Source organism: Glycine max, chromosome 4 (genome assembly GCF_000004515.6).
Source record: "Glycine max cultivar Williams 82 chromosome 4, Glycine_max_v4.0, whole genome shotgun sequence".
Lineage (NCBI taxonomy): Eukaryota > Viridiplantae > Streptophyta > Magnoliopsida > Fabales > Fabaceae > Glycine > Glycine max.
The window spans coordinates 12,428,575-12,500,663 of record NC_016091.4 but is presented as its reverse complement, the minus strand read 5'-3'; the positions used below and the strand labels follow the sequence as shown (position 1 = coordinate 12,500,663).

Genomic DNA, 72,089 nt, shown 5'->3' with positions numbered 1-72,089 from the left:
ATTTTTATATGAGGATAAAATAATAAATATTGATATTTAAATTAAATAAGTACATAAAGCTAAAGAACACATGTCTTTTAAATCTAATGCTAGATATACATTGCATGATAATGCCATATATAGTGTTAAGTCATGTCGTAGTTTAAATTTATGGTTTGGATAAATAAAATAATTGTATATGAAAATGAATAAGAGCATAAAAAGAGGAGGATGAATAAAAAAAATCATTGCTTTTGACCAAAAAGGAATGAGAAGGAAAGTCATATTGAATAAGCCAATCATGACATAAAAAAACAAAGGAAAAAGATATCAAACCTTTGATTTAGCTTAATTGGTCTTCGAATTAGAATTCCACTCTGAATAAAATCATGACAAGACTAATGAGCTATGTTGTCAAATGAAGAGTAGGAACAAACTCAATTACAAATCAATCAAGAAGTTAACGTCATTAACTTGGCCAGGTTTCATAAGTTGATGATTTCATTTTCTTAACTGTTTTGTAATTATGTCTTTTTCTGGTCTTGATTTGATAAATATAACTCGTCTTCCTTATCGTGCTCAAATTCAAAGTCGGATTTTAATATGAAGACCAATTTACCTATATCAAAGGCTTTGTGTCTTTTTCCTTTATTTTTCATGTCATGATTGAATGATTCTATATGTCTTTCCTTCTCGTTTCTTTTTTGGTCCATAACAATGATTATACTACTCATCATTTTCTCTGTATGCATTGAGTCAATTTTATACACAACTATTTTATATATATATATATATATATATATATATATATATATATATATATATAAATTATTACGTGTGTGTAATCTAAAAGCATATTTAGTGAAAAACACCTTTTGTATCTGGATAAAATAATAAATATTCATATTTAAATTACATAAGTACATAAAGCTAATGAACACATGTCTTTTAAATCTAATGCTAGATATACATTGCATGATAATGCCATATGTAGTGTTAAGTCATGTCTTAGTTTATATATATGGTTTGGATAAATAAAATAATTGTATATGAAAATGAATTAGAGCATAAAAAGAGGAGGATGAATAGAAAAATCATTGCTATTGACCAAAAAGGAATGAGAAGGAAAGCCATATTGAATAAGCCAGTCATGACATAAAAAAACAAAGGAAAAAGAGATCAAACCTTTAATTTAACTTAATTGGTCTTCGAATTAAAATTCCACTCTGAATAAAATCATGACAAGACTAATGAGCTATGTTGTCAAACGAAGCGTACGAACAAACTCAATTACAAATCAATCAAGAAGTTAATGTCATTAACTTGGTCAGGTTTCATAAGTTGATGATTTTATTTTCTTAATTGTTTTGTAATTATGTCTCTTTCTGGTCTTGATTTGATGAATATAACTCGTGTTCCTTATAGTGATCAAATTCAAAGTCGGATTTTAATACGAAGACCAATTTATCTATATCAAAGGCTTGGTGTCTTTTTCCTTTATTTTTCATGTCATGGTTGAATGATTCTATATGTCTTTCCTTCTCCTTTCTTTTTTGGTCCATAACAATGATTATACTACTCATCATTTTCTCTGTATGCATTGAGTCAATTTTATACACAACTATTTTATTAATCCAAACCATATATATATATATATATATTAGTACGTGTGTGTAATCTAAAAGCATATTTAGTGAAACATACTTTTTATATCTGGATAAAATAATAAATATTGATATTTAAATTTCATAAGTACATAAATGTAATGAACACATGTCTTTTAAATCTAATGCTAGATATACATTGCATGATAATGCCATATGTAGTGTTAAGTCATGTCTTAGTTTATATATATGGTTTGGATAAATAGAATAATTGTATATGAAAATGAATTAGAGCATAAAAAGAGGAGAATGAATAACAAAATCATTGCTTTTGACCAGAAAGGAATGAGAAGGAAAGCCATATTGAATAAGCCAATCAAGACATAAAAAAACAAAGGAAAAAGAGATCAAACCTTTAATTTAACTTAATTGGTCTTCGAATTAGAATTCCACTCTGAATAAAATCATGACAAGACTAATGAGCTATGTTGTCAAACGAAGCGTACGAACAAACTCAATTACAAATCAATCAAGAAGTTAATGTCATTAACTTGGTCAGGTTTCATAAGTTGATGATTTCATTTTCTTAATTGTTTTTTAATTATGTCTCATTCTGGTCTTGATTTGATGAATATAACTCGTCTTCCTTATCGTGATCAGATTCAAAGTCGGATTTTAATATGAAGACCAATTTACCTATATCAAAGGCTTGGTGTCTTTTCCCTTTATTTTTCATATCATGATTGAAAGATTCAATATGTCTTTCCTTCTCCTTTCTTTTTTGGTCCATAACAATAATTATACTACTTATCATTCTCTCTTTATGCTTTGATTCAATTTCATACACATCTATTTTATTAATCCAAACCATATATATATATATATATATATATATATATACTGTGGGTGTAATCTAAAAGCATATTTAGTGAAAATATTTTTATATGAGGATAAAATAATAAATATGGATATTTAAATTAAATAAGTACATAAAGCTAAAGAACACATGTCTTTTAAATCTAATGCTAGATATACATTGCATGATAATGCCATATACAGTGTTAAGTCGTGTCTTAGTTTTTATATATGGTTTGGATAAATAAAATAATTGTATATGAAAATGAATTAGAGCATAAAAAGAGGAGGATGAATAACAAAATCATTGCTTTTGACCAAAAAGGAATGAGATGGAAAGCCATATTGAATAAGCCAATCATGACTTAAAAAAACAAAGGAAAAAGATATCAAACCTTTGATTTAGCTTAATTGGTCTTCGAATTAGAATTCCACTCTGAATATAGCTCGTCTTCCTTATTGTGATCAGATTCAAAGTTGAATTTTAATATGCTGACCAATTTACCTATGTCAAAGGCTTGGTGTCTTTTTCCTTTATTTTTCTTGTCATGGTTGAATAATTCAATGTCTTTCCTTCTCCTTTCTTTTTTGGTCAATAATAATGATTATACTACTCATCATTTTCTCTGTATGCTTTGATTCAATTTCATACACAACTATTTTATTAATCCAAACCACACACACACACACACACACACACACACACACACAGATATATATATATATATATATATATATATATATATATATATATATATATATATATATATATTATTACCTGTGTGTAATCTAAAAGCATATTTAGTGAAAAATACTTTTTATATGACGATAAAATAATAAATATTGATATTTAAATTACATAAGTACATAAAGCTAATGAACACATGTCTTTTAAATCTAATGCTAGATATACATTGAATGATAATGCCATATATAGTGTTAAGTCATGTCTTAGTTTGTATATATGGTTTGGATAAATAAAATAATTGTATATGAAAATGAATAAGAGCATAAAAAGAGGAGGATGAATAGTAAAATCATTGCTTTTGACCAAAAAGGAAGGAGAAGGAAAACCTTATTGAATAAGCCAACAACGTCATAAAAAAACAAAGGAGGAAAAAGATATCAAACCTTTGATTTAGTTGAATTGGTCTTCGAATTAGAATTTGACTCTGAATAAAATCCTGAGAAGGCTAGTGAGTTATGTTGTCAAACCAAGAGTAGGAACAAACCCAATTACAAAACACTCAAGAAGTTAATGTCATTAACTTGGCTAGGTTTCATAAATTGATGATTTCATTGTCGTAATTATTTCGTAATTAAGTCTCTTTCTAGTCTGATTTGATGAATATAGCTCGTCTTCCTTATCGTGATCAGATTCAAAGTCGGATTTTAATATGAAGACCAATTTAGCTAAATCAAAGGCTTGGTGTCTTTTTCCTTTATTTTTCATGTCATGGTTGAGTGATTCAATGTCTTTCCTTCTCCTTCCTTTTTTGGTCCATAAAAATGATTATACTACTCATCCTTTTCTATGTATGCTTTGATTCAATGTCTCATGCGCACACACACACACACACACACACACAAATTATGTAGAACATTATTTTTTTATTAAATTTTTTAAATATTGTCACCCATATTTCTCATTCCTTTTCTTTTTCAAATCTTTCTCAATTATGTATTATAAAATAGAAAGTTTTGAAGGAGAAAAGGAACGAGGGATAAGAGGTGTTTAACAATTGCCTACAATATTTTTTTTGAAAACTAAAAAAAGTGTAAACTTAGGGAAAAAATGTATGCAATAACATTAAATATCTTCATCCTTACTTCTTATTCCTTTTCTTTTTCAAACCTTTCTCAATTATGTATTATAAAATAGAAAGTTTTGAAGAAGAAAAGGAATGAGAGATAAGAGGTGAGGATATTTAACTAAATTTAATAACAAAAAATAAAAAAGAGCTCTATCTAATAATTATGGAAGATATGATTAACAATTGTCTACAGTCTTCTTTGAAAACTAAAAAAAAAAGTAGGGAAAAAATGTATGAAATAACATGGGCCCAATCAAAACTGTTATGAGTGCGGCTAGGTGCACCCAGCAGTATTGTTGGTGCACCCAGCAATTATGGTGAAAAGTCCTTTAAGCCCTTACTGTTTTTTTTTAAAAAAATAACTCTCTCGCCTCTCTCTCTCCCGCGCATGCTCTTCTTCTTCCTCCAACGGTTCTGCTTCTTCAGTTTTCTTCTTCCTCCCGCGCAGCTTCTTCATTCTTCTTCTTCTTCGCCGCCATCACCGCCATTGTTGCCGTCTTTAGGAGGAAGGTGTGGGTCTTCGCGTTTGTGGTGTGGGTCTTCACGTTTGTGCTTCTTCTTCGAGGTAAGTTTGTCGTCTGGGTTTTGGTTTTTTCCGGTGATGGCAGAAACCGCTGTCGAGAAGTTGTTGGGTTGTTTACGGATCAAGTGATCCGTAAAGCATATTAAGTAGTTTACGGATCACTTGATCCGTAAACTACTCGCAACTTCATTTTATTTGAAAAATTGCCAATTATTTGATACATTGTGAGTTTTTTTTTAAATTAGGAATTTTGGTTATTAGGATCAACTCTGAATGTATGCTAAATATTTGATAAATATTGTCATTTTGGAGAATATCTACTGTTTCAATTTGATTTAATGCGAATATGTAATTGTCTTTGATGTAATTGCCACTTAGAACTGAATGTGGTATCGGAAAACTGATTCAAACGCCTAGACAACCTCAGCAAATTAAGTTCAAAAGTAATACGATTAGGACAAATCCCTAAAACTTTATTAAATGTTGATCCTTGAGAGAAAAAGGAAAATGGGAAATCATTGCTTCACCTAACTCACCTGCCTAATGTCTATGAATTTCTTTTGCTCCCTCTAAAGCTCAAAGGCCTGCAATCATTTCATTCTTCAAAAAGCAGCCCAACCTCCTTTGCTTTGAACAAAGACAATGAATTTTATTCATGTCTTAAAAGGACAAAACATTCATTATTCGGTGGTCACACTACTAACTTCAATTTCAACGTTCACAACATATTTAGACTAGCATTATTAGCTTTTTATAGAACTGGTCAACAAAAACATATTGGTCAATGTGGATTATTTCTAGATAGAATGCTATAAGGACAATCAATTAGTGTATATAGAAAACATTTAGAGAGAAAGTTTTATGAGGGTTAGGAGAACAATTAATTCAAATCCTATAATGATTGCAACTTTTACTAGCTGTTCTTATTTCTATTTCAGACTGAACATCAATATTGTTCTATATATTAATATATATTGTTCCTAGATGGAATTGTCACAAGCAGTATAACAAGGAATGGTCCTAGTTGTGATAGCCAACAAGGGAGGGAATTGACATTGATATCATAATGAAGTGAACATGTTATGGCAATTGAATTAGTTTAAAGTAATGGGTTACTTCTATTAGAGTCATCCATATTTGTACATTTTAGTAAGAATTTAAGTCTTCTTCTGCACTTGTTCAAGTTAGCTATTTTATTCCTTCACTCAATCCTCTAATGGGTTCTATTCTAGCTTTGGTCAATCATAAAAATAGAACAAAATACAATATTGTGTTGAGAAATGGTATATTTTGATTCTATTTCGTTTATCCACACACATCAAACACTATCTTAGCATTAATTCCTAATTTTCGTTTATCCACACACATCAGACACATCAATCCTGGTTTGATTCTATTTCGTTTATCCACACACATCATTCCTTCATGAATCATTGTTTCTCAGATTCATAAAGCTCAGCAAGTTTCCCACTAAGCATTTGAGATGCTATTGACCATTGTTTATGCTTAGTTTGTTTATCCACACACATTTGAGATGTTGTTGACCACAAAACAACACCTTGTTGAATCAAGGTCAATACCACTAAGCATTTGAGATGTTGTTGACCATTGTTTATGCTTAGTTTGTTTATCCACACAAACTTGAGATGTTGTTGACCACAAAACAACACCTTGCTGAATCAAGGTCAATACCACTAAGCATTTGAGATGTTGTTGACCATTGTTTATGCTTAGTTTATTTATCCACACACATTTGAGATGTTGTTGACCATAAAACAACACCTTGCTGAATCAAGGTCAATACCACTAAGCATTTGAGATGTTGTTGACCATTGTTTATGCTTAGTTTATTTATCCACACACATTTGAGATGCTGTTGACCATAAAACAACACCTTCCTGAATCAAGGTCAATACCACTAAGCATTTGAGATGTTGTTGACCATTGTTTATGCTTAGTTTATTTATCCACACACATTTGAGATGTTGTTGACCACAAAACAACACCTTCCTGAATCAAGGTCAATACCACTAAGCATTTGACATGTTGTTGACCATTGTTTATGCTTAGTTTGTTTATCCACACACATTTGAGATGTTGTTGACCACAAAACAACACCTTCCTGAATCAAGGTCAATACCACTAAGCATTTGAGATGCTGTTGACCATTGTTTATGCTTAGTTTGTTTATTCACACACATTTGAGATGTTGTTGACCACAAAACAACACCTTCCTGAATCAAGGTCAATACCACTAAGCATTTGAGATGCTGTTGACCATTGTTTATGCTTAGTTTGTTTATTCACACACATTTGAGATGTTGTTGACCACAAAAAAACACCTTCCTGAATCAAGGTCAATACCACTAAGCATTTGAGATATCTTGAACGACTTCTGTTTGATGGTAAAGCGAGTGATAGTAAAAATTATAAGTGTAACATACGGATATACAACATGATGTTTGCCTTTACGTCTGCTGGTATTAAGCTAGACAAATCAATTAATGAAAGTAGAGGACCTCCTACAATTAGAATTCAGGGTCAACCATGCCATCGAATAGGCAGCTTATTACCAATGCCTGGAAAGCAACCAAAATTTTCACAGTTGTATATCTTTGATACGCAGAATTAAATTGAAAATAGAGTTAATACAATGAGGTAGTACTTCTTTTGTTTCTTTTATTATCAAATATGAAGTATTCTAATTGTGAAAGCATTTTTCGTCACACCAATGGATCTGTTTTTATATTGCTTTTTGCAGTCAACATGTTGGAATTCAACCAGAGATTGTTTCAACTTTAAGTCAAATGTTGGATGAGTACAATGTTCATGCAAAAAATTTTAGAATGGCCAGGGACAGATTGGCAGATACTCAAGTCGATTATGTAAAATTGAGATTGATAGCTACACGTGAGAGAATGGCCAGGGACAAATTGGCAGATACTTCACCGTTGTACACCTAGCAGCAGAAAAAGGAAGAGAAATCGTCTAACGATGAGAGAATGGTTTGCTTATAGACTACAGTCCAGATCAAAGGAAGCACAAACTTTGTTGCATTCTAGAAAACTATTCCAACAATTCATTGTTGAAGCATACACAATGGTTGAGTCTGAAAGACTTAGCTACATTAGGAACAATAAAAAAAACTTAGAGTTGACAAGTATTGCAGTTTACAAACATCATTAGATGATGCTCTAATTGTTTGTGATTTTGATCAAACTTTAAGAGACATTCTTAAAGAAAAAAAATGGAAGAGAAAGATTGAGACAACATCTCAAATGCTTGTGATTTTGATCAAACTTCAAGTTGACAAGTATTGCAGTTTACAAACATCATTAGATGCTGCTCTAGTTGTTTGTGATTTTGATCAAACTTTAAGAGACATTCTTAAAGAAAACAAATGGAAGAGAAACATTAATCCAAACCATCTACATCATTAGAAACACTTGATCAAACTTTAAGAGACATTCTTAAAGAAAAAAAATCCCAATAAAATTTTTGGAGGCAAAGTTATTGTATTTGGTGGAGATTTCCGACAAATTCTACCAGTCATTCCAAGAGGAAGTCGTTCAGACATTATAAATGCAACAATCAATTTATCATATCTGTGGCCTTCCTGTTAAGTCTTAACACTCACCAAAAACATGTGTTTACAAGGCAATGCCCAATTAATTGATGATCAAGAAACTAATAAATTTGCAAAGTGGATTCTAGATATTGGAGATGGAGTTATTGGGAATCAAAATGATGGATATGCTACTGTTGAAATTCCTGAGTACCTACTTATTACTAAATATAATGACCCCATTGATGCTATAGTCAAATCAACATTTCCAAATTTATATCAACATCACAGTAATCCTGATTTCTTCAAATCTAGAGCAATATTAGCTTCCACCAATGAAACAGTTGAAGAGGTCAATGATTATATACTCTCCATGATTCCAGGTATTTATGCACATCTGAAATTTACAAAAACTAAGGTCTACTCAGCATTTATTCTCTATTTAACTTTGTATGGTACCTCAAATAAATTTAATAGGTGAACAAAAGGAATACTTAAGCTCTGATTATATAGAGAAGTCAAAAACCATTGACAGTTGGCATTTTCAATCAATCACAACTGAATTTCTCAATTCACTAAACACATTTGGTCTGTCAAATCATCGTATCAAGCTAAAAATCGGTAGTCCTATAATGTTGCTAAGAAACATAGACCAAACGCAAGGACTCTGTAATGGTACTAGATTAATAGTTACTAGACTAGCCAAACATGTCATTGCAGCTGAAATCATTTCTGGCAAAAATGTTGGTGATAATGTTTACATCCCAAGAATGTCAATGTCACCTTCACAATCACCATGGCCTTTCAAGCTTTTAAGAAGACAATTTCCAATCATGCTATCTTATGCAATGACGATTAACAAGTCTCAGGGCCAATCACTTTCTATGGTTGGGCTTTATTTGCCAAAACCAGTTTTTAGCCATGGGCAATTATATGTTGCATTATCGAGGGTCAATTCAAGGCAAGGATTAAAAGTTCTTATTCATGATAAAGACCAAAAAAATATGACTTCTACTACTAATGTAGTCTTCAAAGAGGTTTTCAAAAATCTTACAAGGTAACTCTAAATTTTCAAACAAGAAATTGTACTATCTATTGGCAATAATTCCAAACTGTTATCTTACTTATATACATTCTAACATACAGCCAAAGATGATATCATATATTACAATGTAAAATTTAACATTGTCAGGTATGCAATCTTAATCACCACATTAATATCTTCCATTTATAACTTCATTTACTTAACATTATATTATTTAGCAGTTTATCACAGCTTAACATTTGCTTTGACATTTACATGAACAAATTTTCTTTATTTCTCTGCGAAATATAGAAATTTTAATTGCTGAAGTTCAATGATGAAATATCTAGCTTTCATATGTTACTGCTTATATGATAATTATGCTTGAAACAATATTTTTTAAAAATCGTTCATACCAATCGTCCAAATGTAGCACATCATGCTGCATATATTGCATTCCTTCAAACCAACATCATTCTTATTTTACACAAAAAAACCACATTAAAAAAATGCAGTTATGCAAGATGACATAATCACCTTTAAATAAGTCGTTCATACCCCCTCTACAATACATAAAAAATGAAATGTTAACAATCAATTCTAGAAGTTAGCCCAATGCTCATATCTTGGCCCAAGATAAATTTAGACAGTTACTGCCCTACAATACCAACGGTCTTAGGCTTCAAATTCGAACAAAAACTCTTCATCTAGTTCGTACTTCTTCAATTAGGCCTATCATCTACTTTCTTCTGCAAATCCTTTTTCATTCCTCTGTCCAAACTCTGCTTTCACGCCATACAAAAAATGAGCACCGCATCCTCAACCGCATCAACTGAGGTAAATAACTTCTACTCTTCTCTTCACGGCACCTACCTTTTTGTTGTGTTTATTTTCATTTTCATGGGTTTTTGGTTTGCGATTTTTCTGCTATGTGTCTGATGCACGTGGTTTAGTGGTTTTCTGCAATGCCGTTGTTTTTTGTCGTGTCATTTCCCTTACTTTTTTTTTCAAGTTTAAAAACAAAACTGGACTTGAAGGTGTTCAAGTTTAAAAACAAAACTGGACTTGAAGGTGTCCGGCCCTCCTTGGTCGTTTCTTTTCTAACTTTTATGTGCATGGCTATCATTTTTGTTTTTGTTTTCCACTTTCATTTTGTTCTATTGTTGTCGTTGTTCTGTTTTTTCGTTTAATGTCTTTGCCTTTCATTTGGTTTCCGTTTGTATGCACATTAGTCCTTTCCACTGTTTTTCTTTTTTGGTGTTTTGTTTACAAACCTTTATATTGTGCATCCCTGTCATTTCATAATTTTCCTTTGCTTGACAAGTTTCTTTTGACATTTGGTTTTATATCCCTGTGATTACAGAGGAAAAATGCCATCATGCGACCACCACTGATCATGCAATTTATCGTTGCCTTCAATAATGACAAGGTCATCTTTTTTCTCAATTCTTCCATTACTATTATTGTTACATATACATGCATTTATATTTCTCACTTTTTTTTCAAAATACCATACAACTTCCAGCCTTCTATCATACTCAATGGGCACCAAACTATCCTGAGATGGTTTTATGAAGTACGAGTCAGACAACGTAAAGATAAAGTGTATTTAGCAGATGGACTCCAAAGCTTCCGGAAAGATTTGAAATTTTATGAGTCAACCAGCATCAACTTCTTTGCATGTGACCATCACTCTGTTTTTGACATACATTTCATACCACCACTGGAGCGGCAAACTTGCGGCAGGCAGAGGCATTCATCCAGGAAGCACATATGGACTCTTCAACTTACTCAGGAAATGCTGGATCATCCTGAACCCCTGTTAAGCTGACTTTCATCATATCTTAATCTCTTTAAACACATTTTTACCATTTTAAAAATTAATTTTTTCGAAATTACAGAAACTCCCGCATTGTACAGAAGTTCCTCTTAGAGCTTGCAGCAACCACATGACAGTCTTAAGGCGGCATGGCCCCCCACTGCAATGGAAAGTTGAAACGCTGAATCCTGCCATTGGTGGAAAAGGTGTTGTCCAACCATGGTATGATTTTCTTCAAGAAATGGATTTTGATTATGGAGATGAAATCTCTATTTATTATAGGTATTATGAAAAATTTTGGGATATCATAATCAGGAGGCAGGAAGATTAGGAAGATGATGACAGTGAGTAGGCTATCTTTATCATTTATCTGTTAATATGTTGCTGGTGCAACAAACATTTTTTTTTTTGCTATGTTGCTGGTGCAACGAACAATATTTTTATTTTCCTGTTAATTATCCATGAACAGCTAGATTAATGCTTTAGTGTTAATTTCTATTTCCCTATTAAACAGCTTTATCACGTTGGTGTCCATGAACAACTAAAAAACGCTAACCAAACAAGACTAGTTTATAATAAAACTAAATGATATGATTTTTAAGTATAGAGATTAAAGGGTAAAGTTTATGCAACTACTATGAGTATTTTTTATGAGTTTCTTTCTTTAATATGTTTAACAAGTATTTTAAGTTATTTTTTAGTTTTTTTATTAGTTAAAAAAGTATGTTTGATCCCATTAATAACCTTTGGTAAATAAGTTTATTTTAGTAAAATATAATATTTTAACTTTCAGCTTCTTATATTTTATTTCATTTTTATTCCAAAATATTTATTAAATTTACTTTATTATCTTTTTCTACATATCATAAGATAGGGTTTTATTATTAGGGTTGATCATTACCATCCTATCATGTAGTACATATGATAAGCAGTGGGTTTGGATTAGATTTATAATAAGAAATAATCAATTACTATTTTATGATGAAAGGAAAATAATAAATAAATATTTTTTATGGTATTACCTTAATTTTGAGAAGTATAATCAATTCTTGATATTATTAAAACAGTAGAAAGAGATACAAAATAGCTTCATGAAAATTTACTGAATTTCCTTGACCCCGCCGCAAAATTAAACATAAGCTATAGTTGTGCCAAACTATGGTGCAACTTGTATTGTATTAGCAACTCTGTTAATCACTTAATTTCTTTCGTATATTAACAAACAAACAATCTTGTTTTATTAATTCCTTCATATCTCACCGAAATTTTGTCTATCTTAACATTTTGCAAATTAAATATAATACATGTCCGCCATTTAAGCATTTCAAATTTAAAAAGACCAATGAAGATAATTATGGGTGAAGGTGACGTGCTCTAGGAGACTAATTACTAAAATATCTTAGCCATATCTACCCATGAGTTAATGCAATTAACTCATTCGTTATTTATGAACTACTAATTATATAAAGAAAAACTCATTTATTAAATTATAAATATTTGATAAAAATAATTATTAAAGTAGTTTAAAAATATAAAATGATAGAAAAATAATAAATTTATGATGATTTATTTTTTAAAATATTGAATAAATATAATGAGGATAAAAAAATATTAAAAAATAAAAACTAATATTTTTGAAAATGTTATTTCAAGTAATATTTTAAAAAATATTAAAAAATTACTAAAAAAGCTTATTTATCGCACGATCAAATAAATTTTTTAATTAATAAAAAAATAAAAAAATTATATTCATCATTGTAAACAAGCACTATATTCTATATCATTTTTTCATTAACGACTACATTAGGACATGTGAAAATTAAATATTGGGTATACACCTTTCAGTTTTAGGCAAACAACAAAGAGATCCCACGCACCCAAACTTAAAAAACAAAAACAAGAAAATTAGGTGGTAATTGAACAGTCTATTTTCCTTTGGGTGTGCTCTTAATTTTGTTCTCCCAACATTCTTGGGTGAATTGGTGTGACGCAGAATATAAATATCCCTATAAGCCTAAGTAAACTTGTTATGACTCTTTTTTTCCATGTTCACAGTACAAAACGGTGTCCACTAATTTTGCCTATTATAATTAGGCAAACTCAAAATGCTACTATTAGAATTTATGAGATTTTGGAGCTAGTTAAATAGTTTATCTTTCAAAATTTCAGTGCTCTCTAAGCAGTAAGATTCCTTTATTAAATAGCCACTAGTGCTTGTTTTCAACCATTAATGATTCATATCAATACTTGATCCTAAGTTACTTAATTTTTTGGGTGTATACTCCTATGTTACTTAAATTCTCAAAAACGATATTTACATGTCAAAATTAATCCTCATCTCACTTTTGCATTTGACTTATTTGGTAAAAACAGAATGTTTGAATGCATATTTTAAACTATTTTGTCATACAAAAAGAAAGTAGTGTAGTGTAAGGAAATCTAACTTGTTAATTAAGACTGTTAAATTAAATAGTACTAGTATATCTGGTCCATGACTGTAATTAACGGGCAAATTTACTTTATAGGGTTTCTTTTAGAAACTATTTACGAAAGTGGGTCTCATTTGTAACAAATTGCAGAGGGGGTTCGTTTTTTACGTGGGTGCCGCCATTGACAGTGGTGGGAAGGCTGAGCCGCCAGTGCCAATGGCGGTATAATGGGTACCGCTAGTAGCAACAGCGGGACAAGCTGGCTGAGTAAGAGTGAGAAATGGGTACCGCCATTTCTCTTGGCGGGACATGCATACGTGGGCAGTCCCGCCTTTGGAGTTGGCGGGATAGGGGCAAAGAAGGTGGGTACCGCCAGCTGAGGTTGCGGGATAGGGGGAGAGGAGAGAGGGATGGGATGCCGCAACTGCCAGTTGCGGGACAGGCTTGATGTCGTGGCTGTTGCGGGACAGGCACCCATGGTGGGATTTGTTGAAGGAATAACATAACCTTTTGTAAATTGAATTCAAGCAATCAGCATCTTCGTGATTGATTACTTTTAACTTCGTAAGAATCGTAGGTGATAGTTTGTACTTTATTGTAAAACTGTTGGAGAAACATGGACATCCATTATTATTTATTAGGCAAGATTCCTAAACGTGTGTGTTAAAAGATAGGGAATCTTAATAATAATATATTAAATTATCGTATTAGTAAGTGAAGTTTACAATACACATTAGATTTTAACACACAAATTTATTTAAATTATATTTTTTTAACATATTTCACTTCTGAAAAGGCTAAGCTGCACCTTTGTTTCACTTCTGAAAAGGCTAAGCTGCACCTAGTGTTTACGTTCAAGGCTTTCAGGGTCTGCACCTTGCAATTTAGTTTTCAGTTCTGAAAAGGCTATACTATATAGCATGTGAACGTTAAAAAAATTTGAACGTTGCGGTTTAATTTTTCAGCTATAAAAAACAAATGTGTTGAACTCATTCTTACACAGCTTACTTTGCTTTCTCTTTCCTTCTTCTTGAGTTCGAGAGATTATTGTGTTGTGCTGTTCTGTGCATTCATCCTTCAAGTGCCCTTCAAGTGCCCTTAAATTCCCGGTATGTATTTTCAAAGTAAATATGTTAATATATATTATAAGTTTAAGTTAGTTAGTATTAGTATTAACAAATATTCTAAGTTAGTTAGTATGTAAATAGTAGGTTAGTTATTATTAACAAAAGTTCTAAGTTTAAATGAGTTCGTATGAGTAGCTATTGTGTTATTATTTTGTACTTATTAATAAATATTCCAATGTTAGGTTAGTTAGTATGAAAATATTATTTAGTTAGGTTAGTTAGTATGAAAATATTATTTAGTTAGGTTAGTTAGAATTAAAATTTTATTTAGTTATTGTTATTGTATACATTGTTAGATGTAATTTGGTTATTGTATATAATATTTTAGTATTAGTAGTAATTACAGCATAGCATAGAATATTATTATTAATTTTTTTTATCAAAGAATGAGAATTTTATTATGAATTCTAGAAATATCTGTAAAATAAAATATATTCTAACTCAAGAAATATAAAGTTTTCTAAAATAATTATTCTTTCTTATCAACTTGTTTCAATTATTTTTCTAAATTTATTTTATTTGTATACTACATATGTTGTATAGAATCTAAATTAATTGTATTCTTAATTATTGGTAGAATTAAAATATATGATGTACTTTTGCATGGGGTTGACAAACTAATTATTCTTATGAGTTTTAAATAAGAAATTATTTTATAACTTAATCTCTCGTAAAAAAATTGTATGAGTAAGTATAATTGAAAAGAATATTATATATTTGTTTAGTTAGTATAAAAATATTACGTGTATATATATTTAGTTGTTGTGTATATTCTTAAATTTTATACATGTCATATTAGCTTTTTTAGTATTAGGTATATATTTAGGATGATAGTTTAGTCTAATAAATATATATACACGCATGATACACATACGTAATATTAGATTTTTTAGTATTAGGCACAAGTTAATATTAGGTTTAGGTATATATTTATAAATTTGAACACACGTAAATTTTTAGTTTTTGTAATATTAAATATTTGACACTTAAATAAATAATTGTAATATTAGACACTTGACACGCGTAAATTTATCTTTTTAGTATTATAATTTTGTATTTTAAATAAATGAGTTGATAATTTAATATTATTTGAGTTAATTATTTTTTAGTTAGAATGGTATATATATTATTTGTTAGTTTTAATTTGTACGTTAATATTATTTGTTTTAGAAAATTTAAGTGATTAAATATATGATACATTGTATATTATTATTATTTTTGTATATATATTATTGAAATGATTTTTTGCATTTCAATATTTGTTTGTATTATAAATAATTTGTTAGTCCATATTTTATTCAATTATTTATTTGTTAATTGTAGAAAAAAAATTACTAATAAATTAAAGTTTTCTTCACATGTATTTTAATTTATGTATAGAATATATTAAAAATTGACCAGTTTGATTTTTTACAAATTTATTGTTATATATTTAAAGTTTACTAATAAATTAAACTTTTCTTCACATGTATTATATTTTATTTTGCAGTAGCAATGACATCTTCATCATCATCTTCATCACATATTAACATTAAATCTGGCCCCATCGATACTGATGTATTATGGATGCAACCTAAGCATGTTTCAGAACATGTTTGGAATGGGGAAGAAGAAAGGAAATTACATATCAGACGAGCTGTCCCCACGTATCAAGGGGAAGAACAAATTCCAGAACAAATTTTTCCTTTTCTTCAACAATCTGGTTTCGGGTGGATTATCAAGATGGGTTTCTTAAAAATAAATGTCTCACTAATTAGTGCTCTGATAGAAAGATGGAGGCCGGAAACACATACGTTTCACATGAGATGCGGAGAGTGTACTATCACTCTACAAGACGTCTCTGTGTTGTTAGGTATAAGTGTGGATGGTTTACCATTAATCGGTCCAACAAATCTTGATTGGGTTGATTTATGTGAGGAATTATTGGGAGTCAGACCACAAGGTGAAATTAAAGGTAGTGTAGTTAAATTAAGTTGGCTGGCTCACCATTTAGATCAAATTAATAATGACGACGACGAAGAACAAGTACGAAGGTTTGCCCGTGCATGGATACTGAGATTTATTGGAGGTGTCTTGTTCGTTGACAAAACCAGTAACAGAGTTTCGGTAAGGTACCTTCAATTTTTACGTGACTTTGAAGAATGTGGCAGATATGCATGGGGAGCTGCCGTACTTAGTTTTCTATACAAAGAGATGTGCAGTGCCACCGATTATAAAACTAAATCAATCGGAGGTATGTGCATCTTACTACAATTGTGGGCATGGGAACGATGTCCCACCTTGGCTCCAAAGAGGACTCCTTCCCACATAGAAAATACACCACTAGGGCACAGGTCAGTCATTTTTAACAGCGTCTTTCATTTTAATAGAATTAATTGTTTTAGGGTATATTAAATTTTATTCTTTGTAGGTGGCTGCGACGTGGAAACCAACATATCGGCAATGATGATGTGAAAGTTTTTCGTCGCAAGTTCGATATTATGAAACGTCATGACGTAAGAACCATGCTAATGTATTTTCGACGACGCATGTTTTATTTAATGATGGCCATTAATTTTGTTACCGTTACAAATGCAGGGTGAAGTTGCGGAGGCATTACAATACATGGTGTCTCCTCAAGGGAGGAAAACATGCACATTTGATGATCTCGTGCCTTATGTGGAAAAAATTACAATTTTATCCGAAGAGCAAGAGAGAGTCACTGAGCCAGTGTCACATGGTCCCGCATCAGAGCGTCAATTTCCCACACAACAGTTTCACATGCTTCAGTCAAGTATTGAAACTCAGGGGATAGACAGAAGAAGGGACACTGTTGAAGCGGAAGAATATTCTCAACAAATGGCGGAGCGTGGCCATGGAATATATTACACGCCACAAACATTTGCTGAGTATCCGACACAGATGTATCAGTATCCTTTTCAGGGTCATGACACTGATACTTCTGCAACCCAACAATCGTTCGGTGGTTTTGCGGAAACACAAGCTCATTTTTCATGGCCCACAATGACCCCTTCACAGCAATATCATGGGCCAATTCCAACACCTAATGCCCCGTTAGGAACACAATGGAATGTACCGGGACAAATACCTAATATGGGTGACTTATTCGGTGTTGATTTGCGTCACGCATTTTTTGCGGAGACCGACGAAGAAGAAGCGGGGAGGCATCGGGGCAGAAGAAATCCTGATCGCCAAGCACGAAGATGGGATCGACCATGTGGCACATCCTCACGGCATCACGGACACCAAAATGAATGATTTGCATGTCTCCGTTGATTAAGGCTTTGTTGTATATTTGTAATTTGACATTCATGGCGTAATGTATGATATTCAGTTTATTAAGGCTTACTTATGGATAGAATTTATGTCGAGTATCAAACTATAATAATCAATGAACCCTAAACCAAATAACAAAGGTAGCCAAAAGGAAAAAACTAATGTTTCTAAGTAATGATGAACTTCAATGTGAACTAAACCCTAACCCATAAAACATAAAAAGTATCCCATAACCCTTAAATATGAAACACTAACCCTAACCTATCAAATATAAGCACTTAGCCCTAAACTGTTCCGAACTAAAATAAAAACCTAACCCTAACCCCTAACCCTAAAATAAAAACCTAACCCTAGCCCCTAAAAATTAGCCCTAACCAAAAAATGTTCAGCACTAAACCCTAACCCAAAAATAAAAATAACCTAAACCTCACCCATAAAAATTAGTCCAAAACCTAACCCTAACCCCCTAAACATTAGTCATAACCCTAACATGTTCAGAACTAAACCCTAACCCTAAAATAAAAAACCTAACCCTAACCCCCTAAACATTAGTCATAACCCTAAAATGTTCAGAACTAACCCCTAACCCTAAAATAAAAAACCTAACCCTAACCCCTAAAAATTAGTCCTAGCTCTAAAATTTTCATAACTAAACCCTAACACTAAAATAAAAAACCTAAGTCTAACCCTAAAAAATAAGAACTAAACCCTTACCCTTAAAAAAAGTAATTTTATTTCAACTTCTAAATGTAATTTTATTTCATTAGAAGTACACATTCAGAAAAAAAAAATTATTTCAACTTCTAAATGTAATTTTATTTCCCTAAAAAAATAAGAACTACACCCTTAGACCGTAAACACTACACCAAAATACTTAGACACTAAACCATAATGACTAAGTCCATAGTTTGTCATTGTAGATAGTTTAAAAAACTAAGGTAGACAAAATACTTAGACACTAACATTTCTAACTAACGATCAACACCAATGTCACTCAACCTCGATTGATCCACTCCATTTATTTCAACTTCTAAATGTAATTTTATTTCATCAGAAACACACATTCAACAAAAAGTAACTGACGATTTCATTGAAGACCAACAAGTAAATACATTGAACAAAACCTAAAGCAATACAATTCAGTCATGCAACATACATAAATCAATTAAATGAATTACTCCCACGGTCAGATTGCATTGGACATCGGCGCCTATTGTGCCCTTCAGCTCCACATCTACTACATTTTTGTCGGTGGTCAGATGGTTCGACCCAATCCATCTCATTCCTTATCCTTGTTGATTTTGGCCGACCTTTCGCACGAATTGTAGTTGGGTCAGGGATTAGTGTCCATGCCACATCAGAAGGAGGAATTGCCGCTTCATTCCCAAGAGGCCACCACTGTGCGGAGTATGCTTTTAAGATGTGTTCATTGGTGTAAACAATATCTATATATTGGTAGTAGTTCATGATCACGTAACCACAAGCTGCAATAATGTGTGAACATGGATAGTGAAGCGCAGAATACCTTCCGCATTGACAATAATGGTCATTCAAGTTAACTACCCATTTTTGTCCGCCACGTTGCGTTATAGGATTGAAGGTCTCCTCTACTTCAAACCTTGTCGAGTGGATATCATACACGCGAACGATGTGCGAACAAGCTTGTTCTTGATTTTTCCTAAGTTTTGTAACAAGCTTAGAACAATAAACTTGGCCTTCTCTTAATTGTCTTTGGGCTTGGCGACCACGATCAACAAAGTACTTTCGGCACCTACTATATGTTGACTTGACCAACGCTGTTATTGGAATGCTGTGACAATCTTTCAACACCTTATTCACACATTCTGATAGGTTGGTTGTCATGTGACCATATCTTCATCTAGATGTATCGTAAGCCATGCTCCATTTTTCCTTTGAAATGCGATCAATCCATCTTGCTATGGCTGGACTCAGTTGACGAAATTTTTCTAAGTTTTGATCAAACACATGCTTGCAAGGAGTGTACGCTGCATCAAATTTGTTATCATCAAAAGTTATACGTAGACATCAAACTCAAATTAAATTAATGTATAAAATAAACCTTACCCAATTTCTTGAACATCTCTTTTTGTTTCGCGTTGTTGAATTTGCAATTGAAATTGCTGGCTATGTGTCGCACGCAGTACACATGATAACCGTGGGGAGGTTGCCAACCAAGATGTTCGTTAGCGACAACAGACTTTATACTCGCGTGACGATCAGATATTAGACAAATTTCATTCTTATTTGTGACATGTTCACGCAAGTGGGCCAAAAACCATGACCATGCTGTTAGCGTCTCGCCTTCGACCACAGCGAATGCTAGAGGAAGAACACCACCATTTCCATCTTGCGATGTGGCCATTAACAGGGTCCCACGGTATTTGCCGTATAAATGTGTGTCGTCAACTTGTATGATTGGCTTACAGTACTTAAAAGCCTCTTTGCATTGACCAAATGTCCAAAATACTCGATGAAACAGACGATGTTCGCGACTTATCCTATTACCAACAATAAAATCGTCATGTAGTATTTGAAAGTAAGAGCCAGGAGAATGATTTTGCATGTGTGTTAGCCATGACGAGAGTTTCGCATACGACTCTTCCCAATCGCCATATTCAATTGCAATCGCCTTTTGTTTGGCCATCCATGCTTTTCTGTATGAAACCTTATAGGAAAATTCACTATTTATCCTTTCTTGAATCAAAGAAATTTTTATTGATGGATCTTCTCTGATCATGCCTGTAATTCAAATAACAAAATCAAATTACAAATTAAAATAACAAATAACACAAAAGTAGGATAATATGAACATAAAAAACGTACCTACTACGCAAGTCGCAATTAAATTTGAATCAAGCTTCTCATGGTCTTGTGTCATAGTCATATTTAGACATGTGTGCGGTCCACCCCATTGTGTCACTTTCCATGCATCAGTTTTTTTGGATAAAATTGCCCTCATATAAAAAGGGCAAGGAGACTCTTCGGTGTTGTTGGGGCAACAAACGATATATTTGTGTGATTTCGTTTCAACAACCTTAAAAGTTTGATGCACCTTCATCACATATTGTTTCAGTGCATTTTTTACCGCATCTTTACTGTCAAAATCCATGCCAACATATAATTCTTGTCCAACATTAAAAGTCGTTGGCATGTCCAGACCACAAATCTCTTCCTCGTCCGGATGACTCCAATTGATATTATTATAATGCATAGCATCATTCCAAAATGGATTTTGAATTTGTGGTACACCTAATAATTAAAAAAAAAATAAATCATGTCAACAAACTACTCCTATTTAGCTACCATTAAATACAATTCTCATAAAAAGATAGATGTATAAACCCTAATTTTGTATTTCACAAACATTTACCTTCGCTTGGGTGAACAATTGAAACTGGTTCAACGATGTCAGTGACTTCATCGTCTGTATCAGATATTCCATCATCACTATCATCTTCATCGAAAGACTCTTCAACGTATGAGTTAGATGCAAGGTAATCATCATCATCATCATCTTCATCATCATGTAAATTGCTTATATTTCTTGGTAGTTCCGACTCATGATGAGATTCATTACATCCACATGACGTAACAGAATTTGCAGCATGAAACATCGAACCACCTGCAACATCCTTTTCTACGTACAATTCCAGAACTGACATTTGTTGTTGTTGTTGAAAACTTTCGATCATAGTTTCAACATCTTCGTCATCACAAATTTGCAACGCAACATATTTTCCTGAAACTAAAAATCTACAACTTATAGTAGAAATAATTTCATTATTTTCTAACTTTACCTTATCTCCAATTTTTTTTTCAAAGCATTGAAACTAATTCCGCGTTTAATCTGAATGGCCTTTTTACTGCCTTCAAATATTACATCATCATTATCTTCATATACTCTTCCGTTGAAATACAACACTGTAATAATTGAATTCATGATATACCTACATCATCAAAATTAAAAATAATTAATCATAACAATAGTAGTTTTAAAATAAATAATTACTCATACTAATTTTATAATAAAAATTCTAATTAAAAAAATTAATTCACTTAAACTTTAGCTTCAGATATTAGTCTAACAAATAAAATCATTACTTCAATTAAATATAAAATATTTATTTGCTTCCTCTATTAAACTTAAACTACACATTCATACTTTATTCTAAAAAAAAGTACTCTAATTAAATAATTTATGGAAAATTCCTCAACTTCAAAAAAATTCCAAACAGACACAAAATGGAAGGGTTATAAATGAAAGGATTACACTTAAAAAAATTTCAGACGGCACATGGCCAACACGCCTAGGCGCCCCAATATTTGTATCTTCGAAGTCGTTTTTCAGTACTAATTAACGAGAACAACTTACTTTACTTAACTCAAATGACATATATTCGGTAACGAAGGATATATCATATATATACATATGAGAAAATTAGTAGGAAAGTATATTGTCTATATATAGCAGTGGAGGAGACAGACAAATAAGGGCGTAATTTTTTTTCCTCCATCTCCACTTAATAGTCTCAATGGTTAATTAATTAAATTACATGCACGTATATGTAAGGCAAAAAATACTCGGTGAACAACTAATTAGAAACTTAGTGAGACAAGGAGATAAAAGAAATATATACAATTCAAGTATAATAACTAATATGATATATGTGATAAAAACAAAGAGATACAAAATTAGTGACTGTTAAAGAATTAATTCAACTATATTTTTTAATTTTCTGCACTAGTGATTGCTTGGAGAGATAAAATATTCATCTATTATTTTTCGAAAACTTGACAAGTATTAGAACTGATCTAGTATAAAATAATCTAAAATTCCAAGTAAACTTCTTTTAAGATTATTAAAAATCAATAAATTACTAATAAATATAGTAACGAAAAATTGTTATTCCCATGTTAGTAAATTTAAATGACGGGACTTTTAAAATTGGTAATATTTTTGTTGTTTTTATAATTAAAATTACAATTTCTTTTTGTTAACTTATACTAAATTTTATTACAAGTAAAATAAAACTTCGTACTCAGAACACACCACAAAATACTTAAGAAATAGCATGTAATTATTTTTTGTCTTAAATTAAATTATATGTCAAATAATACTTTAGACGCAAAAACCATTAACAAAAAGGCTTACAAATAATTACTACTAATATTTTTTAAATTTAAAATGTAATTTACAAAATTAATACACTTAAATTTGAGCTTCAAATTTCATTCTAACCATAATATTTGTTACTTCAAAATAAAAAATTTGTACATCATAAATAAACAAAATGAAAGAAAACTTTAATTAAATAAATATAAAACATCCTTACTATAGAATCAAACTTCAAAACTCTTTCTTCCTCTTTCAGAATACTCTCTTCAGTCTCAAATTTATGTAAGTGCAAAGAATGATTGAAGTTTGCTCTATTTAAAGAAATTTTTTAGCAAAAAAACTACGTAGCAAATTTATACACCATTATTAAAGTAACTCTGTATGGTCACCTCCTAGATGCCTAGCTCTTTAATATGATGCATGCATGTGATTTCTAATTTCCCTATGCAAACAGTGCGCTATTCTCCTCCCTAGCCCTGCATAAAAAAAATTTTCAAGTGCATGTGAACCCTAGCTGCATCATCAGGCTTGAGTCCCATCATTCAGCATCACTCTCTAAGCTTCAGTCCCATCTGTCCACGTAGAGTGGTTTAAAATTATTATTATTATATAGAAAACTGTATGTTTGATTTATGGAAAAAAAAAAGTGTAAGAAAAGAAAAATAAGGAAGGAAAAGGAATAGAAAATATATAAATGATTTTTTTTTCAAATTGTATGATAAGAAAGAAATAAAAGATAAGAAAATTAGTATTGTTCTCTTCTTGTATAGTTGTATAGAAAGAAGAATAAAAAATGTGTTTAAAATTATAAAACAATTTAAAACAAAAAGATAAAAAAATTGAGAAAAAAATTATTTAATTTGTGCATGAAAGAGTTTTTTCTATTTTCCATCTTCTATGTTTGAACAGAATAATTTAATTTTTTAGTTTGATTCCCACAAAAATGTTTTCAGTCTTTTAAATAAAAAGCTAAACCATGAAAAAATAATGAGCCTCACCTTTTTCGTTTGCCTTTTCCTGCTTCCACATTTTGGGAAAAGAAAGACTAGAACTAATAAAGCTTCCAATTTGCAAATAATAACGTAACAAATAATAACGTAACGTAACAGGAGAGGAGAGAGAGACATATGCCCCTATCCCGCCAGCTCCAAAGGCGGGACTGCCCACGTAGGCATGTCCCGCCAGGAGAAATGGCGGTACACGTTTTGCCCCTTACCTGTCCCGCTGTTGCGACTGGCGGTATCCACTATCCCGCCATTGGCACTGGTGGTTCAAGCTTCCCGCCAGTGTCAATGGCGGTATCCACGTAAAAAACGAACCCCCCCTATAATTTGTTATAAATGAGACCCCATTGTGTAAATAGTTTCTAAAAGAAACCCTCTAAAGTAAATTTTCCGTAATTAACGTGGCTTCCCTGAGCCTATAAATGCTAGCTAGTCTATCTGCATCATTCCCAAAAGAAAAACACATTGACTATTACCAACACTTCTCACACTATGACTAACTGGTTTTCTGGAATAATAGAAACAGTAGCTATGTGTAAGCAACTTTGCTTTGGCGGTTCTGTACTTGGGCTATTCATGAAAGCTATATTAATTGTTACGATTCAGAAACAGATTCCTAGAGTTGGAGGACTAGGGGCCTCCTAAGAGAGAAAAGGTAAGGAAAGGAAAACTGTATTTCTTCTTATTCTCTTTTCATTGCCTCATTACAGCCTTATATATCTGATACTGTGACTTATTAGCATGTGAAGCATTTAATTTCCTTCCACTTTGTTATTAGCAAGCATTCTCATGAGTTTGGCTTTGCCTTGAGAAATCAGTAGTACTGCTTCACTAAGCACCGGATATGATGCTGCACATTGGTTTTCAAAAAACAATTCTATTACCATAATTTATATCTCAAAGTTACTCTAAATTGTGCTAGTCGGATTAAGTGCATGTTTTGAGAACTCAAAAAGTACTATTATTTCCAAAGCAATAATTTATTTTTTCTTCATTTTGTGCGTTGAAATTCTGAAAACTGAAATAATAGAATATTTACTTTAAATGAAAATTTTACATTCCTTTATTTTTTTATCTTAAATTATCGTATTAGGATCTGATTATTTACTTTTTATTCTTATGCTTCAATAAAAAAAACTTTCAAATTATTTTTTAACTAATAAATGTGAAAAAAAAACATTTTATAACAATCTAACAACAAAAATTTTAAGGTATCATGAATAAATTAGGAAGAAGAGAAAATAGATGTTAAATTTCTATTTACAAATAAAAAAATATTTTATTAAAGAAAATAAGAAATAAAGGGAAAGCTATATAATATGTTTATTTAGAAAGAAATCATAATAAAATATTTATTTTATCTTCCTTTATATTTTATCTATAATTATCACTGGGATTTTATTATTTACTTTTTATTCCTATGCTTTCATAGAAACCTTTTAAATTTTTTAACTAATTAATGTCAATGAATAAATAATTTTATAACAATATAAAAAAAAATCGGCCTATCTTTTCATGAAGAATCTAGGAGGAAAATGAAAGACAGTTCAAAATTTTAGTTAACAACCAAAAAAATTATTTGCTAAGAGAGAATAAGGAATAAGAGAAAAGTTATCTAATATTGTAAAAATATATGTTAATTAATAGAATATTTACTTTGAATTAAAATTTCACCTTTCCTTTTTATCTAAATTTATCACTAGGATTGTACAAATTACTTTATTTCATTCCTATGCTTTTACATGTAGTAAACTTCATAAGAAAAGTTTAACGGTTAATATCAATAAATGAATAATTTTATAACAATCTAAAAACAAAATGTTACTGTATCTATTCATGAAAAAATTAGGAGGAAAAGAAAAGAGCGGTTAATTTTTTTATAAATGCAAAATAATTTTTTTTTCTACAAACAAACAAGAAAAATCGAAAAGTGATATGATAATTTTTATAAAAAATCTCAAGTAACAGAATGTTTTCTGTAAATAAAAATTATACCTTCCTTCCTTTCTTATCCAAAATTATTACTAGGATCTTATAATTTTCCTTTTGTTCCTATTCATTCATAGCAAACTTTTAAATAACTTATTGACTAGTTAATGTGAATAAATAAAATATTTGTTAATAATCTAAAAATAAGTATGTGAGGTATCTTTTGGTGAAGACATCAAGAGGAAAAGGAAAGAAATGTTAAATTTTATTTATAAATAAAAATAATTTAATTCTAATAGAAAATAAGAAATAATGGAAAAGATATAATTTTTCTTGAAAATAAAAACTCTAATAACAGAATATCCTTAAATGAAAATTTCAATTTTCTCTTTTATCCAAAATTATCCTAGGATCCTATTATTTACTTTATATTTCTATGCTTTTATAGCAATTTTTTAAAAAAAAATTATCTATTTAACGTCAATAAGTAAAATACTTTATTGAACAATATATTGGATTCTTCAAAAATATTAGAGAATGTCTATTGACAAAGTTATAAGATTAAGTTGAATGACTTCACAATTAGTATGTTATATGAACCCTCCTCGAACAAAAACAATTTATCTTATAATTTTATTGTATGAGTTGATCATATCTATCACCCATGGTTGTAACCAATGTCCAACTTAGCATATGATATTACTCATTGTTTTTTACATTCTAAAATCATTTTTCCCCTAATATTATAGCAGTAGGTTCTAAACCCACTTTGTCCATGAGATTGTAAGAGTTGTTTGCTCTATATAATAATGTTTATTCTTTGAGGATTCAAAATTGATAAAGCAATTTTGAGATGATTGGATCTCTTTTTTTGAAGATGATGCTCTTTTCTCCCTCTTGCCTTGACCTTTTTTCTGCCACATAATGACAATACCTAGAGCCATTGGTTGGATCTCACTTAACCCCGATGTGTCTTTGTCAACTCATCTTTGCTACAACCTTGCTCTTGTGCGAAGAAAAGTTGGATCTTGATGCATCTGGACTACAACCTTGATTTTACATGGAGAGTTCTTTTTAGATCTAGTGTCTATAGTGTTACTCAATTAAACCTCTTTACATTTTATCCTTCAATTTGGTATTTGTTGCTACCATGGTTGTTGAAATCAAGATCTTACCTAGGATCAAGAGTGGTGGTGGGGATGTGATTTGGATCATAAGATCCAACATTTTCCTACCTAAAATACTTATATATAATATATAACTTTTATTTCTATTTTTCTTTATTTTTTATATCATATTAATATATTCTTTGTTATGTTTTATTTTTTTGTTAGTTAATTACATTTATAATACTATTATATTCATTATTACTCTTCTTCTTTATTTATTATATTATATGTAATATTTTGCATTTAAAAAAACTAAATTGGACTCTAATTAAGGCCTAACAAATCAAATTTAAAAAAGAAAAAAAAATTGGCCCAATTCCCTTGAAACCCTAAGACCCACCAATTTCTCTTATAAATGCTAAGTGTCATCAGCCGTGAAAGTCCAAGAACAAGTGCAACCCTAATTCCTTATGGTAGACAAAGAGCGCAGATAGAAGAGTACTAGGAGGCCAGCGGCTTTGAGAACAAAGGTTGTTTGACAACAACACAAGTTGCAACACTATATCCAACAATGACATGAGGAATTAGGGTGGATAGGATCACAGATCCCACATGAAAGAGTGCAAATTTACTCTAATCTCACACTCCAACAATCCCAACAACGATGCAATATATATGTTTCTTCAAAAATCATTGAATCAAACGTCATACAATTTGGACTATGATTCCAACATCATTGGCTACTACACCAGATAGAGCAGTGATTCTAGGTGACAGTTGTTGCCTTAGTGACAATCTGGATCTAAATCTCACATCTTGACTTCAACACTTCATCAAGCAATTCTCCATTGAGGTAACATTGTTTTGATAACTTAATTATATACTTTAAATTTTCCACATTTTAATCCATGTATTTTATTTTTCATTTAGGTAATCTATTGCTTTTGAGTGATTGTTTTATTTATATTTTTTTGGGTGTTTAGGCTTCGACAAATACTTTTTTGTGGTGATTTGATTGGGATTTTTTGGAGCATTGTTTGTTTTTCTATTGATTGAGTGGCTGTTGCAACACAAGATGGAACAATTATTTTGAGAGATGGTTGATACCTTAGTGGTAGAGTGATCTGGACCTACTTCTCCCTCACTCAATCTTCCATGCACTCACTAGGGTTCCTTTCCATCACTCATAGATTTGACAACTTCATCGTGCAATTCTTCGTGGAGGTAACACTATTTGATACTCAATTGTGTACTATGAATTTCTCCTTTCTTTCATGCCTTGTATTTTTTATTTAGGTAATATATTGTTTTTGACTGATTGATTGATTTTTGTTGTGTTCTGGTTTCAACAAGTCCTTTGTGTTGATTTAATTGGGGACTTTTTTTGAACTATTGTTCCTTGTTTTGTGCTTTGGTTTGGATTTATGGTGTGAGAGAATTTTGTTTTGGAAACGGGCATGTATTACATCAATTCTATTTAGAAATGATGTAACAAAAAAAAGTTTACATCCACTCTAACAATTAATTAAAAAAATTTAACATCTTGCATTGGCTAGTTCGTACATGCAATGTCGAAAGCCTTTAATAACCGACATAATAAGGGAGATGTAGTGGGGTAATTACGTGTGTGTATTCTAAAAGCATATTTTTGAAAATATTTTATATATGAGGATAAAATAATAAATATTGATATTTAAATTACATAAGTACATAAAGCTAAAGAAACATGTCTTTTAATTCTAATGCTAGATATACATTGCATGACAATGCCATATATAGTCTTAAGTCATGTCTTAGTTTATGTATATGGTTTGGATAAATAAAATAATTGTATATGAAAATGAATAAGAGCATAAAAACAGGAGGATGAATAGCAAAATCATTGCTTTTGAGCAAAAAGGAAGGAGAAGGAAAACCATATTGAATAAGCCAACCATGACATAAAAAAACAAAGGAAAAGATATCAAACTTTTGATTTTGCTTAATTGGTCTTCGAATTAGAATTCCACTCTGAATAAAATCATGACAAGACTGATGAGCTACGTTGTCAAACGAAGAGTATGAACAAACCCAATTACAAAACAATCAAGAAGTTAATGTCATTAACTTGGCTAGGTTTCATAAGTTGATGATTTCATTTTCTTAATTTTTTGTAATTATGTCTCTCTCTGGTCTTGATTTTATGAATATAGCTCGTCTTCCTTATCGTGATCAGATTCAAAGTTGAATTTAAATATGCAGACCAATTTACCTATATCAAAGGTTTGGTGTTTTTTTCCTTTATTTTTCTTGTCATGGTTGAATAATTCAATATGTCTTTCCTTCTCCTTTCTTTTTTGGTCAATAACAATGATTATACAACTCATCATTTTCTCTGTATGCTTTGATTCATACACACACACACACACACACACACACACACACACACACACACACACACACACACACACACATATATATATATAAATTATTACCTGTGTGTAATCTAAAAGCATATTTAGTGACAAATACTTTTTATATGAGGATGAAATAATAAATATTGATATTTAAATTACATAAGTACATAAAGCTAATGAACACATGTCTTTTAATTCTAATGATAGATATACATTGCATGATAATGCCATATATAGTGTTAAGTCATGTCTTAGTTTGTATATATGGTTTGGATAAATAAAATAATTGCATATGAAAATGAATAAGAGCATAAAAAGAGGAGGATGAATAACAAAATCATTGCTTTTGACCAAAAAGGAAGGAGAAGGAAAACCATATTGAATAAGCCAACCACGTCATAAAAAAACAATGGAAAAAGATATCAAACCTTTGATTTAGTTGAATTGGTCTTCGAATTAGAATTTGACTCTGAATAAAATCATGAGAAGGCTAGTGAACTATGTTGTCAAACCAAGAATAGGAACAAACCCAATTACAAAACACTCAAGAAGTTAATGTCATTAACCTTGCTAGGTTTCATAAGTTGATGATTTCATTTTCTTAATTATTTTGTAATTAAATCTCTTTCTAGTCTTGATTTGATGAATATAGCTCGTCTTCCTTATCGTGATCAGATTCAAAGTCGGATTTTAATATGAAGACGAATTTAGCTAAATCAAAGGCTTAGTGTCTTTTTCCTTTATTTTTCATGTCATGGTTGAATGATTCAATATGTCTTTCCTTCTCCTTCCTTTTTTGGTCCATAACAATGATTATACTACTCATCCTTTTCTATGTATGCTTTGATTCAATCTCTCACGCGCGCACACACACACACACACAAATTATGTAGAACATTATTTTTTTTATTAAATTTTTTAAATATTGTCACCCATATTTCTCATTCCTTTTCTTTTTCAAATCTTTCTCAATTATGTATTATAAAATAGAAAGTTTTGAAGGAGAAAAGGAACAAGGGATAAGAGGTGGGAATATTTATCTAAATTTTATAACAAAAAATAAAAAGGGATTTATCTAATTATCATGAAGGATATGTTTAACAATTGCCTACAATATTTTTTTTGAAAACTAAAAAAAGTGTAAACTTAGGGAAAAAATGTATGAAATAACATTAAATATCTTCATCCTTACTTCTTATTCCTTTTCTTTTTCAAACATTTCTCAATTATGTATTATAAAATAGAAAGTTTTGAAGAAGAAAAGGAATGAGAGATAAGAGGTGAGGATATTTAACTAAATTTAATAACAAAAAATAAAAAGAACTCTATCTAATAATTATGGAAGATATGATTAACAATTGTCTACAGTCTTCCTTGAAAACTACAAAAAAAAAAGTAGGGAAAAAATGTATGAAATAACATGGGCCCAATCAAAACTGTTATGAGTGCTGCTAGGTGCACCCAGCAGTATTGTTGGTGCACCCAGCAATTATGGTGAAAAGTCCTTTAAGCCCTTACTATTTTTTTAAAAAAAAATAACTCTCTCGCCTCTCTCTCTCTCTCCCGCGCACTCTCTTCTTCTTCCTCCAACGGTTCTGCTTCTTGAGTTTTCGGCTTCTTCAGTTTTTTTCTTCCTCCCGCGCAGCTTCTTCATTCTTCTTCTTCGCTGCCAGTCTTCTTCTTCTTCACCGCCATCGCCGCCATTGTTGCCGTGTTTAGGAGGAAGGTGTGGGTCTTCGCGTTTGTGGTGTGGGTCTTCACGTTTGTGCTTCTTCTTCGCGTTTCTGCTTCTTCTTCGAGGTAAGTTTGTCGTTCGGGTTTTGGTTTTTGTCGGCGATGGTAGAAAACGCTGTCGGGAAGTTGCTGGGTTGTTTACGGATCACTTGATCCGTAAACTACTCGCAGCTTAATTTTATTTGAAAAATTGCCAATTATTTGATACATTGTGAGTTTTTTTTGAAATTAGGAATTTTGGTTATTAGGATCAGCTCTGAATGTATGCTAAATATTTGATAAATATTGTCATTTTGGAGAATATCTACTATTTCAATTTGATTTAATGCGAATATGTAATTGTCTTTGATGTAATTGCCACTTAGAACTGAATGTGGTATCGGAAAACTGATTCAAACGCCTAGACAACCTCAGCAAATTAAGTTCAAAAGTAATATGATTAGGACAAATCCCTAAAACTTGATTAAATGTTGATCCTTGAGAGAAAAAGGAAAATGGGAAATCATTGCTACACCTAACTCACCTGCCTAATGTCTATGAATTTCTTTTGCTCCCTCTAAAGCTCAAAGGCCTGCAATCATTTCATTCTTCAAAAAGCAGCCCAACCTCCTTTGCTTTGAACAAAGACACTGAATTTTATTCATGTCTTAAAAGGAGAAAACATTCATTATCCGGTGGTCACACTACTAATAATTTACGTCATTTACCTCAATATTTGCATAATAATTTGTGTAATCAGTTTGTTTTGTATGTAACAGGAAGTTTGTGATGATATTGCTGAGAGGTTGGAGCGTCATCTGAGTCTAGGGGTGGTCACGCCTGGCTCATCGACACATGAGGTGGTCGAAGAATGCCTCAGATTGGCCAGGAGTGTGACACAGGACCATCTAGTATACGTTAGGTGTAGACGCAGGCGGCGCACTGATCAGGCATAGTTTATGTACATATTTTATATTGATATTCCTTATATATACAGATATTGTACATGAACTCATTTCATGAGTATTGTTGGTTTTATTTATTTTCATTACTAATGTTAGTTTTATTTATTTTCATTGATTGTGTATTCCATTTGTGTTTATATACGCGCGTGTTATTAAAATGGTCTAGTTAACTTAGTTTACCAACTAATAAAAAATAATTTAAAATATAACTTTAAATATAATTGAAATAAAGAAGTTGAAAAGGGTGTAAAAAAAAATTAAACAAAAAATGGACATCATTCGTTATCTAAGATCCTTATTTTATATAACGTACTAATATTTTTAAATTCTCTTATAATTACTATTTTCCTACTTATACTAATGATCATGTAAAAAAATGTATTATAAAGTAGTTAGTATTTTAATTTTTAATATAATACTAATTATTTTTTATATTCTTTATAATATTAATAATGATATGATTAATTATAAAAATAAAAAATAAATTAATGATGATAATATTAATTTTATAAAATTATTATTATCTTTTATGTATTTATTGATTTTTATTAATATGTATAAAATAACCTTAAACAATATCTTTAAATATGTAGTTAATAAATTATTATTTTTCTTCTTACGGATCAACTTGATCCATAAGAGAAAAACTAAGCAAGGACAATTTCGCCATTTTTATAGAATGCTGGGTGCACCAGCAATAATGCTGGGTGCACCTAACAACACTCTTTCCTTTTCCGATCTCTCATGTCCAGACTCAAATTGAAAGTAATCATTATTTCTTTTGAGAAGACTCAATCCATATTCATAATATATCTTATATTAATTATTTTTAGACTAAAATACCCTTAATCAAAAAAGAAGTTATAATAACAAACAAGTGGAAGAGAGAAAAAAGGAGTATTAGCAAATAGTAACAATGGTAATTTAAAAAAAATATATAAATTTAAAATATTTATTATCATCGATTAAATTATTTTTTTTAGTGATGCTAAATTAAGACATGAGGGAGTATCAAATACAAAATGAAGAATGAAATCCACTTTATAACCAGGTTTCAATAAATGCTACATTATAAATTAAAAATTCTTAAATAAAACATAAATAAATTTGCTTTAATATATATAATCCCAATCCAATAAGCTAGATAAAAATACAAAATTGTTATTAAATATAAATTGTATGTAAGAATGATCACACTCAATACGTAAGAAAAAAAATTGCAAACTGAGACAAAATAAGTAAAAAAAATTATGAAAATATGGAGAGAGAGAGAGAGAGAGAGAGAGAGAGAGAGAGAGAGAGAGAGAGAGAGAGAAATAGTGAAACCAAACCAATTCATTCAAAGTTTCAAACTTTTTGTGCATTTGTACGTGATTATAAACCCTGGCCTCACGTGAATTCAAGGTTAGTTTCGACTAAACCTTTAGAAACCAAAAAAAAATGACGATTATTAAGCATTTAAGGCTTAGCTTTGGTGTCACTGTGTCAATGAGTTGAAGGTTAAGGGAAAATTACAAAGTTCAATTTCACTGCACAAAATCTGCAAGTTTTATAGTATAATTTTTTTTACTTTTAATCTCTGAACTGAGATTAATCCAAAGGCCATTATTGTTGCTGGAGAGAAAGCCGATGGAGAGGATCCAAATTTCAAAAGAACATTTCCTAAGACGATGATAACCTATACAATAAATCCTTAGGTGGCGAGTTCGCAATGAAAATAGAGCAAAAAAAAAAATGTTATAATCCTTTGGGAACTTAGTGCTAGAATGTACAATTAATGGATTGGCATTTAGAACTTCGAAGGGAAAAAAAAAATCAGACATTAACGAAATAAATTGTATCTTAGAATAATGGATCATTAAAGAAAGCATGAACATGTACATGTAAGCCTTCAAAAGCATACTTTGTAGAATCAATGATATTATTCTTTTTCATTCTTTAGTTTGATTTAAAATATTAAAAAATAATTCGATTTATTACTAACATTCAAACATAAAACCTATTTTATATAACCAATTATATCAATAATTAATAGTTGAAATAATCTTTCCACAATTAATCTAATCAAAGAAAATATATTTGATTCGAGATTTTCTCAGTTTTATCTATTTATTTATCTATTTCATAAATACCAAGGGAGAAGTGACATAATGTTGGGTCAGAGTTTTTAAAAAATTGTCAATTAAATAATTACTGCTTTGAAATTTTAAAACCATTTTTCTGGAGTCACACCGATGTCAACAAATTCCCATGACACTTAACCTAGTAAAAGTTCTATTCATCCAAGACATGCAAAAAGAATTTGGCCACAAAGCACGAAAATGAAGGATGGTGACTCAACAAAGAATCACAATGAAACTTCACATCATGTCCTTGAACTCTTTTGTCCCCCTCTACATCGCAAACTTGTTATAGAAATGCAAAAACAAATACCATTTTCTCCTTTTTCTTTGGAGGGGGCAGTCATATGGTGACTTGCCATTTTTTTCCTCTCCATATTCTCTTCAAATCAAAGCAATACTATGCTTCAATAACATGTGCCTAACCAGCAAAGAGTTATATATATATATATATATATGCCTAGTTGGAAAAGTGCCTTGAGGATGTCCGCCAGAAATAAGCAACCAAGCAGCTCTCACATAAAAGCAGTTCGTCCACCCCTTCTGCTATGCCTATCATACGCAATATTAAATTTGTCCACCAGTTCATTCATAGCACTACACCAAGACAAAAGACAAAAAAGAATATATATCAATATCATAAGCATTTCAAGGTTACACTTCTGAACTAACATAGTGTTCACATTTCTTTTCTTGAAAAATATATGTAAACATCTTGGGAAACATGGAGATAATATTACTGTCAGCGGGGCAGTCAATCCCAACCCACCAGTCAACATTTTCTATATAGTAAAAAGTGAAGAAATTGTTTAAGATCATTAGACAAGACTAACAGGGAGGATTTACGCACGATTGGATGTAAGTTCAAAGTTCGAAAATAATGACATAAAAGAATCCATTCATATATATAAACTGAAGACCCTACTCAATTGACTCAAACATCCTCCCCCAGCAAGTATCTCTAACAGAAGAAGCTTCTTATTGTCCTTCTGAATTGTACAGGTACAGCGAAGGCAAGCAGAGCTAAATGGAAGAAAAGCTTACAGGAATCTCTGGTTGTGGTGTTTCTAACTATTTGCTTCATTAGATAACTATCAAAATTGGCCCCACCACACTTATTTTCAAGGAAGTTTGGCTAAAAGAACACTATGAGCCTTTTTGTTATAAAAGGGGGAAAAAAACAAAAATTACAAAACCTGGAAAAATAAAAACAAGACAAAAAGCGCATAATACCTTGAGCAGTTGGTCAGCATTGCCAGGTAACTAATCAATAAGGTGTCATTGTACTCCTACAAGGAAAAAAGATGTTGTAAGCTAAAGAAAAATTTACATAAGCATTTATACTTCCTTAATTACGATATTAAGCTCACAACATAGCTCAAATTTTACAGCAATATGAAACCTTCGACACAACCAACTTTAATATCATTATTTAGCTATATAATAAAATTGCATAGAGCAAAGAGTCCTCATATAATTGTACCAGTGCCTAGTGTACATTAATCACATGCATATTACACTTAATACCTTTCGCACATTATATAATTACTGCTAGCCTGGTGTACTTAATATTAATACAAAGACCTGCACCCGTAGCTTTCACTTCTTCCAAATATGTTTTATAATTAGGATTTTGGAAGCCATAAGGTCCACTCTCTAGAAGGGTCACTCGTCACAGTTCATGATGGTTGCACAAATAATTCCAAATAAGAAAGTACAAGTCTGAAACCATAACAATGGGAACCAAGTTAACTGACCCTCTTTCCCCATTTTACATGCAAAGGCTAATTTCAACACACAACAGGCATGCCATTAAGTCCAAAATTCAGACCAGAACACACTCACCATCAAGAAATCATCTTGAAATTTGCCAGATTCAATAGCAGGCAATCTTCTCAGGAGACTTGACACTTGTCTTAATAGTGAATTCTCGCAAGGAACATCACCTGCTTTTAAACAGTAAGGTTAATGATCTTATTTATTGGAGTTTCAATATATGAACATGTATAATTTATAGTTGAAGCGCGAAAAGGAAATGTTGTTCACGGAATCACTGAGCACGTATTATATTGTTTTGAACCTGTGATTTGGGGAATATAAACATAAATACTCAAAACCATGTGATGCTGCTGAAACAGGCTCTGACTTTAAAAAATCATGTTTAAAAAAAATCAAATAATTGTTTAAGATTTTCATAAGAAAAATGTTTTGGTGCATTTCTCAAGTTAAAAAGAGGCCTTTGAGAAAGAAACTCAACAGAAAGACACCTCATAAAAGAGTTTATTTCAAAACTTTAGAGAATTCATGGAGTGGTCATATCATAATTCATAACAGAGTATCTAATTTGCTAAACTTGGGGGAAGACATATACAAAGATATACGGCAGTTATAACTATAGAAAATTCTACTACTGTGATTCACCTAAACCCTAATCATTAATCATCAATCTATTATAATTTCAATCAGAATCTGGTCTCAAACTTATCAAGCTAATCCAGCTTATAATTATATGCCAAAGATTTTATTTCAAATCACCCTCTTTTTGCAATAATAAAAAAATATATAATTTGAAACTTAGTCAGACACTTAAGTATTACTTTTATTTATTTATCTCTTTAAACACTATTAGTAAGGAATTAACAACTTGAAAAGCTTAAGGAATTGACATATCAAAAGAATAATATTTTTTATAAGACTTGGAAGATTTCTAATAACAAATAATATTTTATTTTCAAATGCTATTTTTGCAGAAAGGATAACCTCATACCTTTTTGCATTGCAAGAAGATAGTGATGTAGCACCTTTATTCTGCTATGAAGCATTTTGATGGCACTGTGTATTCCAGTAAGGTGAGCAGCCACTGCATTAAGAAAACATGGAATATTAGATACATGCAATACAACTAAAAAAACCCACACCTTACCCCACTAGGTGGAGTCACTTACATGCATCAATCAACACCATTGGGCTTTAAAAAAATCTAAATTCAATAAATTTTGATCTTCCTCTACTCGTTTTAATTTGAATATCTTCCAATTTAAGCTGCTTTACTTACTGAAACCTTCACTGGCTTTAGTCAAATTCAACAAAATTTCATGTTTGCTATTAACTGCCCAAGACAACCCTCCCCTATTATTCAAACTCATGACAAGCTATATACAATTCAATAGAAGAATACAACATAGGTATAATTACCTGACAATCAGAACAGAAATCAAACACTTCCCCTACTCCAAAGGCTTAATGAAAGATAATAAAGATATAATGCAAAGAAGAGTCTAGAAAAACACTTACATTGTGTAGCAGCTGAACCACCATCAGATGGCTTAAGATGAGCAACATGATCAACTGATATTCGTTCTGCTTCAACAGTCTTCAGCAAAGCATGAGGAGGGAGAGAGAAGGGAATCCAAGTGAATCAATTAATTGAGAAACAGTGATTTAAAATGTGAAAAGGGATAGCAGAAGTCATAAAACCCAACCTCAATAGTATAGCTTGAGCGAACAAAGATAAGTTGTGGAATCCCATCTATGACATGCAGTTCTGTATTGTAATAGCCAGCACCAGCAATAACACAATTAATTTCCTTAGTACAGTAAGCAGACAAAACAACACCAAAAAATAAAGTGTTGGCTATTGTGAAGTCATGAGCTAATAAGAAATCTAGGATAGATTTATCTTCTACATTTCCTTCTCCTAGATCATAAACCCCATATGAACCCTCATATCCTCTAGATGTTCTCCCTACATGACCATTTAGATCCCCTCCTAAGAAAATCTTATTCTCGTAATGGTATTCCCTGTGGACTAAAGCTTCTAAATCCTCCAAAATTTTATTTCACAGTGCTCTTCTAATCATACCTGAGGTGTATAAGTACTCATCATATCGAAGGTCTCCCCTTCCACTACAAGCTTTAGAACTTGATCCAATCTCCTAACCTTTTTACATCCACAACATCACTCCTCCAACACTTTTCTACAACATGATAGCTGAATTGGGATACAAAGTGTGAATCAGAAAGTGACATGTTAGTCTCAATAATTTTAATTTTAGTTTCAAAGTATCTTTATTAGAAAATATCATTATTTAAATTTAATAAGAAAATAAAACTTGATTATAATAAATCTAGATTTTACTTTCGATTTTTTTATATTTTGATTAAAAGAGATTAGAAAAGTCTTATGATTAAAAGTGACCAATATAACTGACGGCCCAAAGTTACCTAACGGCCCAAAGTCATGGTCTTTGTCTTGAACACAACAAAAGTTACCTGACATACTAAAACAATTCAGAATACGCTGTCGTTTAGGTTTAGGTATGTGAATCTGGTCATCCCTCTTCTCAGCTCACTACCAGCCAGTGAAACCATGAGTGGAACAGAAGATGTAGAACTGCAGTGCAACCCTGTGAGCCCACTCCGCCTAAAGGAGAGGTGGGTCGCAAAAATGGAGGAAGGAGACATGTGCTTTGTCTCACACAAAGGAGATAGCTTTGTTCTTTGGAAATTGCTTCTTGGGGGGAGCAGATCAGCTGTTTCCCCCCATTTTTACATAAGATTTCACAAAAAATAAAGGTTTTTTTAGGGTGCGACCCATTTTTTCAAGAATCAGACGATTCACACAAAGATCACGATTCTCGTGCGATACGAACGATTCAGCTTGCAATTCAGATACAAAAACAATACAGAACGATTCGCGTCGCCAGAATTGTGAATCGAATCGAATCAAATCACTTGTATCCTATCGTGAATCATGTGATACTTACTACCATGTTCTACAATTATACCCACCCATTTCTTGATTAATTATGTCAGTGTACCCCAACTTATAACTAGATGTGTCTTGTCCCTTTGCATTTTCTTCTATGATTCTATCCAATTGGTTTCTTATGGACACACAGAATTTATCCTCCTAATCAGAGTGTCTACTATTTCCATTGATATACCTGTTAGTGCAACTACATTCCATGTTCCAAAACGAATCCTCCTCCCATGAACTAACTCCTTTACCCACAATTTCTCACAAAAAAGCAGGACCCTTTGCTTATTTTTCACTACATCTAGGTGTCAATGCAGTGGATCATGTTCATTTAACATTGTGCTTAAACCATAAGCAAATAAAATTTATTCTTTTAAGCAAATACAATATCCCTCCCCCATACCTTCGCATAGCGAAGAGCCTCTGGGCAATGGGGTACGAAGTTTTTATTAAAAAATAAAAGAATGGAAATACAGTGCAAGTAACTAAAGTTCTTTCCTTGTTAATGTTTTTTCATTTTTGCAACTGTGGTTGAAAAAACAATCACATACTAAATAACACAATGATGGAGATTACGTACCACTTTCAAAAATACTGACAGGTAGATCCTTCTGAGAATGATTGATAGAAGGATTGAGAAGAACATAAACTGGACTTTCATTGATATCCATCAACTGTTACAGCAGAGGTCCAGATATAATCAGAAACTAAAGATTCTTGAACTTGAATGTATTTGATTTCTGAATAAATCACTGAAAGAGAATTTCAGATGAACAAAGGCACAAATTTGTAAATTATGTAAATTGAAATCTAAACCAGGGAAATATCATTAAACTGTACAAAATAGAAGCTATAATAAAGCATAAAAGGAAACTACATTAAACATAGTGATAACACCATAGTTGTCAATACCGGCGTAGCGGAGCAGCCGACCCCAAAAGTGGGATAGCGGGATAGCAGATAGTGGGATGACCGCTATTCTAATGTTTTTTTATATATGTTAAATAATTAATAATATGTATATAGGGGAATCAAGCTCATGAGTCATACCATGAAATTATGGGAAAGAGTGATCGAACGGAGATTAAGAAAGGAGACTCAAGTTACTGAGAATCAATTTGGTTTCATGCCGGGAAGGTCGACCATGGAAGCGATTTATTTATTACGGCGGGTGATGGAGCAATATCGCATGGCCCAACAAGACTTGCACTTGATTTTTATTGACTTGGAGAAAGCGTATGATAGAGTGCCTAGAGAGATTTTGTGGAAAGCTCTAGAGAAGAAAGGGGTTAGGGTTACATATATTCGAGCTATCCAAGATATGTATGATAGGGTATCGACTAGTGTTAGGACACAGGGTGGAGAGTCAGACGATTTTCCCATCACAATTGGTTTGCATCAAGGGTCAACCCTTAGCCCCTACCTTTTTACCTTAATTCTGGATGTCCTCACGGAACAAATCCAAGAGATAGCGCCGAGATGCATGCTTTTTGCAGATGACATAGTCCTCCTTGGAGAGTCGAGGGAGGAGTTGAATGAGAGGTTGGAAACTTGGAGACGAGCTCTAGAAACACATGGCTTTCGCCTAAGCAGAAGCAAATCGGAGTATATGGAATGTAAGTTCAACAAAAGAAGGAGGGTTTCTAACTCAGAGGTGAAAATAGGAGACCATATTATCCCTCAAGTCACACGGTTTAAATATCTTGGGTCTGTAATACAGGATGATGGGGAAATTGAAGGGGATGTGAATCATCGCATTCAAGCAGGATGGATGAAATGGAGAAAAGCATCGGGGGTGTTATGTGATGCAAAGGTACCGATCAAGCTAAAGGGAAAGTTTTATCGGACTGCGGTAAGACCGGCGATTTTGTACGGAACAGAATGTTGGGCGGTCAAGAGCCAACATGAGAATAAAGTAGGTGTAGCGGAGATGAGGATGTTGCGGTGGATGTGTGGTAAGACTCGACAGGATAAAATTAGAAACGAAGCTATTAGAGAGAGGGTTGGAGTAGCGCCTATTGTAGAGAAGATGGTGGAAAATAGACTTAGGTGGTTTGGGCATGTAGAGAGAAGACCGGTAGACTCTGTAGTGAGGAGAGTAGACCAGATGGAGAGAAGACAAACAATTCGAGACAGAGGAAGACCCAAAAAGACTATAAGAGAGGTTATCAAAAAGGATCTCGAACTTAATGATTTGGATAGAAATATGGTACTTGATAGAACATTATGGCGGAAGTTGATCCATGTAGCCGACCCCACCTAGTGGGATAAGGCGTTGTTGTTGTTGTTGTTGTATATATATAAGTTCAAAAACAGAAAAATAACTGAAAACATAGTTACTTAAACAAAAGTTACAAAACATAAAGTAAAAAGTCAAACAAATAAAGGGCTTAAAGCCTTAATCCCTCTTAAGCTAAATCATTAGAGACTTACCAATATTTTTATTCTAATGAAAGAACTTAAGATTTTAATTTAATTTTAACAGATCTTATTTTATCTCTCTAGCTGTGACTCCACATGCACCACAGAAGGATGAAATCTAGTTACTAGTAAATGACTTAACACCATATACACATCTCATTAACTTATCACGTTATTATTACATATATTTAGATTTTTTTTATAAATTATATTTTTAAATATTTCATCCATTAATCTGTCATTCATTATTTTAAATAGATACAAATTTTAAAATATAATTTACTAAAAAAAATATACACATCAGGGGACGTGTACGGTAAGTCAATGAGTTGTGAATATTATTGTAACATCATAATTTAATATTAATAAAGTAAAAATAGGAACTAAAAAAAACTCTAAAGGACTAAAATCCTATTTCACAGTGATGTTCACTGTATAATGATTATGCGTTCCGTGGCATCAAGGAACACAAACTCTCAACGAGTTTCTCTCTGTCTTGTCCAATCCCCTGCCCTCACGCCTACCATTGCCATCTTCACTTCCCCAGTCCCTAAATCAGCTCAAGCAAGGAAACGGTGTCGCAGAGTCGCTTGGGAAAGAAAGGTACGAACAGTCTCGCAGACTCGCAGCGTGCTCCTGGGCGTGGTGGAGGTGGCGGCGCTCGTGGCGGCGCTCGCCGGTGTCGCAGCCTCGCAGGTGTGGAGAGCAGCAACGCGCTAGGATTTTCGGAATTTCCACGGCTTCAGTGTAGTGGCGCGAAAATCCAGTCCAGATCCCGCGCCGCTCCGCTGCGATAGCAGCCGCGCCAACAGCGACGTTGAACCGCGCCGCTACGTCCATTCCCGTTGCGGATGGGGGCCATGCCGCTCTGCTCCGCCGCGATAGCGGCCACGACGCCCACGATTGACAACATAGGATAACACTTTGTAATAACAGTGAAGTAAGGTCTCATAACAGACCATAGAGCATGAAAATCGCACACTAGGAAACATAGAAGGAAAAAATAATACAAGTTTCAATTATATAAATTAAGCCCTTCACATCTGCTAGACGTAATATCCATTATACAAGAAGCAAATTTACTAAGAACAGGTGCCAAAGGCAGTAAGTAACCTAGAAAATGAACAGACACATGATCGGCTACTTCCTCACCATATATAAATATACATATACATAGCTATACAATTGAAAATAACTAAATTTCTTGCTCTTGAATACAGAATATTATAGTGAGGCTAATGGTCTGCAATGGAAAAAGCGACAACTCATAATTTGCATATGTTATAATTTATAAACTTTTCACACTAAATAACCCTTTTTCTTCAGCTTCCAATGAATTTTTCCATAAATATTATGATGTAGAGTTAGAGATCTAAACAGCCCCACATTTCAAAAACATTTCCCATTAATTAATGCACTAATATCAGCAACCAAAGTATGTTTGACCAGAGATACTACTACATCTAGACCTGGAAAAGTTTCACAAGGCACATCAGAAAAAATAGATGAGCTGTGATCAATTCTGCTCTGAGAAGGGGGAAAGGAAGTCAATAAAGAGAAAAGGAGTTGGGCCAAAATAGTGCTGTTAAATAATGGCCACGGCAGAATGGCGTGTAAGACTTTTTGCCAATTGTCATAGGCAATATGTGAAGGAAGACATGCCATAAGGCACAATGGCATGTTCATATGGCGGAACTTCAGCCTTCTGCCATGTTCCGCTATCCGCCATTGATAAAACTAGGCCAAAATCAATGGTTAGTTTGGAAGAGGTGATGCTACAGAAGCCATTAAAAAACTGAGGAGCATACAGATATTCCATCCACGCAAAATATGTTGCAAGCTCCAAGGGATGACAGACAGTTATGAAATGGTCCCCAAACACATTGTCAATTAGTAAGAAAACCAGGTAAAAATTGACAGTCAAAGGTAACAAACTTAGTTAGGATAAATCTCCCAAGAGGCAGATACATGGTAGTCAAATAAACCAAAGCAGAAAAGCAACTACCAAGAGGCTAATGTGAAGACCAAGAGTGATAGTCCCAAACCTTAAGTAGCAATGAAATTCAGAGAACAGGCGGAAAGAATGTTCAGCACAGAGATTTCGGTGTTAGGAAAAACATTGAGATCAAAAAAAAAAAAAACTTGAGGTGGCACTGTTCCTAATGGTGTGTAGACAAGGATCTTGAAGAAATAAGAAAGAAAGGAAAAGTGTGTGATTTGAGAAGAAAGGAGCTATGGATGCCACAGTGAAAAGAAAGAGCTGACTATGGAATTGAGTCCTTCCATTGTGGGGAGAGGAGAACAGGGATGCAAAAAGCCATATTAATTCTACATGGTGACAACTATTTTAACCAGAATAAACTTTCATTTGCTTCCTCCTTAGCCCATCTTAATCTAGAGCTTAACTCTCTTTATCATATGCTTCTTCAAAAGCATATATCCAAATAAAACAATCTTCAAGCAAGCAGCTATTCCTCTTCCATGTAAATTGAACTCGAACAATAACACTCCACATCTAAAGTCCTCATAAGCATCAAAACCTCCTCATTTCACTCCTTCATCATCTAAACAATTTACTAAAATTCCCTCATGAACCTAAAGCAACCTACCAATTCTATTCACAGGCATGCTTACATTAAGACAAATTGCAATAACGCAAACTTACAGCTTTGTGAATATGCATGTCTGATTCCTCTGCATCACTCCCAGTCGAATACCACCCCAGTATATAGAAGTGCGGGAACACCTTCTTATCTGAAGAAAAAAAAAAAAATCAGCTTCCAATAAAATCAACACCTCCAGAAACTTAAATGAATAAATAAAACAATTTTGATAGAGAGAAAAAAATAATGCTTAAATAAATAAAACCGAATTTCAGAAATTAACGCCACATCGAAATTATAAATCAAAAAGGGCATTGTTAGATCAAGGTCGTTCAAGGTTTCAAATTGCTGTCAAATGCAGTCACAATTGCATAAAAATTGAAATTAAAAATTGAAAAAGTTGAGAGAGAAAGGAATACTGAACAGAGTTCTTGCTTCTTCTCGAGGAAGGTGCGATCGAGGGAGTGGGAGGAAGGATCGTAGAGGAGTTCGAAGCTGTTGAAGATCTCCACGGTGCGGCCCTTCTGGACCCCTATGACGCAGCCATAGACCCGCGGGGAGAGCGGCGAAACGACGCCGTCGCCGCCGTTGGCGTTGTTGTTGTTGTGCGGTGGCGCGTGGGTTGGGTTCATCTGAGACTTGACCCTGGTGTAGTGGTCCGAGATGTTTACGATCACCAGAGGGTGCAGCTTGAACGTCAATCCGCTACTCGATGAAGAAGCCATGACCAACGGAATGAATCAATTTGGGGGTTTAGGGTTTAACGATTCAAATTTAATCGGAGTTTAGGTTTGTTAGGGTTTCTTCTTCCTCAGAATTTACCCCCCAAGTAATATCAATATCATATCATGTCATATCACACACTAGACAGTGAGTGAGTGGATAGATATGACGTTTTACAAACACTCTTCTGTGCTTGTGTCGTGTTGATGGCTACTATACTACTACTGTCCCATCTTTTGAAAGCTAAAACCATGACATCAAATGGCCCAATAAAAGTTTTTCATTAATTTATTATTAGTTTTGATACTAATAAAACTAAGTATTTTATTAATTATGAAAATTCAATCACAAAAATTATTAAAAAAATAAAGATTAATTAATTTTTTTTAATGCATTGAAGAGTGCATGGTTTGTAATTTGAAAAATGATTTATATTTTTGTGATATGTATAAAGGAATAAAAAGAAAGGAGAAGTTTACTCATGTTTTGTTAAAGTAAAATGTTTTCATAATTGGATTAATGAAAACATTTTAAAAAATTAATTTAAAAAAATTACATGTTTATTCATAATAGATTTTAGGATGTTACGTGAAGAATTGGAATTTTGTTATATAAAAGTATTTAAATTGGTTCAGTGGCCAAGCAGTGGTGTTGGCTAATTTTAAATAAAAATTCTTTGTTGGCAAAGATGTATAAGGATCGATATTGTTCCCAAGGAATGCCACTTGATGCAAACATTGGATATAAACCAAGTCATGCTTGGTTGAGTATGTAAGCAACACGATGGATTGTGGAAGTTGGAAGTTATTTAAGAATAGGGACTGGTGACAGTGTTAATGTGAACAAAGGATAGGTGGATTCCTAATCTTCAAGGACTTAGAATTCCCTATTTTGATTCTGTTAGCCTAGGCATGCAGGTGATAGAACTTATTAATTGGCAGCACGGGATGGAATATAAGTTTGTTGAATCATTTGTTCTCTCCAAGTAGAGTGGATGTTATTCTATCTCTACCCCTTAGCTATTCACATGAACCTGACATGCTATTATGGCAATATTGTGAGGATGATAGTTATAACGTCAAATCTTGTCACCAAATAGCAAGAATGAAGTATAGTACAAAGGCTAAATCTACAAGGCGCACTCAAGATCTGATTTGGAAGAAAATATGGGAAGTCAAGTCAATGCCAAATGTAAGAATCTTGTATGGCAGACTTGCCTAAACTCTATACCTATCTATCAATGTTGTTAATAGCAGATGACGATTCATGATAGAAAGTCAAAAATTCTCCAAAAAAATATAGTAAATGGCGTAGCGACAAATGGCAGACATCATGGTGGATAAAATATATACATATATGTACATATAAATATTAACAAAATAATAGATGAAAAATAAATATAAACAAAAAATAAAATAAAAAACAATGGATTGCATTCAAATAAACTAAAAAAGTTTCATGAGTTCACACAATAACCAACACCAAATAAACTCATTCAAGAGTTCAAAATAACAAAATGATAAAAACATAATGCAAAGTGCAAAGTAAAGGTTGAGGCTCTAATAATCTTCTCCAATCCCAACATAATCTTCTTCATTGTTATCATAAGGTAATGGAGCATCTCCCTCTCCCTCTTCTCCATCAAACGCCTCAAAATTAACCATGATTTCTTCTTCTTCAGATTCAAGTTCAATATCATCAAACTCTAGATCTTCATCATTTTCTTGGATTTCTTTTTGCTTCCTTGATGAAGATCCAACAACCATTGCTTGTTTTTTAGATGTGTGGGCAGCAGCAGTAGGACTAATACCAACACTTGTTGGTTGCTTTCTTTCCCTTTTTTCCGCCTAGTATACATCCTACACTCTCCAACCCCTGAAGCCTCATACACAGTTGCCCAATTTAGTGCATCATCATCTTCAAATACCAAATCATTTCTAGCATCATTATCATCATCTTCATCCATCTCTCCCACGAGCCATTCATTGCACACATCAATATCATTAAGAGAAATTGGATCAATTTCATCTCTAGCATTATATCTTTGCTTCAATTGTTGGTTGTATTTGGCAAACACCAAATCATGCAACTTCTTGTGCTCAAACCTATTTCTTTTTTTGGAATGAATCTACAACATAACAAATAAATCTTGATCTCAATCTCAAATACACTCCAAATAAAACTTGACCATCAAAATTAAATAAAAAGCATAGTTAGAGTTTTGTCACAATTACTTGCTCAAATACACTCCAATTTCTTTCACATGCTTAAGCACTGCAAGTCAAACTCAAAATTTTAATAGTTAGTGATGCAATCCTACCCCGCAAGGGCATTGGATAGAAAAACTCCAAGTAGATTGGGCCAGAGATGCAAGAGAAGGCCCTAGGGTTCTTATGAGCCTTAGGGTAGATTTCGGGCCCATGGGCTAAGTACGAGCCCACTTATCTTTGTAAATATTATATTAAGGTTTCATTATTTGTGAACCTTGTATTTAGGGCTCCATAATGTAGGTAGGGTACCTTAGAAATATAGGATTTTTCAGCCCTTGTATTTTAGGGCACCTAGACTAGTTTTTGTATTAGGGGTAGTTTTGTAATTTCGCATGCACTAAGTGGATATTTGATGTGTGTGGTTGGAAATAAATTTAATTGAATTGGTAGAAGCCCAATCCAATTAAATTTTAGAGGGGGAGGTGAGCATTTGCTTACTACACCCCATTGCCACATCATATAGTCACACTTTGTGCATGTCCTTCATGCTTTTCATGCCTCATGACACCTAAGCACACTTAGTGGAGAATCTTGGAATTGATCTTGGATTAGTGGGCTGAACCATAACTAAAATTCACTAATCATAATTAGTGAAATTTTGGCTCCACAAATTTAATTTCAAATTCACTAGTTTGTCTTATATCGTGATTAGTAGAAGAGGGTTGAACAATTAAAAAACAATAGAACCAAAAATTAAAAAAAAGTGTCAAACAGAAACAAAAAAATAGAACCATAAACAACAGAACCAAAATTAAAAAAAGTGTCAACAAGGTTTGTCTTATATCGTGTCACCGTCCAGTCGCTGTCGTCGTCTGTTGTTGTCGTCGTACGTTGCTCGCGTGCATGGTGCGTGGTGCTCGTGTGGTGCGTGGTGTCATCGTCGACTTCGAGTGAGACCGTGAGAGAACTCGCGCTGGTGCGTTGATGCAAGCTCCATTGGAGCTTGTAGACCTAGGATCTTCTTCATCAATGGATTCCTTTGCTTCTTGGAAGATAAATGGCAGCGGAATGGAGAAGGAAGAGAGAGAGGAGACGCCACTTCAAGGAGAAGATGAGTCTAGAAGAAGCTCACCACCATAGGAGGCCATGGATAAGAGCTTGGAGGAAGAAGGAGATGAATGAAGGGAGAGGGAGAGAAGTGCACGAAATTTTGTGCTCAAAAGGAGCTCTGAAATCTGAAGTTAATATTCAAATGATCAAAGTTGAAAAAAATGCACACACATGACCTCTATTTATAGCCTAAGTGTCACACAAAATTGGAGGGAAATTCAAATTTCACTTGAATTTGAAATTGAATTTGTGGAGCCAAAATTTCACTAATTATGATTAGTGAATTTTAGTTATGGTTCAGCCCACTAATCCAAGATCAATTCCAAGATTCTCCACTAAGTGTGCTTAGGTGTCATGAGGCATGAAAAGCATGAAGGACATGCACAAAGTGTGACTATATGATGTGGCAATGGGGTGTAGTAAGCAAATGCTCACCTCCCCCTCTAAAATTTAATTGGATTGGGCTTCTACCAATTCAATTAAATTTATTTCCAACCACACACATCAAATATCCACTTAGTGCATGCGAAATTACAAAACTACCCCTAATACAAAAACTAGTCTAGGTGCCCTAAAATACAAGGGCTGAAAAATCTTATATTTCTAAGGTACCCTACCTACATTATGGAGCCCTAAATACAAGGTTCACAAATAATGAAACCTTAATATAATATTTACAAAGATAAGTGGGCTCGTACTTAGCCCATGGGCCCGAAATCTACCCTAAGGCTCATAAGAACCCTAGGGCCTTCTCTTGCATCTCTGGCCCAATCTACTTGGAGTTTTTCTATCCAATGCCCTTGCGGGGTAGGATTGCATCATTCCCTCCCCCTTGAAAAGGATTTGACCTCAAATCCCGAGGTTCTTGAAACTCTGGGCTTTTTTCCTCAACACCTGTAAAAAGAACAAAAACATATGTATTAGTGGTGTTTAGTATGTTGAAGTAAAGTAAGGTCTGAAAACTCATTTCCTGGGCATCTTCCCATGAAGGAACATGGTTCCTCACCAAGTCAATGAGTGGTGCTACAAGTATAAAAAAATATGGGGCAAACCTTTTGTAAAAGTTTGTTAAGTCATGGAAGCCCCAAATTTTTCTTACACTTGGTGGAGCAGGCCACTCAGGAATGACTTTTATTCTCTTAGGGTTCATGGGAACCCCTTGATCACAATTTAAAAAATTAAGAAAAGTAAAGCAATAGAACATACCTTTTTCTGTATTTTCATGTTGATTATTCCTACCAAAAAGTATGACAAACCTAAGGTGTCCCATATGAGTACCTAAGTTTGTATTGAAACTAAAAATAAGAACAAACCTACCTAATGAGTCCCTATGTACACAAATCATGAAGATGTTGGGTGCACGAGTGATTTTACAAATGAGTGTTGCACTACCCAAAGCATTCATCATACCACCTATTTTAGGGATTTGGTGCCTAATAATACCTATTTTGGGCACCAACAAAGCACAAGGATTTAAGCTCTTGTGAACCAAACCCTCATCCAACAACTCCTTTACTTGAGGAATAAACTCAAGCCTAAGAGATGTGGCAATGCTAACAAGTGTCTTTTTACAAAGGAGAAAATGTGGAGGTTGTCTAAGAAGGGAAATTTCTTTAATATTTGTCTTTATTTCAAAATGTCTTTCCTTCTTAGCTAACCTCTTGGAGGAGACACTTACCTCCTTAACCATTAAAGGTTGTCCTTCTTCTTGGGGGTAGATCTCTTCACTAGATTCTTCCCCTTTTGCTTCTTCACTTTTACTAGAGGAAGGTGAAGTAGTAGCCTCATCTTGGCTACTATAAATGTCTTGGCCCCTCATAATCATGATTTTCTTGGTGGGGCATTGAGAAGTAATGTGTCCTCTTCCAAGACATTTAAAGCACTTCATGGAGCTAGTCTTCTCTTGCATACTAGCCTTAAGGGGTTGCTTTTCTATTGTCTTCCCCTTATCATCTTTGGGCTTAGAAGGTCTCACCCCTAAGATTCCTTGACCTTGGTCTTTCTTTGGATAAGAGTGAGAGCCATAAGATTTTGAAGTAGACTTCCTTTTAAGTTGTTGCTCTACCCTTATTTCCCAATCTAAATTAGCCTCTACATTGTCCTTCCCATGGAAGTATGGGAGTTTAATGTTAACCTCTTGAGGCTTTCTTTCATTTTCTCTCCTATGGTTGTGAGGTCTAAGATGTGACCTATGCCTTCCTTCATAATAGTCACGAAGTTCTTCACTTAGGCTCTTGCAAGAGTTATGACTACTATAGGAGACATGTTTTTCTCTTTTCATTTCTTTCATTATTTTTCTTCTTTCTTCCTCTCTTATTTTCTCTCTTTCATCTTGACTTATTTCTTCCACTCTTTTTTTACCTTTTTCTTTTCTCTCTTGTTTTTCTTTCCACAACTTAAGGGATCTCAACTCATCTAATATCTTATACAAAGGGTCCTTAGGAGTAGAACCCTCACCATTAACACTAGATGAAGAATGAAGACTCATGTTGGTTCCTAAGTTATGGTTCTTTCTTGTTGGGGGTTTGAAAACAAAAGGTAAAAGAAACTATGGTTGAAACTAGCCAAAATAAACACTAAAAGAGGTGTGAAAGATAAGGTAAAAACTAATTGGTAAAAGGCAAGCTATCTAGGTGGTTTGACAATGGAGGGTAAAAGAAATAAGCTATGAAAGTAAGCAAGAAATTAAAGTGCAAGAAATGCAAACTAGGCGGATCCTAAGAGTGTTTGGATGACCTCATTTAAGGTTCCCAACAAAACACTCACTATCCTAAGGGAAAATTGCCTAAAATTATTACACACAAATGGAAGTAGGGTGACCTAGCGGAGGCTCCCAACTTACTTCCAATGAAAGGCCTTTTTGTTACAAAATTTGAAAGCAAAGCAAATTGCCAATTACAAAATTACAAAGAAAAAAAAAAGTCCTCAATTGTGGTGGCTATTCTCTCTTTAGTGTTTCACTCAATTTGGAGTGCTTCTTAGTCCAATAGCTCTTAAGGTGGTTGGCCCCTTTCTTCTTGACTCAAATTCTTCAAGATATGGCACCAATCCTCCTTTCCAATTCCCTTTATGGCAACTCACAACCAAGGAAACAAAGAGACAAGCAATAACCAAAGACAAAAAAAAAATGAAATGAAAGCTAAACCAATAGAGTTTTAACAAGACAAATTTCCAAGGATTATTCAACAATTAAAGCAATGAAAAGCACAAAAGAACAAGCTAGGACTCAAAGAGAAACCTAGAATGGCTCTAGAGTAGAGTATAAAAACTCTAAAAAAAAAAAAAGACTCAAGAAACCTCTAGTTTTGGCACTTGTTTTCACAATAATGTTCAATTGAAATTTCAGAACTAGGATTGGTATAAAATAGGCACCAATTATAGAACAAATTTTGAGCCAAAACAACAAGCACACTTTCCTTTCACTTTTCTTTTTTTTCCTGGACACTGATTTTTCTGCCAACTTGTGAGATTTTTATTATTTTTTTCTTTAACCCAAATCGCTTGGTTCTTTTTTTATAATTTTGGTCCAGATGTCTAGAAAATTCAGTAAAAGTTTCAGCTCAAAAAACGTAGTGACCAATTCCCAGTAATTTATACAAGTTCGTATGTTCAAGCTGCCAGCACCAGCGATTTCAACCTAGAAATCAAGAGTAGTGTTTATGTTGCTTAAGGCTTGGATAGTTACAATTTGTGTTTGTTTATGCTCAATTATCTTGAATAAAAAAATTCAAGAGAGCTTAAGACTTATTTGATTCACAAGTCCAGCCACAACTCAGCACCACAACTCAACTTCATCATAGGCATCATGTAGGAAACTTAGAAAGCAAAAAAAAGTTCAAGAACAAGACTACTTCTAGGAATTGATTTAGAACATGTTATGAACTAAATAACATGCATGAATTAGACTCAAAATTCAAAAGATAGGCTAAGAATGACAAGAATACATGAACAAATGTTATCTAGAATTCAATCAACAAAATAAAATTCAACACAAACTTAGAACATAATGTGACAATTACTATGACTAAACATGACTCTAAGACAACATGGATTAAGTGATTTACACTTAGATTTTTGTGTTTTTTTTTTTCTAATCAATATTTTGGAACAAAATTTAGATCTAAAGGTTCAGCACAAGAATATTATGAATTAAAATTGATAGAACCTAAATTCAACACAAAAACAAGATTCAAGAGTAGATCTACAAAATTTGAACCATAGAAATGCAAGAACAAGTGTAGATCTAAGATTTAATCGGTTTATTTTTTTTAATCTACTCTAAACAGCACCAAACCACAAGACAATGGAGGATATACATGGAGAATAAGATGAAGAACAAGGAATTAAAGAGAATTCACCGAACAAAAAGATAGAGGAAGCAAAAGAACATCACCTAGATGAAGATGCTCTTGATACCACATGATGCAAGCTCCATGGGAGCTTGTAGGCCTAGGATCTTCTTCATCAATGGATTCCTTTGCTTCTTGGAAGATAAATGGCAGCGGAATGGAGAAGGAAGAGAGAGAGGAGACGCCACTTCAAGGAGAAGATGAGTCTAGAAGAAGCTCACCACCATAGGAGGCCATGGATAAGAGCTTGGAGGAAGAAGGAGATGAATGAAGGGAGAGGGAGAGAAGAGCACGAAATTTTGTGCTCAAAAGGAGCTCTGAAATCTGAAGTTAATATTCAAATGATCAAAGTTGAAAAAAATGCACACACATGACCTCTATTTATAGCCTAAGTGTCACACAAAATTGGAGGGAAATTCAAATTTCACTTGAATTTGAAATTGAATTTGTGGAGCCAAAATTTCACTAATTATGATTAGTGAATTTTAGTTATGGTTCAGCCCACTAATCCAAGATCAATTCCAAGATTCTCCACTAAGTGTGCTTAGGTGTCATGAGGCATGAAAAGCATGAAGGACATGCACAAAGTGTGACTATATGATGTGGCAATGGGGTGTAGTAAGCAAATGCTCACCTCCCCCTCTAAAATTTAATTGGATTGGGCTTCTACCAATTCAATTAAATTTATTTCCAACCACACACATCAAATATCCACTTAGTGCATGCGAAATTACAAAACTACCCCTAATACAAAAACTAGTCTAGGTGCCCTAAAATACAAGGGCTGAAAAATCCTATATTTCTAAGGTACCCTACCTACATTATGGAGCCCTAAATACAAGGTTCACAAATAATGAAACCTTAATATAATATTTACAAAGATAAGTGGGCTCGTACTTAGCCCATGGGCCCGAAATCTACCCTAAGGCTCATAAGAACCCTAGGGCCTTCTCTTGCATCTCTGGCCCAATCTACTTGGAGTTTTTCTATCCAATGCCCTTGCGGGGTAGGATTGCATCATGCGTGCTGCTCATCTCATTTTGATTCCAAACCCGAGTTTAGGGTTGGGTCGAGTCAACCCAAGACAACCTAATTTGTCATTTTGGGAAAATTTAAAAAAAATGTTTCTTCCACCATAACCATAATTCTGCACCACCGTTAAACCTATAACGGTCTCCATGGTGCCGCCATTTGAAACCCGCAACGCCACCGCTATTTGGTGGCGTTTTATCAAAAATCCACCACACCGTACCGTCATGGCGCCATTATAACCGTCATTTGACAACACTACTGTCTACATGTATCTTAGAAGGCATCATGTTGATGTAGATCCTGTGTGTTTAAGGTGCAATTTTGAATTTGAAACTATAGAACATGCCATTATTACATGTCCTAAATCTAAAAAAGTTTGGTTTGATTGTCATTCATTCGAGTATAGGAGAGTAGTGTGACTTCCTTTATTGATTGGATAAGAAACTTTGTCTCTATTATGGATGAGAGAGGACATTGTCTGATATTTTTAGCATTATTTGGGCAAAATGGTTCAGTCGTAACCAACTACTACACAATGGAAGGGTTATGAATTTTCATTAGGTTATTGCAAAAGCAAGCAATCAACACATAACTGTCCCTAAGAAATTAGAGAAAGAGGTCACTTTCCCAGCTAAATGGTAGAACCCTGGGTCGAACATAATCAAGATAAATTTCAATGCTTCAGTGCAAAAAAGAAAAATAAAGGCACGAGTATGGCATTTGTTGCAAGAAACCATGATGGGGAGGTTCTCGATATAGCCACAAGTTGTGCAAAGATGATTTATACAATGAAAGTTGCATAAGCTTTGTGTTTCAAATGGGCTATTCGTTTGGCAGGAGAGTTCTATCTATTTCACAAACATAGCGTGTGTTTGCTTACATGATGTGGGGAGTTGGCATGTGTTCCAAAGTGTTATTCTGTGAGAAGCAAGGGGGGCTTGCGTTGAGGCGCACGGTAAAATAAACATGCTAATAGTCTTTGAAGCTAACAGTCTTTAGCTAGTAGATGCTTGGAACAATAATACATCTTCTAACATGAGTTATTTTGCTTGAATCATAACAAATTGTAAATCTTTTAGTAATTCACCACTCATGTTTATTAAGAGGAATAGGAATAAGGTAGCACATCAATCGGCTATTATAGCCTTTGACTTAAGAGGTCCCTTATCAATTAGACCCTTTAATTTTTTTTATGTATAAAATTATTTTGATGAACAATAAATTCAAATTTTTCCAAAAAAAAAATGCCAGCAACACATTTTTTAATACTCTTTTTTTCAACACTTTTTTTTATTATTAGATAAAATTTTATATCAGCCAACTAATAAAGAATGAAGCCAAATTATTTAATGAGACCCATTATAAAATTTCACCAGAGTATTAAAATTTAAAATAACGCGTGGCTAGTCATAAACATAATCAATCAATATATTTATAAAAACTGTCCAACCCTCTTTTTATCCTGGCAGTTTTTACTTTAAACATTTTTGTTTTTTACTGTCTCTGGGAGCACTGTTCAGTGGGGTTTTTATTATTCTTTTTTTTCTACCATGCAATTGCACCGGGTGTTCATCTAGTTTAAATAAAACGACGCTGGTATATATATACAACCATAAGCTTTTTTGACTGCAATATAATAATAAAATCATAAGCTAAACCCAATTACCCATCATAGATTCATAATATTTTGAAACGGCGTCGTTTTATGCTATGGCAAAACCCAAAAACTAAAACACGTGTCTCCCTCATTCTGTGTGGACCTAGTAGGTCTTGCCCTCTCTTGCTTCACTCCCAACGGTGCAACATCACCGGTGCGACGGTGATCTCTCCACCGGCGGCTTAATTTTTATAATTCCAATTTCGCGTTCGCTTCACTTCCTCTGGAAATCTCCTTCAATTCGCTGATATTGTTGTTGTTTAACTTTAACCACAGCGATGAGAGCGATTGTGAAAATCACCGGAGGGAGATTGGGCAGCATTTTAGGGTTCTTCAATAGGTTCATTCATTCGTTGCCCCAATCTCCTCCTTTATCTGTGACCATTGATTTTAGTTCTCCAACTTTCTCTTCTTCTTTTGTGGGCTCTATGGAGCTCATGGCTGTCCCAAAACGCAAGGTACCATCTTCACTTCTCTGTCGTTCTAGATTTTATGTTTTTAAAGGGTTTTTCCTTGCTTTCGCAGGTTTCTCCCCATAAAAGAGGAATAAGGAATGGACCAAAAGCTCTTAAACCTATTCCTGTCATAGTCCTATGCAAGTAAGACTCAAGTCTCTTTCCCAATAGTGTTTGCTGTTATCTGTTATCTTCCGCAAATATCTGGTCATTTCTTTTTATTCACTATATTAGAGCATTTGAATGTTGGGATTTTGAAATATATAATTATATAAGATTTTAAATATGGGTTGCAGTCGCGGTTGTTGGTATCGCGGATAAATGTGACTGATGCGGTTTTAATTGCAGGTTCTGTTGCGGTCATGTACAGTTAAAAAATGTTAATATTGTAGGTCAAAAATAGGATTCAATCTTGGAGTATCAATGAACAATTGTTTGTTGGCAAAGTCTATGAATATATTAGAGGTATCAAGCCTACTATTAGTTGGTGTTCTGTTATATGGAACCCAGCAATTCCCCCTAAGATGTCTTTCATTCTGTGGCTTGCTAAAAGGACCCGGCTGCTTACTCTTGACAAAATTGTTTTTTTGAACAAGGGTTCCCTTTGCCCTTTATGTTCAAATGAGGTTGACTCAAATGCTCATTTGTTCTTTTCTTGCAGGAAATCTCTCCAAGTTTGGGCTCACATTCGTGATTTGGCTCCTTTCTGTAGGCGTTTCACTTCTTTACAGCGCATTACTGACTTTTTAATTAGGGGCAGATCCACATCAGGTGTTCAAGGAAAATTATGTTGTCTGGCTATTGCAATTACAGTTTACTGTATCTGTCTGTCTAGGAACAAGCAGCTGATTTTTGAAGATTATCAATTTTCTGTAATAGAGGTTATTAACAAGATTAAGTTTCTTATGTATAGACAAGCGCACCTGTTGCAATTGTTTTAACATCTTGATATAGGCCTTCTTGTATTAGGAAGACTTTTGATTTTCTCTAACTGCGAGGTATGTCCTGTTTACTGTTGTATCATTTTGGGTTTAATATAATTTACATTTTTCCCAAAAAAAATGTTAATATTGTGCCCAAAGTCAATGTTGTCGACCGTTCTTTAAAACCTATACAGTTCAATTTAGGTGTGAAATTCATCCTGCCTGGTCATATATTAGAAATTTCTCACAACTCCTCGGCGATATCCCTGCCAAAGAAATGGTTCAAGTTTCTGTTTTGGAACAAATTGAAAAACTAATAAGGATCACAAATATGAAAATATATCTTTTTCACTTATTGTTAGTAATATGAGATTCAATAAGTTTTTTTTAAAGTTTATAATAATTTTAGTAAGAGTTAATGCCCAATTGGCTAAAGTATTTTGTTATTGAAGGGAGGGATGGGGTTTCTTAATTTTAGTAAGAGATTTTAAGAAGAGTTTGACCCGATACTAAATTCTCTCGTGTAAAGCTCTTAAATTTTAGTCTACTTTTAGAATATGATTTATTTTTGTTTGTAATGATAAGTTGCACCTATTTTTTTACTTGTAATGAGCACGTGTTTGTTTCTCTTGATTCTTGCATGAAACCTTAAATTCTTATTAAAGAATTCTATTCTTTCTGGTAAATCATCAGTCTTTCAAGACTATGGCATTGTTCTTTCCATCTCTCCTTTCGAGCCTTTTTTTTTTCAGTTTGTTGAAACTAAAAATTAGATTCAGCAAATTAGGGTTCATCACTAGGGTGAAAACGTTACCCTTGATTTGTGCTAAAGCTAAACTACCTTGATGTTTGGAGTTCAATGAACTATGAACAATGTAAATCATTTTATTTATTACATGTCATTGTCTGCACTTCCCTAAACTATTATACTGTGTTTCTTTCTTGTTTAGCCATTCTTAGCCTCAAATCTCATTCACTGGGATCATCATGCTATGTGCTACCACTTCTAAAGGAATTAATCCATAAAGTCACTAATATGCTCTAGTTTTGTTTAAAAACTGTATGAAGGTTGCAAATAACTGAAATTGTTTTTGTTTCTAGTGCTACTCAAATTGTTCACTGAAGTTAGAAAGTTGCTGACAATATCATTCGTTCTAAATTCTTCCTGATACGTAGGTTGAAGGAGGACAACTCTAAAAAGTAGTTGAGAATCATCAGATCAAAGATTTGGTAGCACTTAAACTAGAGCACCTGCTATATGTAAATTATTTAAGAGTAAATCCTTGAACTTTTTGAGTTTTATGTTTTTGGTTCTTTATCTGGTCTTCATCCTCAAACATTTTTTATGTCAAGTATTTTGATCCTTTCCGTCTAAATCTACCGTTAACTACATAGTACTAATTAAATTGTTATTTTATTTTATTACATTTTCTAGCAGTTAAATACCGTCAAAAATTGCTTAGTAACTAGATTTTTATTTTTTTCTTTTCTCTCTTCCACTCTTACGTAAATTTGCCCCTATATCTCTAAGACTAAATCAAAGCACCCCAACGCTGGAAACAACAACCAATGACACCAGTCACTGCCAAGGACACCTCCACCGCAATTCCCAACACTAGCGACACTTCTAATCTTCTATTATAACCACTCCCGCCCCCAAAATTGTGTTCACTCCTCATAACATTTGTAGAGCTGTTTTGTGGCTTGTTTTATGATTTTTTGCATGTTTGGGTTAAGAAAAGAGAGGTAGCGTGCGGTGGTTCCAAGCATCGTCATCCTCCGATGTCTACTACTTGCTACCAGTCTTCGATGCAGCCCAAGTTGTGTAGGTTCACCCAAACAACAAGATCCACTGTTGCCGCAGCCAAATTCGAGGCTTCTACGGCTAGATCTATGGCCTCCGCAACGAAATCTTGTTTTAATTTTAATGTTTATTTCAAAAGATAATTTTAAAAAAATTTAATTAAAGAATATTATAAATTATTTATAACTAACATACTTTGTTTTAAATATTGGAGATTTTGATAACTAACATAATTTGTTTTTGAATGTTGGAGATGTTGTTAACTAACAATATTTTGCTTTGACCATTTGAAACAATTAATTGATATGTTATTGTATATTTTAATGTTATTGTCTAACTAACTAACACACTCACCGACCAAGTACAGCATCATTACATTCCTTTGTCATTTTTGTTATCAATCGACAAATATGTATATGCCTGTACTACGTACATAAATCTCTCTAATCTCTCTCCCTCTTTATTCTTGGGTTGTTTATCTTTACGAGTTTAATAATCTTAGTTCCGCTAAGATATTCCCGTTGTATCCTGAAAGGTTTGTGTGGAACATCACGGATAAACCTTTTAGGTCAGTGATTGTCACGCCTCAAGCAATTCAACTGCATTCATGATTTTCGAATTTAGCAACAACAATCTAAAAGGTTTATATCATGGCTGAAGCTGCAAAACTTGTCAACAATGTTGACGCGTCCAACCCCATGCCACTGACTGCAACCTTTGTCAAGCCACCGCCTAACATCTCAAAATTGAGGTCTTCGTTGGCCAAAACTTTCATCACTGGTAGGAATGCATTCATACATTGCTGGACATGCATGGAGTTGTCTTCGCTCTTTCCACTCCCAAAACTGATGTCGCTGCTGATGCCAGTCAACTTCAACAAATGGGTTTAGGTCAACAAGGTATGTCGTCACACTTTGTTAAGTGCCTTGTCTAATGATCTTTCCGATGTATACTGCTCCTACAAGGAATCCTAAGAGATATGAGACTCTCTCATACTCAAATACACTGCCGAGGACTTGGTCAAATAGAGATTCATCATTGCCAACTACTACTGTTGGACCATGAACAAAGAAAAAGACGTCAAGGTACAAATCAACGAATACCACAAGCTGCTAGAAGACTTGGAGATTGAAAACATCTCTTTGTGTGACGAGTTCGTTTCTAAACTCTTGATTGAGAAGCTGCCGGAGTCCTGGACAGACTATAAACAACAGTTAAATTACAGGCACAAACAGATGTCATTGTCAGACCTTATCACCCACATTATCATTGAAAATACAAATAGGAAGAAAAACGTTGCAGCAAGGACCAAAGCAATGTCTACCAAGGCAAACTTGATCTTTACATATAATTTAAATCATTCTTATATATTATTGTAAAATAAAAATATTGAGCAATAACAAAAGTCTTATATGATAATAAGTGTTTTTTTCTGTCTATTTATTTTAAAATAAAATATAGACTAATGAAACAACCCGAGTTTTTTATCTTTTATTTTTAAAACATAAAAAAATTAAATAGATTTGAAAAGAGTATATATATTTATATCTTTTAAAACACTTTTTTACATAATATTTTAGTAGTTAAACTTATTTAAATTTTTTATTTTTTCATCGCAATTTTTAGACTTTATTTGTTTTTCACTCCTAAAATTACAACACATAACTAACTCGCCTTAAGCTAGGATATGATAAGAAAGAATGATATATAAGACCAAGATAAGAATAAGATAGGATAAAAATTTGATAAAATTTAATCATATCCAATATTTAGTGTACACCAGATAATAGATCATACAATGATAGAATATAATGTATAATATGTGTTTAAATGACAAAATTATTGTTTCAGTAAAATTATACATAATTATTCATTTTAACACATGTTTGAAGCACACATGTATATAACATTAAATTTACTTAGAATAAAAAATAATTATGATTTATTAAGTACATAATTGTTTGTTTGATTTCAATAATTGTTGAGATATAAAAGTAAGGATTAATAATTGCAATATAATTTTTGATAACATAATTATACTTTTGTTATGAATAATTTATAAATGAATATATTTAGTAATGATAAATAAATATTTACTTATTACATGAAATTAATTAAATATTTATTTATTAATGAATTACAAAAACTATTTGCTACAAATTATTTTAATTTATCAAAACTTGGATGAATTCCCACTCTTTTATATATTATGTGTGGAAACTTTTGTATATACATTATCATAGATTTTGAGCTAGTTAATATTGGGTGAATACGGCAAAGCTATCCTACCCACCCACTTTGCCAAGCAACAAAATATATTCATGGTAGTGTCATTATTGAAGTGAAAATCATGTTTTTGTAAGAAAAGGATCCTAAAATAATAATGCAATCAAGATGTTTGTCACAAATGTTATGTGATAAGGAAATATTCAATAAAATAATATATAACTAATTTAAAGTATAATGTTACAGGTCTCAGGTATGATTGTTCCCTGTTAATGATATTTATAATCTCTAGAATAAAAAATAGAACTAATTTAATTTATGATATTATTGATGAAGTAATTTAAAATTATTTTGTAATTAAAATATATTTGATAAATTAATTTATTATATATTCATGTAAAAAAATACTTAACTTAATATTTAATTACTAATCGATAAAAAATTCATTTGTGATGTTATTATCATAGTATTTTGCAATGAATATACTAACTAATTGGATTTAAATTAAATTTTATATAAAACTTTCAATCTCATTAAATAAAAATTATATAACAAAATATTCATTAATGATTTTTGCTAAAAATATTTTATACAATTTCTAAATAATTTAAAAATAATTTTAGGATTGAAAGTAAAAAAATTATTAAATATTTGATATGCAATTATATTACATACTCAAAAAAAGAATTTTGTAATTCAAAATGATCTTGCCTAATTCAAACAAGATGTCTCTTGTACTTAATTCTAGTGGTCTCTACAATTACTAAAAAATAAAAACTAATTAAATTTATAATATTATTGATGAAATAATTGAAAAATAATTTTTAACTACAATATATTTAATAAACTATTTTTTTATATTTATGTAACAAATGTATAAATTATTATATAAACAATTGATACAAATTTTATTAATGATTTTATTAATCATGAATCAAAATATTATTTAGTAATAAATATATTAACTATTAGATTTAAATATATACTCATAAAAAAATTTGTTACCTATATCTATTTAACTCCAACATAATTGTTTCCGGTGAGTGAAATTTATCGTCTTTACCATAAAAAATCAAACAAATTTAATTTATAGAATTATTTGCGAATCCATTTAAAAATATTATGTGATATAAATATATTAATAAATAGTTTTAATACATGTTATTATATATTTATATTGTTAATCAACTAATTTTTTATATGAAGTTATTAAATAAAGAAACAAAAATTATTTTGTAATAATTATAGTAAATAATTACCTTTAAATTAATTTTTAGTTTAAATATTCTAATCTCATTCAACAATCAAATATGTTTTATAAATTTTCTAAGTAAATTAAAAATAATTTTATAGAATTTCAAAGTAGAAACAAATATTATTTAATATTTGATACAGTTATATGAAATACTAGAGAAAAGAACTTTTGTAAAACTTTTTAGTTCTTAAGAGTGATATGATTGAGTGCAACACCATCATGGAGACTAAGAATGTTGAATTATTTGAGGACGTTTTCCCTTTGAGGTCCCATGATAGTTCCAGTATCATTTCTACTCTTGAACAACTAGTTGAAACCTATAGTGAACCTATAAGCGAGGATTTGAGGAGAAGTAAAAGACATAGGATAGAGAAATCTTTCGGAGATGACTTTTATACATATCTTATTGAGGATGATCCCTTAAGTTTTTCAAAAGCTATTAGTTCTTCAGATACAAACCTTTGGGAGCAAGCCATTATGATTGAAATTGATTCTATTAAAAAGAATAATACATGGACTTTAGTAGATCTACCCGAGGGTGCAAATCCTATTGGATGTAAATGGATCTTTAAGAAGAAGTATAACTCTGATGGATCCATAGATAAGTAGAAGGCAAGGTTGGTTCTTAAAGGGTTTACTTAGAAATCTAACATAGATTTTTTTGATACCTTTGCACCTGTTATAAGGATTTTCTCCATTAGGATTTTGATAGCCTTAGTTTCAATCTATAAGTTAGTAATTCATCAGATAGATGTTAAGACAACTTTCTTGAATGGTGATTTAGAGGAAGAGATATATATGACTCGACTTGAGGGGTGTGTGGTGGATGGTTAAGAGAACAAAGTGTGCAAACTTTTGAAATTCCTATATGATTTAAAACAAGCACCTAAACAATCACATGAAAAGTTTAATGAGATTTTACTTGTTGATGATTTTTCTAGTAGTGACGTTGATAGATGCGTGTATACAAAGTTTGTGAATGATGATCATGTTATTATATGCTTGTATGTGGATGACATGCTTATTTTTGGTACATGCAATGATATAGTTTTTAAAACTAAATCTTTCTTAACTTCTAAATTTGATATGAAAGACATCGGTGAAGCAAGTGTTATTTTGAGAGTTAAAATTATAAGGAAAGGAGATAGTACATTACTGTCCCAAGAGCACTATGTTGAGAAACTTCTTTGTAAGCATAAATATTGTGACTTTAAGTCAATGAGTACTCCTTATGATGCTAACTCTCAATTAAAGAAAAATAGAGGAGAACCAATTGCTCAAACTCAATATGCTCAAATCATTGGGAGCTTATTTCATTTAATGAACTTTTCTAGACCTGATATTGCATATGTAATACACAGATTGAGTAGATATACTCATAGTCCTACTTAGGACCATTGGGATGCATTTGCTAGACTCATGAGATATGTGAGAGGTACTATGGATTATGGTATTGAATACGGTGGATTTCTCATAATACTTGAAGGATATAGTAATGCTAACTAGATCTCTAATTTAGATGAGACAAAATCCACTAGTGGTTATGTGTTTACTTTTGGTGGTGGTGCGGTAGCTTGGAGATTAGCCAAACAAACTATTATTGCTAGATCAGCAATGGAGTCACAGTTTGTTGTTCTAAAAATGGCTGGTAGTGAGGCTAAGTGGTTGAAAAATTTCCTAGCTAACATTCCTTTGGGAATGAAACCGAACCATTAATATCTACTGATAACTGTTAAATATAAGTTGTTTTTGATAATGAAAATAACCTTAAAAATATTTATTTAGCAGTTATTTATGCTCAACTGTTAAGAATTGATGTTTTTCCTATTTATGACTTGCAGATATAAAAAAGAGGGATTAAAAGCCAAAAAGATGTAGAAAATAGCAAAAATATGAAAAAGGAAGATTTTGGCATCAGACCTAACCCAAGATGCGCTCAACGCTAAAACATGCACTCGCGTTAAGCGAGAAGAGGTGCGCTAAGCGCGAATACAGGCACCCGCGCTAAGCGAGTAGTGCAGACTTAGAGCGAGTACGCAAGCCCAACTCCACTCCAACAATTATAAAAAGAGGGTCAAGCCAAGGAGAAAAGACACATTGAGTCTCAGAGCACTCTAATACACACCTAAAGCCTAACAACTCTCCCTTAGGGAACTCTTCCTTCATTTCCATTATTTTCTATTCCTTTTTTCCATCCCTTCTCCTCCATCAGTTTCTATATCCCTTTTTAAGTGTAAGACCCCTTATGGCTATGAGAGGCTAAACCCTTAGTTATGGTCTGACAGGCCTAAAAATTCAAAAGATGTATTGTATGCTTCATATCTATCAATGCAAACAGGTGTTTTCTTTCCTATTATCCTTTCTTATTTTAATTTCATGTATCATTCATCCTTGCATCAGCTTTGAGGGTTAGGTGCTTGACAAAGGGTAATCCTTAATAGAAATACAAGAAAAGTCTTACATGCATCGGTTTTAGGGATTAGTCGCTTGACGGAGGGTAATTTCTAATAAAATTAAAAGGAAGGGATATCTTAATAAAATCATTGTTAGACATAGAGTGATTGCATTATACCCATGCATCAAAGCAAACATCTAGAATTAGAACTTCATGCATTTTATCTATTGAATCTTTGCAAAGACATTTGGAAGATAGATAGGTAAGATAGGTTTACCATTGTGAGTCATAAGGGACAAGTATTCTAATAGATGTGGGTAGGAAAAATTCACCTAATTGATAGAGAAAAATTTAAAATAGTACATCTTAGGCAAATAAGGCATGCTAGGTCCTAACATTCTCATCTCATTGAATTCCCTATTATATCTTTTGTTTCTTATTAATATCTATTATTTTAGTTATTATTTCTTTTAGATAATCTTTTACCTTATCTCATCTTTTCCTCTTATAAATTGGAAATTATCCAACACAAGTACAAAACAAAGTCCCTGTGGAAATCGACACTCAGACTTCCGAGTCCTTACTACTTGGACATATTAATACACTTGCCAAACGGTCAAACAAGTTTTTGGCGCCGTTGTCGGGGACTTTGTTCTTCACACTTGGTTGCCATACATTTTCAATTTGTAAGTATTAATTCTTTTATTCTTTATTTTACAATTTTAATTTTATTCATTAACTTTTATTCTCCATTATTTTTCTTCTATAATTTGCACGATAGTGCTTGTTTTTGTGTATGCGAGGTAGAACTGCAACTGAAGATTTAGCTCCACTAAATCCAGAAATTGAAGCCACTTGCAGGTGTAACAACGCTGCAAGACAGAGAAGATGGCAAGAAATACAAGGAAGCAGTCAACCCTCACTTCCACCCTCTCCACAAAGCTACTATCAAATGAAAGAGGAGCGTGCACGATGAGTGACACTAGAAGACTACTCTAGTATAGCTACCCGCAATTCTTCACTAGTATTTCAAGGCTGGAGGTTCAAGCAACCAACATAATCTATCCTCACTCTCTCATACAACTAATACAAGGAAACCTCTTCCACGGTCTACCGAATGAGGATCCTTACACTCAACTTGCAACCTACATAGAAATTTGTAACACGATGAAGATAGTCAGTTTTCTCGAGAATGCCATACGCCTTAATCTTTTCTCTTTTTCTTTGGCAGCAAAAACAAAAAGGTGGCTACACTCCTTTAAAGGCAATAGCTTGAGGACCTGAGAAGAAGTTGTAGAAAAGTTTTTAAAGAAATACTTTCCAGAGTCAAAGACTGTCGAGGGGAAGATGGAAATATCCTCATTCCACCAATTCCCCAATGAATCATTTAGTGAGGCGCTCGACCGATTCCACGAAATACTCAGAAAAATGCTTACACATGGGTACAACGAGCTGGTGCTATTAAACATCTTCATAGATGGCTTGCGACCACAGCCAAAGCAACTCCTTGGCGCATCTACAGGGGGAAAATCAAGATGAAGACACTAGAGGAGGCAATAGAGCTGATAGAGAACATGACAACCAGTGATCAGGTCATCCTTCGTGATCGAGCATACACGCCAATAAAGAAGAGCCTTTTGGAACTCATAGCTCAAGATGCAACACTAGCCCAAAACAAGCTATTGGCCCAATAGATAGGGGCCTTGACGAAGACCCTCAGTAAGCTCTCTCAACAATTACAAGCGATAAATTCCTCTCACTCTTTGATCATGCAAATAGGGGGATGTCACATCTGCGGTGGAGCACACGAGCCAGGGCAATGTATAGCCCAAGAAGATTTTTCCAGGGAGGTAAACTACATGGGAGCTTAGAATCTCCATGAATTCCAAGGCTACAACCAAGGAGGACCGTCGAGATTCAACCTAGGGAGGAATTTCACACAGGGCTTAAGATGGAGGAATCATCCGGGGAACCAATACAACAAGGAGCAAAGAAGTCAACCTGACCACAATTCCAACCAAGGGATTGATCTTTATGATAAAACCAGCAAGCTTGAGGAGACATTGACTCAATTCATGGAGATATCCATGTCCAACTATAGGAGCATAGAGTCATCCATCAAGAACTTGGAGATACAAGTGGGACAATTAGCCAAACAAATGGATGAGAGGCCCACTAGCAGCTTTGGAGCTAACACAGAGAAGAACTCGAAGGAGGAATGCAAGGCAGTGTTGACTAGAAGCCAAATGAGAGTGGAAGGAGAAGAAGAGAAAGCTAAAGGAGACCAGTCAAAGAAAGGAAGGGGGTAGTCAAAGAAGGGGAGAAGGAGGAAAAAAAGAAGAAGAAAGAAGAGAAAGAAAAAGAAAAGAAGGTCTTAACCTCTAAGACCAAAAGCTAGCTAACCTGAGAGGCTAGGAAAGAAGACCCACCGATCCCTCTAAAGGATCCTCCATATCCTTTAGTGCCATCTAAGAAGAATAAGGAGTGCTACTTTAAGCGTTTCTTGGAGATATTCAAGAGGCTAGAGATAACCATGCCATTTGGGGAAGCCTTGCAGCAGATGCCGCTCTACACCAAATTCATGAAAGACATCCTAACTAAGAAAGGGGAGTACATTGACAATGAAAGCATTGTGGTGGGAGGCAAATGCAGTGCAGTAATACAGAGGAAGTTGCCCAAGAAATTTAAAGGCCCCGAGAGCATGACAATCCCTTGCACCTTAGGGAATGAGTCAGTAGGGAAAACCCTCATTGACTTAGGGGCAAGCATCAACTTGATGCCCTTGTCAATGTGTAGAAGAATTGGAAATCAGAAGATAAACCCTACCAAGATGACGCTCCAGCTTGCAGATCGACCAATCACAAGACTGTACGAGGTAGTGGAAGATGTCCTAAGCAAAGTCCGCCACTTTACTTTCCCAGTGGATTTTGTCATCATGGACATAGAAGAAGATGAGGAGATTCCTCTTATCCTGGGCAGATCCTTCATGCTGACTGCCAACTGCATGGTAGATATGCGGAATGATAATCTGGAAATGAGCGTCGACAATCAAAAGGTAACCTTCAGCCTTTTTGAAGCAATTAAATACCCAAGGAAAGATAGGAGGTGCTTCAAGGTGGAGGAGGTCAATAAAGGAGACGTCGGTGCTCTCCAAACCACACAAACTTCACTTGAGAAAGCTCTGATCAATGTTGTGGATTGTCTAACTCGTGAAGATCTAAGGGCTTGCTTGGAAGACTTAGATCATGAATATGAATCATGCAGGTTTTGATGATGTCAAAAAGAATATACTTGATAATGATTGTCATCATAAAAAAGGGAGAGAATGTTAATCATGCAGGTTTTGATGATGCCAGAAAGAATTTACTTGATAATGATTGTCATCATAAAAAAGGGGGAGAATGTGAATGTATGAATACAGGGTTTTGATGATGCCAAAGTAGAATCAAACAAGGTTACTTCAATAAACATTCAAAGGTTAAGCATTGCTTCAAGATTAATTCAAGGTCAAGCAAACAAGATCAAGAAAAATATAAGGCCTCAAACAATCTCATTGGTTGATCAAGCTTTTGCCTCAAAACACATTATTTCCAACATCCAAGGCTCTAGTAATCGATTGCTAGGAAGTGTAATCGATTACCAGAAGACAATTTTAAAAATAGCTTTTAAAAAGGGTTTTGAATTTGAATTTTGAACCTGTAATTAATTACCAGATGTTTGTAATCGATTACCAGCAACGACACTTCAGAAAACAATTTGAAAAGTCATGACCCTTCAAAATATAACTATTTAATTGATTACCAGGAACCTGTAATCGATTACTAGTGAAGAATTTCATAAAAAGCTTTTTGAAAAGACACATCTCTTCAAACCATTTTGAAAAGGCACGATGGGCCTATATATATGTGTGTCTGACTTCAAAAAGTAAGAGAGAGATATTCTAAGAAAACTTAATTGTCAAATGCTCTCTTAACAACTCTTGGACAAACACTTACAAATCTATTGAGAAATCATCCAGGAACTTCAAATTGTATTATCATCTCTAAAAGAGAGAAATTCCTGTAGAAACTTTAATTTGTATCATCCACTCTAAAGGAGAGAAATCTTTCTATTCATCTCAGAAAGTCATTTGTAATCAAGAGACTGGTTGTCTCTTGGATTATGAGAATTGTAATCAAGAGACGAGTTATCTCTAGGAGAATCTTTGAACACAGGGTGAGGGATCCCAAGGTGTGTTCAAAGTCTGTAAAGGATTTACAGAGATAGTGAAAAATCTCAAGTAGGTTGCTTGAGGACTGGACGTAGGCACGGGAAGTGGTCGAACCAGTATAAATCGAGTTTGCATATCTCTCTTCCCTTATCTCATTTATGTTATTGCAATCAATTTTGTCTTGCATGTTTAAAGAACATTATTAAATTGATTAATGCTTCTTCTTCTGCATTCTGAGCCTATCATTTAGAAATAAGTTAAAAGTTTGTTAGTGGGAAAATTTGAAACTTAATTCACCCCCCTCTTAAGTTATTGAGGCCACTTGTCCAACAATGAAGAAAAAATTAATGCAGGGGGGCCAGTTTTGAAGAATTGAAAAGCGGGAATCCATCCGAGAAGACCAAGGTAGAGCTGAAGATCCTACCTAACCATTTGAAGTATGTGTTCTTAGAAGAGAACGAGACCAAGCCTGTCGTGATCAGCAGTGAGCTAACAGCAGAGGAAGAGAACAATTTGGTAGAGGTCCTCAAGAGACACAAGGAAGAAATTGGGTGGCACATATCAGATCTTAAAGGAATCAGACCTGCCTACTGCATGCACAAAATAATGATGGAAGAAAACTATAGACCAAACAGACATCCCCAGAGAAGGCTCAACCCATCAATGAAGGAAGATGTGAGGAAAGAGGTGCTCAAGCTTCTAGAGGCTAGTCTTATCTACCCCATTTCTAATAGTGCTTAGGTAAGCTCAGTCCAGGTGGTACCAAAGAAAGAGGGCATGACAGTCATTCAGAATGACCTAATGACAACAAGGACTGTCACTGGTGGGAGAATGTGCATCGATTACCGCAAGCTCAATGAAGCCACAAGGAAAAACCATTTTCTTATGCCTTTCATGGACCAAATGTTGGAGAGGCTTGTGGGATAGGCTTATTACTGCTTCTTGGATGGATACTCTGGGTACAATTAGATTGCTATAGATCCCAAGGATCAGTAGAAGATGACCTTTACGTGCCCTTTTGGTGTCTTTGCCTATAAACGGATGACATTTGGGTTATGTAATACACCTGCCACATTTCAGAGGTGCATGTTGGTCATTTTTGCATATATGGTGGAGAAAAGTATCGAGGTATTCATGGAAGACTTCTCGGTATTTGGAACCTCATTTGAATGCTGCTTATAGAACTTGGAGATGGTGCGATAAAGATGCATGGAAAGAAACCTAGTTCTGAACTGGGAGAAGTGTCATTTCATGGTTTGAGAAGGCATAGTCTTGGACCACAAAATTTTGGCCCAAGGGATTGAGGTAGATCGGGCCAAGATTGATGCCATTGAGAAGTTGCCACCACCATCAAACGTGAAAGGCGTCAAGAGCTTCCTAGGACATGCAGGGTTCTATAGGAGATTCATCAATGATTTCTCCAAAATCGCAAAACCGTTGGGCAACCTGCTAAACAAAGATGTTGTGTTTAAATTTGATGAAGAATGTTCAACGACCTTCCAGACCCTGAAAGACAAGCTCACAACCGCCCCGGTGATGATCGCACCTAACTGGAGCAAGGAGTTTGAATTAATATGCGATGCTAGTGATTATGCAGTGGCACAGTCATTCCATGCCATTTGTTACACTAGAAAAGTACTCAATGAAGCACAAATGAATTATGCCACTACGAAGAAGGAGATGCTAGCCATTGTCTTTGCCTTAGAAAAATTTAGGCCATACTTGGTGGGGTCAAAGGTAGTGATTTTCACTGATCATGCCACCATCAAGCATTTTCTCACCAAGGTAGAATCAAAACCAAGGTTGATTAGATGGGTCCTGCTCATACAAGAGTTTGATATAGTCATAAAAGATAAGAAGGGATCCAAAAATGTGGTGGCTGATCACCTCTCCTAGTTGAAGAATGAAGAAGTGACCAAAGAAGAACCGGAAGTAAGGGGAGAATTCCTAGATGAGTTCCTCTTACAAGCCACCACAAGACCTTGGTTTGCTGATGTGACCAACTACAAAGCCACAGGAATCATTTCTGAAGAGCTTAATTGGAGTCAGCGAAAGAAATTTCTACATGATGCTCACTTCTATGTGTGGGATAATCCACATTTGTTCAAGTTAGGGGCAGACAATCTGCTGAGGAGGTGTTATGATGGAGGAAGCACAAAGCATCCTTTGGCACTGTCATAGTTTACCATATGGTGGTCACCACAACGGAGATAGGACAACAACAAAGGTGCTACAAGAAAGTTTCTTTTGGCCCTCAATCTTTAAAGATGTTCATGATCACGTGTGTCGATGTGACAAATGCTAGAGAACAAGGGGGACTTCCAGAAGGAACGAGATGCCTTTGCAAAACATAATGGAGGTAGAAATCTTTGACGGCTTGGGGATTGATTTTTTGGGGCCTCTCCCATCTTTATACGAGAATATTTGTATCCTAGTAGCCGTTGATTATGTTTCGGGTGGAAGCTATAGCCACTCCCAAGAATGAAGCTAGGGTACTGATAAATTTCTTGAAGAAAAACATCTTTTCTCGTTTAAGAGTACCACGAGCCCTAATCAGTGATAGGGGAACACACTTTTGCAATGTGCAATTAAAGAAAATTCTGGAGCATTACAATGTTAGATATAAGGTGGCCACACCTTATCATTCCCAGAAAAATGGCCAAGCAGAAGTTTCAAATAGAGAGCTAAAGCGAATCCTTCAGAAGACTGTCGCATCATCAAGAAAGGATTGAGCTTTGAAGCTAGATGATGCTCTTTGGGCTTACAGGACTACATTCAAGACTCCCATAAGTCTGTCACCATTTCAGTTGGTCTATGGGAAAGCATGCCACTTATCGTTGGAATTGGAGCACAAAGCCTATTGGGCCCTCAAACTGTTGAACTTTGATGAAGCTGCAATTGGAGAGAAGAGGAAGCTATATTTGCTAGAGTTAGAAGAAATGAGGATGAACTCCTATGAATCATCCAATATTTATAAGTAGAAGATAAAATCGTATCATGACAAGAAACTACAGAGACAGAACTTTCAGACAGGCCCACAAGTATTGCTCTTCAATTAAAGACTCAGGCTATTCCCAAGAAAGTTGAAGTCAAAGTGGTCAGGGTCATTTGTGATCAAAGAAATACGACCCCATGAAACTGTGGAATTGGTAGACCTTATGACGAGCACCCAAGAGAAAAGATGGATCTTCAACGGAGAACGCTTAAAAATTTACAATGGAGGTCAATTAGAAAGATTAACAAGAGTCTTTTACCTGAACGATCCATAAAATGAAGAATAATGTCTAGCTAAAGACGATAAATTAAGCTCTCACTGGGAGGCAACCCAACATTTTTGTTAATTTTTGTTTTTCATTTGTTGTTAAAAAAAGGGCCCAACAATTGTATATATTGATTTCGGGCGTGTAGGAAACAAAAAGGTGGTTGGGTTGACAATACTATCGTGCATCTGCGCGCTCAGCGCCCAACTGGCGACACACACGCTAAGCGAGACATCCTTACTAAGCGTACAAGTAATTCAAATTCTGGAGGGAATACCAAGGGACGCCTCCCTTGGTGCGCTTAGCAGC

The 72,089-nt window shown here is 33.4% G+C and overlaps 4 protein-coding genes across 5 annotated transcripts in view; 3 read left to right on the top strand and 1 right to left on the bottom strand.

Moving 5' to 3' along the window:
* Positions 1-8,419: 8,419 nt before the first annotated feature.
* LOC113001409 (ATP-dependent DNA helicase PIF1) lies at positions 8,420-9,401 on the top strand. The gene is made up of 2 exons (XM_026128099.1): positions 8,420-8,723; positions 8,818-9,401. The coding sequence occupies exons 1-2, from the start codon at positions 8,420-8,422 to the stop codon at positions 9,399-9,401; spliced, it is 888 nt and encodes a 295-aa protein (XP_025983884.1).
* A 7,338-nt stretch (positions 9,402-16,739) lies between these two features.
* LOC121174698 (uncharacterized) lies at positions 16,740-18,337 on the top strand. Its single transcript, XM_041014589.1, has 2 exons — positions 16,740-17,072; positions 17,150-18,337. The coding sequence occupies exon 2, from the start codon at positions 17,311-17,313 to the stop codon at positions 17,995-17,997; it is 687 nt and encodes a 228-aa protein (XP_040870523.1). The 5' UTR covers positions 16,740-17,072; positions 17,150-17,310; the 3' UTR covers positions 17,998-18,337.
* A 16,278-nt stretch (positions 18,338-34,615) lies between these two features.
* LOC100797079 (COP9 signalosome complex subunit 6a) lies at positions 34,616-45,134 on the bottom strand. Its single transcript, XM_003522790.5, has 9 exons — positions 44,596-45,134; positions 44,234-44,322; positions 39,728-39,821; positions 37,871-37,932; positions 37,683-37,761; positions 37,156-37,248; positions 36,234-36,334; positions 35,622-35,677; positions 34,616-34,985 (listed from the first exon to the last, which is right to left on the bottom strand). Exons 1-9 carry the CDS (start codon positions 44,894-44,896, stop codon positions 34,904-34,906), a joined length of 957 nt encoding a protein of 318 aa, XP_003522838.1. The 5' UTR covers positions 44,897-45,134; the 3' UTR covers positions 34,616-34,903.
* A 10,147-nt stretch (positions 45,135-55,281) lies between these two features.
* The window catches only part of LOC100786155 (uncharacterized), a 24,076-nt gene continuing 7,268 nt past the window's right edge, over positions 55,282-72,089 (top strand). The window contains exons 1-3 of one of the 2 annotated variants that reach the window (XM_014775240.3): positions 55,282-55,710; positions 55,778-55,851; positions 56,056-56,253. In XM_014775240.3, the coding sequence (XP_014630726.1) occupies positions 55,531-55,710; positions 55,778-55,851; positions 56,056-56,110 (309 nt within the window). In that variant the 5' untranslated portion in view covers positions 55,282-55,530 and the 3' untranslated portion in view covers positions 56,111-56,253. Of the gene's footprint in view, positions 55,711-55,777; positions 55,852-56,055; positions 56,254-72,089 lie in introns of those variants that run through there. The other variant, XM_041014588.1, reaches the window with a different exon arrangement.

What these genes read in the sequence shown, in the direction of transcription:
- LOC113001409 (XM_026128099.1), top strand. Translation starts at nt 8,420, where the DNA reads ATGTGTTTACAAGGCAATGCCCAATTAATTGATGATCAAGAAACTAAT. An exon ending in TATACTCTCCATGATTCCAG is followed by an intron (nt 8,724 to 8,817) that starts GTATTTATGCAC and finishes TAAATTTAATAG; the next exon opens with GTGAACAAAAGGAATACTTA.
- LOC121174698 (XM_041014589.1), top strand. Translation starts at nt 17,311, where the DNA reads ATGCAGGGTGAAGTTGCGGAGGCATTACAATACATGGTGTCTCCTCAA.
- LOC100797079 (XM_003522790.5), bottom strand. Translation starts at nt 44,896, where the DNA reads ATGGCTTCTTCATCGAGTAGCGGATTGACGTTCAAGCTGCACCCTCTG. An exon ending in GCTCAAGCTATACTATTGAG is followed by an intron (nt 37,762 to 37,870) that starts GTTGGGTTTTAT and finishes GCTTTGCTGAAG; the next exon opens with ACTGTTGAAGCAGAACGAAT. An exon ending in TGGTTCAGCTGCTACACAAT is followed by an intron (nt 37,249 to 37,682) that starts GTAAGTGTTTTT and finishes TTCTTAATGCAG; the next exon opens with TGGCTGCTCACCTTACTGGA.